Consider the following 72,089-nt stretch of genomic DNA (forward strand, 5'->3'; position numbering starts at 1 on the left):
ATATTATGACAGACCAGGTAGATCTACTGTCTCTATTGTATTATGACAGACCAGGTAGATCTACTATCTCTATTATATTTTGACATACCAGGTATATCTACTGTCTCTATTATATTATGACAGACCAGCTTGATCTACTGTCTCTATTATATTATGACAGACCAGCTAGATCTACTGTCTCTATGTCTCTATTGTACTATGACGGACCAGCTCGATCTACTGTCTCTATTATACTATGACAGACCAGGTAGATCTACTGTCTCTAATATATTATGACAGACCAGCTAGATCTACTGTCTCTATTCTATTATGACAGACCAGGTTAAACTACAATCTCTATTATATTTTGACAGACCAACTAGATCTACTGTCTCTATTATATTATGACAGACCAGCTAGATCTACTGTCTCTATTATATTATGACAGACCAGCTAGATCTACTGTGTCTATTGTATTATGACAGACCAGCTAGATCTACTGTCTATTATAATATGACAGACCAGCTAGATCTACTGTCTCTATTATATTATGACAGACCAGCTAGATCTACTGTCTCTATTATATTTTGACATACCGGTAGATCTACTGTCTCTGTTATATTATGACAGACCAGCTAGATCTACTGTCTCTATTATATTATGACAGACCAGCTAGATCTACTGTGTCTATTGTATTATGACAGACCAACTAGATCTACTGTCTCTATTATAATATGACAGACCAGCTAGATCTACTGTCTCTATTATATTATGACAGACCAGCTAGATCTACTGTCTCTATTATATTTTGACATACCGGTAGATCTACTGTCTCTGTTATATTATGACAGACCAGCTAGATCTACTGTCTCTGTTATATTATGACAGACCTGGTAGATACACTGTCTCTATTATATTATGACAGACCAGCTAGATCTACTGTCCCTATTATATTATGACAGACCAGCTAGATCTACTGTCTCTATTATATTATGACGGACCAGCTAGATCTACTGTCTCTATTATACTATGACAGACCAGGTAGATCTACTGTCTCTATTATATTATGACAGACCAGCTAGATCTACTGTCTCTATTATATTATGACAGACCAGCTAGATATACTGTCTCTATTATATTTTGACATACCAGGTAGATCTACTGTCTCTGTTATATTATGACAGACCTGGTAGATACACTGTCTCTATTATATTATGACAGACCAGCTAGATCTACTGTCCCTATAATATTATGACATACCAGCTAGATCTACTGTCTCTATTATAATATGACAGACCAGCTAGATCTACTGTCTCTATTATATTATGACAGACCAGCTAGATCTACTGTCTCTATTATATTTTGACATACCGGGTAGATCTACTGTCTCTGTTATATTATGACCGACCAGCTAGATCTACTGTCTCTGTTATATTATGACAGACCTGGTAGATACACTGTCTCTATTATATTATGACAGACCAGCTAGATCTACTGTCCCTATTATATTATGACAGACCAGCTAGATCTACTGTCTCTATTATGTTTTGACAGACCAGCAAGATCTACTGTCTCTATTATATTATGACAGACCAGCTAGACCTACTGTCTCTATGTCTCTATTGTACTATGACGGACCAGCTAGATCTACTGTCTCTATTATACTATGACATACCAGGTAGATCTACTGTCTCTATTATATTATGACAGACCAGCTAGATCTACTGTCTCTATTCTATTATGACAGACCAGGTTAAACTACAATCTCTATTATATTATGACAGACCAGCTAGATCTACTGTCTCTATTATACTATGACAGACCAGGTAGATCTACTGTCTCTGTTATATTATGACAGACCAGCTAGATCTACTGTCTCTGTTATATTATGACAGACCTGGTAGATACACTGTCTCTATTATATTATGACAGACCAGCTAGATCTACTGTCCCTATTATATTATGACAGACCAGCTAGATCTACTGTCTCTATTATACTATGACAGACCAGGTAGATCTACTGTCTCTATTATATTATGACAGACCAGCTAGATCTACTGTCTCTATTAGATTATGACAGACCAGCTAGATATACTGTCTCTATTATATTTTGACATACCAGCTAGATCTACTGTCTCTATGTCTCTATTGTACTATTACGGACCAGCTAGATCTACTGTCTCTATTATACTATGACAGACCAGGTAGATCTACTGTCTCTATTATATTATGACAGACCAGCTAGATCTACTGTCTCTATTCTATTATGACAGACCAGGTTAAACTACAATCTCTATTATATTATGACAGACCAGCTAGATCTACTGTCTCTATTATACTATGACAGAACAGCTAGATCTACTGTCTCTATTATATTTTGACAGACCAGCTAGATCTACTGTCTCTGTTATATTATGACAGACCAGCTAGATCTACTGTCTCTATGTCTCTATTGTACTATGACGGACCAGCTAGATCTACTGTCTCTATTATACTATGACAGACCAGGTAGATCTACTGTCTCTATTATATTATGACAGACCAGCTAGATCTACTGTCTCTATTCTATTATGACAGACCAGGTTAAACTACAATCTCTATTATATTATGACAGACCAGCTAGATCTACTGTCTCTATTATAATATGACAGACCAGCTAGATCTACTGTCTCTATTATATTATGACAGACCAGCTAGATCTACTGTCTCTATTATATTTTGACATAACAGGTAGATCTACTGTCTCTGTTATATTATGACAGACCAGCTAGATCTACTGTCTCTATATCTCTATTGTACTATGACAGACCATCTAGATCTACAGTCTCTATTATACTATGACAGACCAGGTATATCTACTGTCTCTATTATAATATGACAGACCAGCTAGATCTACTGTCTCTATTATATTATGTAAGGGAATACCCCCCTGTATTGGACAAAAATGAATGGCATGTCATTGGCATCGGACAAACCATATACACATTGGCCAATACCACCCAATTCGGCGTTGATTCATGCAAAGTGTATTGCAAATGCCATATGGTAATTGCCAGTTGTAACACTTTAAAAATTCAACAGGGGGCAAATGCGCTCCACCGGGGTTTTTCATATTGGAGATGTAACCCAAATTAATGTCCAAAAGTAAAATTTTGAAAAAATGAACTTTTTTTCAAAAACTTATCACCCCTTAAAAAAGTGCTTTCTGGACCGTTTTTCGAAATTCTTTCGATTTTTTTGTCAATTACACATGTGTAAGAACTGTATGAATATACTTTTGTCCAATTTTATTATCATAATTTTTTTTTTTTTTTTTATATGCGCATAAGGAATATGTTTTGTCCAATTCCAATATGATTTCATAGGAAGTCAAAAGTCAAAAGTCAAAAATGTCAAAATTTTGTAAAAAACTTCACACACCCATAAAAAAGTGCTTTCTGGACCGTTTTTCGAAATTCTTTCGATTTTTTGTCAATTACACATGTGTAAGAACTGTATGAATATACTTTTGTCCAATTTTATTATCATAATTTTTTTTTTTTTTTTACATGCGCATAAGGAATATGTTTTGTCCAATTCCAATATGATTTCATAGGAAGTCAAAAGTCAAAAGTCAAAAATGTCAAAATTTTGTAAAAACTTCACACACCCTTAAAAAGTGCTTTCTGGACCGTTTTTTGAAATTCTTTCAATTTTTTTGTCAATTACACATGTGTAAGAACTGTATGAATATACTTTTGTCCAATTTTATTATCATATTTTTTTATATATTTTTTTAAATTGTGCATAAGGATTTTTTTGTGGGCCAAATGACGTAAGAAATTTGACATGCTCAAAAATCCTGCAGAAATGCAAAATTGACTGGCCTGATGAACTCGGGATGGCCGGGCAGTGATAGTTGTTCCTTTCCATCACTCGTTGTGTTGACTTCATCATGTCCATTTTGTGATGTTTTTTCACTATATAATCATATTGCAAGTGCACGTGCATTTGCAATATGTTTCAATGTGCATTTACCATATGAAATTTGACCTTGCTCAAAAATGCAAAATTGACTGGTCTGATGAACACAGGATGGCCGAGCAGTGATAGTTGTACATTTCCATCACTCGTTGTGTTGATTTCATCATCTCCGTTAGGTGATGTTTTTACACTATAGAATCATATTGCAAATGCACGTGCATTGTTGTGCAACTGGTAACCCAAAAATAAAAATATGGTTGTAAATGCATTTACCGGTCATTCTGATATTAATGCTCGCTATGGGAACACAGGATGGCCGGGCAGTGATAGTTGTACATTTCCATCACTCGTTGTGTTGATTTCATCATGTCCATTAGGTGATGTTTTTACACTATAGAATCATATTGCAAGTGCGCGCGCATTTGCAATATGTTTCAATGTGCATTTACCATATGAAATTTGACATGCTCAAAAATGCAAAATTGACTGGTCTGATGGACACAGGATGGCCGAGCAGTGATAGTTGTACATTTCCATCACTCGTTGTGTTGATTTCATCATGTCCATTAGGTGATGTTTTTCACTATAGAATCATATTGCAAGTGCACGCGCATTTGCAATATGTTTCAATGTGCATTTACCATATGAAATTTGACATGCTCAAAAATGCAAAATTGACTGGTCTGATGAACACAGGATGGCTGAGCAGTGATAGTTGTACATTTCCATCACCTGTTGTGTTGATTTCATCATGTCCATTTGTTTATGTTTTCTCACTTTTGCAAAGTCACTGTGCATTTGCAATATGGTTCAATGGGCAGGTACCATCACGAATTTGTCATGCTATAAAAATCCTGCAGGAATGTGAAATTGACTGGTCTGATGAACACAGGATGGCCGAGCAGTGATAGTTGTACATTTCCATCACTTGTTGTGTTGATTTCATCATGTCCATTAGGTGATGTTTTTTCACTATAGAATCATATTGCAAATGCACGTGCATTGTTGTGCAACTGGTAACCCAAAAATTAAAATATGGTTGTAAATGCATTTACCGGGACTCTATTATCCATGCCCGCTATGGGAGTACCCTACTACGGCCCTCTATCTATGGGGGCAGTCCTGAGTGCTTTATGGACTGTTTAAAATATTCTGATGGATACGCATGTTGTGCAACTGGTGATTGAAAATAGGCACCTGGTAACCCAAAAATGAAAATATGGTTGTGAATGCATTTACCGGTCATTCTGATATTAATGCCCGCTATGGGAACACAGGATGGCCGAGCAGTGATAGTTGTACATTTCCATCACTCGTTGTGTTGATTTCATCATGTCCATTAGGTGATGTTTTTACACTATAGAATCATATTGCAAGTGCGCGCGCATTTGCAATATGTTTCAATGTGCATTTACCATATGAAATTTGAAATGCTCAAAAATGCAAAATTGACTGGTCTGATGGACACAGGATGGCCGAGCAGTGATAGTTGTACATTTCCATCACTCGTTGTGTTGATTTCATCATGTCCATTAGGTGATGTTTTTCACTATAGAATCATTGCAAAGTGCGCGTGCATTTGCAATATGTTTCAATGTGCATTTACCATATGAAATTTGACATGCTCAAAAATGCAAAATTGACTGGTCTGATGAACACAGGATGGCCGAGCAGTGATAGTTGTACATTTCCATCACTTGTTGTGTTGATTTCATCATGTCCATTAGGTGATGTTTTTTCACTATAGAATCATATTGCAAATGCACGTGCATTGTTGTGCAACTGGTCAAAAATAAAAATATGGTTGCTCAAAAATGCATTTACCGGTCATTCTGATATTAATGGCTATGGGAACACAGGATGGCCGGGCAGTGATAGTTGTACATTTCCATCACTCGTTGTGTTGATTTCATCATGTCCATTAGGTGATGTTTTTACACTATAGAATCATATTGCAAGTGCGCGCATTTGCAATATGTTTCAATGTGCATTTACCATATGAAATTTGACATGCTCAAAAATGCAAAATTGACTGGTCTGATGGACACAGGATGGCCGAGCAGTGATAGTTGTACATTTCCATCACTCGTTGTGTTGATTTCATCATGTCCATTAGGTGATGTTTTTCACTATAGAATCATATTGCAAATGCACGTGCATTGTTGTGCAACTGGTAACCCAAAAATAAAAATATGGTTGTAAATGCATTTACCGGTCATTCTGATATTAATGCTCGCTATGGGAACACAGGATGGCCGGGCAGTGATAGTTGTACATTTCCATCACTCGTTGTGTTGATTTCATCATGTCCATTAGGTGATGTTTTTACACTATAGAATCATATTGCAAGTGCGCGCGCATTTGCAATATGTTTCAATGTGCATTTACCATATGAAATTTGACATGCTCAAAAATGCAAAATTGACTGGTCTGATGGACACAGGATGGCCGAGCAGTGATAGTTGTACATTTCCATCACTCGTTGTGTTGATTTCATCATGTCCATTAGGTGATGTTTTTCACTATAGAATCATATTGCAAGTGCGCGCATTTGCAATATGTTTTGTGCATTTACCATATGAAATTTGACATGCTCAAAAATGCAAAATTGACTGGTCTGATGGACACAGGATGGCCGAGCAGTGATAGTTGTACATTTCCATCACTGTTGTGTTGATTTCATCATGTCCATTAGGTGATGTTTTTCACTATAGAATCATATTGCAAATGCACGTGCATTGTTGTGCAACTGGTAACCCAAAAATAAAAATATGGTTGTAAATGCATTTACCGGTCATTCTGATATTAATGCTGGTCTGATGAACACAGGATGGCCGGGCAGTGATAGTTGTACATTTCCATCACTCGTTGTGTTGATTTCATCATGTCCATTAGGTGATGTTTTACACTATAGAATCATATTGCAAGTGCGCGCGCATTTGCAATATGTTTCAATGTGCATTTACCATATGAAATTTGACATGCTCAAAAATGCAAAATTGACTGGTCTGATGGACACAGGATGGCCGAGCAGTGATAGTTGTACATTTCCATCACTCGTTGTGTTGATTTCATCATGTCCATTAGGTGATGTTTTTCACTATAGAATCATATTGCAAATGCACGTGCATTGTTGTGCAATGGTAACCCAAAAATAAAAATATGGTTGTAAATGCATTTACCGGTCATTCTGATATTAATGCTCGCTATGGGAACACAGGATGGCCGGGCAGTGATAGTTGTACATTTCCATCACTCGTTGTGTTGATTTCATCATGTCCATTAGGTGATGTTTTTACACTATAGAATCATATTGCAAGTGCGCGCGCATTTGCAATATGTTTCAATGTGCATTTACCATATGAAATTTGACATGCTCAAAAATGCAAAATTGACTGGTCTGATGGACACAGGATGGCCGAGCAGTGATAGTTGTACATTTCCATCACTCGTTGTGTTGATTTCATCATGTCCATTAGGTGATGTTTTTACACTATAGAATCATATTGCAAGTCACGCATTGCATTTGCAATATGTTTCAATGTGCATTTACCATATGAAATTTGACATGCTCAAAAATGCAAAATTGACTGGTCTGATGGACACAGGATGGCCGAGCAGTGATAGTTGTACATTTCCATCACTTGTTGTGTTGATTTCATCATGTCCATTAGGTGATGTTTTTTCACTATAGAATCATATTGCAAATGCACGTGCATTGTTGTGCAACTGGTAATTTAAAAATAAAAATATGGTTGTAAATGCATTTACCGGTCATTCTGATATTAATGCTCGCTATGGGAACACAGGATGGCCGGGCAGTGATAGTTGTACATTTCCATCACTCGTTGTGTTGATTTCATCATGTCCATTAGGTGATGTTTTTACACTATAGAATCATATTGCAAGTGCGCGCGCATTTGCAATATGTTTCAATGTGCATTTACCATATGAAATTTGACATGCTCAAAATGCAAAATTGACTGGTCTGATGGACACAGGATGGCCGAGCAGTGATAGTTGTACATTTCCATCACTCGTTGTGTTGATTTCATCATGTCCATTAGGTGATGTTTTTACACTATAGAATCATATTGCAAGTGCGCGCATTTGCAATATGTTTCAATGTGCATTTACCATATGAAATTTGACATGCTCAAAAATGCAAAATTGACTGGTCTGATGAACACAGGATGGCTGAGCAGTGATAGTTGTACATTTCCATCACTCGTTGTGTTGATTTCATCATGTCCATTTGTTTATGTTTTCTCACTTTTGCAAAGTCACTGTGCATTTGCAATATGGTTCAATGGGCAGGTACCATCACGAATTTGTCATGCTATAAAAATCCTGCAGGAATGTGAAATTGACTGGCCCGATGAACTCGGGATAGCTGGGCAGTGATTCTGGTTCATCTCCATGGCTCGTTAGGGTTGATTTCAGAATGTCACTTTTGGTGATGGTCCCTCTCCGTTTAAACATATTGCTAATGTACAAAAGTCAACTAGCAAGTCAGTGTCCATCAGTCAATTAGATGTCATTTTGACACCAAACTGATACCAATTGACACCAAACCCACTTTTTCCAACTCATTTAGAAGCCAACTATCATATATGTCAGAGCAGGCCCATAATTCACAGCGCCTTTAGTTTAAAACATAATAAAAACGTAAAACACATAGTTACGTTCTAGCTGCGGGTCCAGGTCAGACATTATGTGAAGGCCTATGTGAGGCGACCCCGAATCCCGAGTTTCGGCTCGATAGGTCCTTCGGTGCCCGAGTAAAACCCTAATTGGTGCTGAAAATCCACTTTTTCCATGCCTTGCTATGGGGTCCTTGAATGAGCTATCGGACCGAAACGTTGGGGTCCGTCTCTATGGGCCGAGCCGGTTCCAATGCACCTAGTCTTGTGTCTCTGAGACTTTTCTAAATGTCGCCATTTTCGTAATGGTCAAAATGAATTGAAATCATTGCAAATGTACGAGGCTATTTCTCGGTCCGAGAACCTTCTAGAGCCACCTAACTCACCACGCACTATCGACCCGAGGTCTAGAACAGGTTTCTAAAGTTTCGGAACTCTAGGTCTGACGGTTCTTTTTTAGCTCGAACAAAGCTAACTATTGGAGGCACTGTCTGTCTCTACAACCCCCAATACGTCCCTCCTTCCAAGTTGTGTGTCTGTGTGATTTAGTTTTCCTTTGAAATTTTATGGGAAAAATGACTGATTTACAGTTCATGGGGGTTGCCTAATCACACATATGAAGTTTTGGACAGATCTGACTTTTTAACCCCTCGAAACAGCCCCTGAGACACCAATTAAGGCACTTCCGGTTGGCACAGGAAGCTATAAGTCAACACATATCCTCACTGGGCTATGCTTTTACAGAATCCTGTGTTTTAAGTCCTTACGTTAAGAATTGACTGATTTACACAGGGTTGAATGCACTATGTCTATCAAACTGCAGGCAGGTAATGGAAAAACACTTTTAGGGTGATTTTAACCACTTCCGGTTGGTCCAGGAAGCCTAGAATCAACACAGGTAGACCTCATACTGGCCTGATGGACTGTTATCAAAGACAGGTTCATACGGCATTCATAACCCATATAGACTTCAGGTTGAATTTAGGGGTGCAGGCAATGTATTCCTATGGGGAGAGAAGTCAATGCAAACTATTTGAAGTAAACACCTTCTTTTAACTATTAAGGGTTAATGCCACACGGTCAACGTTAGGCTTGCACGGATCGGAAGGACCTTAGGAACGTACCTGAGGTCGAATTGTGCTTCTCACCTAACGGTTCTCTCACTGTCACCCAAAAGCAAATGACGTTGTGGGGCAGGCTTCATTTTGGGCCTACTTTTCTAATGGTCGCTGCGCTCAGACCGAGCGAGCTACGGTCAAGCGGGATATCTCGTTGAACTCGGCACGGCCTAGAGATTATGTTTATGCCATTGCCTGCTCTCTGTGTCTTTGAGAACCGCACTTTTCACTCCAGCCTTGCTGTGTGTGCGTGTGAGAGCTTTTCTTTGACATCTGTTGGGAGAAATGACTGATTTACAGTTCATGAGGGTTACCTAGTCACACATATGAAGTTTTGAAAAGATCTGACCTTTTTAACCCTTGGAAACTGCCACTGTGACATCATTAAAGGCACTTCCGGTTGGCACAGGAAGCTATAAGTAAACCCATGTCTTGATTGACATAGAAACTTACAGAATCCTGAGTTTTAAGTCCTTACGTTAAGAATTGACTGATTTACACAGGGTTGAATGCACTATGTCTATCAAACTGCAGGCAGGTAATGGAAAAACACTTTTAGGGTGATTTTAACCACTTCCGGTTGGTCCAGGAAGCCTAGAATCAACACAGGTAGACCTCATACTGGCCTGATGGACTGTTATCAAAGACAGGTTCATACGGCATTCATAACCCATATAGACTTCAGGTTGAATTTAGGGGTGCAGGCAATGTATTCCTATGGGGAGAGAAATCAATGCAAACTATTTGAAGTAAACACCTTCTTTTAACTATTAAGGGTTAATGCCACACGGTCAACGTTAGGCTTGCACGGATCGGAAGGACCTTAGGAACGTACCTGAGGTCGAATTGTGCTTCTCACCCTAACGGTTCTCTCACTGTCACCCAAAAGCAAATGACGTTGTGGGGCAGGCTTCATTTTGGGCCTACTTTTCTAATGGTCGCTGCGCTCAGACCGAGCGAGCTACGGTCAAGCGGGATATCTCGTTGAACTCGGCACGGCCTAGAGATTATGTTTATGCCATTGCCTGCTCTCTGTGTCTTTGAGAACCGCACTTTTCACTCCAGCCTTGCTGTGTGTGCGTGTGAGAGCTTTTCTTTGACATCTGTTGGGAGAAATGACTGATTTACAGTTCATGAGGGTTACCTAGTCACACATATGAAGTTTTGAAAAGATCTGACCTTTTTAACCCTTGGAAACTGCCACTGTGACATCATTAAAGGCACTTCCGGTTGGCACAGGAAGCTATAAGTAAACCCATGTCTTGATTGACATAGAACTTACAGAATCCTGAGTTTTAAGTCCTTACGTTAAGAATTGACTGATTTACACAGGGTTGAATGCACTATGTCTATCAAACTGCAGGCAGGTAATGGAAAAACACTTTTAGGGTGATTTTAACCACTTCCGGTTGGTCCAGGAAGCCTAGAATCAACACAGGTAGACCTCATACTGGCCTGATGGACTGTTACCAAAGACAGGTTCATACGGCATTCATAACCCATATAGACTTCAGGTTGAATTTAGGGGTGCAGGCAATGTATTCCTATGGGGAGAGAAATCAATGCAAACTATTTGAAGTAAACACCTTCTTTTAACTATTAAGGGTTAATGCCACACGGTCAAGGTTAGGCTTGCACGGATCGGAAGGACCTTAGGAACGTACCTGAGGTCGAATTGTGCTTCTCACCCTAACGGTTCTCTCACTGTCACCCAAAAGCAAATGACGTTGTGGGGCAGGCTTCATTTTGGGCCTACTTTTCTAATGGTCGCTGCGCTCAGACCGAGCGAGCTACGGTCAAGCGGGATATCTCGTTGAACTCGGCACGGCCTAGACATTATGTTTATGCCATTGCCTGCTCTCTGTGTCTTTGAGAACCGCACTTTTTCACTCCAGCCTTGCTGTGTGTGCGTGTGAGAGCTTTTCTTTGACATCTGTTGGGAGAAATGACTGATTTACAGTTCATGAGGGTTACCTAGTCACACATATGAAGTTTTGAAAAGATCTGACCTTTTTAACCCTTGGAAACTGCCACTGTGACATCATTAAAGGCACTTCCGGTTGGCACAGGAAGCTATAAGTAAACCCATGTCTTGATTGACATAGAAACTTACAGAATCCTGAGTTTTAAGTCCTTACGTTAAGAATTGACTGATTTACACAGGGTTGAATGCACTATGTCTATCAAACTGCAGGCAGGTAATGGAAAAACAATTTTAGGGTGATTTTAACCACTTCCGGTTGGTCCAGGAAGCCTAGAATCAACACAGGTAGACCTCATACTGGCCTGATGGACTGTTACCAAAGACAGGTTCATACGGCATTCATAACCCATATAGACTTCAGGTTGAATTTAGGGGTGCAGGCAATGTATTCCTATGGGGAGAGAAATCAATGCAAACTATTTGAAGTAAACACCTTCTTTTAACTATTAAGGGTTAATGCCACACGGTCAAGGTTAGGCTTGCACGGATCGGAAGGACCTTAGGAACGTACCTGAGGTCGAATTGTGCTTCTCACCCTAACGGTTCTCTCACTGTCACCCAAAAGCAAATGACGTTGTGGGGCAGGCTTCATTTTGGGCCTACTTTTCTAATGGTCGCTGCGCTCAGACCGAGCGAGCTACGGTCAAGCGGGATATCTCGTTGAACTCGGCACGGCCTAGAGATTATGTTTATGCCATTGCCTGCTCTCTGTGTCTTTGAGAACCGCACTTTTTCACTCCATCCTTGCTGTGTGTGCGTGTGAGAGCTTTTCTTTGACATCTGTTGGGAGAAATGACTGATTTACAGTTCATGAGGGTTACCTAGTCACACATATGAAGTTTTGAAAAGATCTGACCTTTTTAACCCTTGGAAACTGCCCCTGAGACACCAATTAAGGCACTTCCGGTTGTCACAGGAAGCTATAAGTCAACATATATCCTCACTGGGCTATGCTTTTACAGAATCCTGAGTTTTAAGTCCTTACGTTAAGAATTGACTGATTTACACAGGGTTGAATGCACTATGTCTATCAAACTGCAGGCAGGTAATGGAAAAACACTTTTAGGGTGATTTTAACCACTTCCGGTTGGTCCAGGAAGCTTAGAATCAACACAGGTAGACCTCATACTGGCCTGATGGACTGTTACCAAAGACAGGTTCATACGGCATTCATAACCCATATAGACTTCAGGTTGAATTTAGGGGTAAAGGCAATGTATTCCTATGGGGAGAGAAGTCAATGCAAACTCTTTGAAGTAAACACCTTCTTTTAACTATTAAGGGTTAATGCCACACGGTCAAGGTTAGGCTTGCACGGATCGGAAGGACCTTAGGAACGTACCTGAGGTCGAATTGTGCTTCTCACCCTAACGGTTCTCTCACTGTCACCCAAAAGCAAATGACATTGAGGGCCAGGCTTCCTTTTGCGCCTTCTTTTTTTCAAGGTCGCTGCACTCAGAGCGAGCTACGGTCAAGCGGGGCGTCTCGTTGAACTCTGCACAGCCTGGAGACTATGGTGATGCCATTTTTTGTGTTGATTTCAGAATGCCATTTTGGTGATGGTCCCTCTCCGTTTAAACATATTGCTAATGTACAAAAGTCAACTAGCAAGTCAGTGTCCACCAGTCAATTAGATGTCATTCTGACACCAAACTGATACCAATTGACACCAAACCCACTTTTTCCAACTCATTTAGAAGCCAACTATCACATATGTCAGAGCAGGCCCATAATTCACAGCGCCATTAGTTTAAAACATAATAAAAACGTAAAACACATAGTTACGTTCTAGCTGCGGGTCCAGGTCAGACATTATGTGAAGGCCTATGTGAGGCGACCCCGAATCCCGAGTTTCGGCTCGATAGGTCCTTCGGTGCCCGAGTAAAACCCTAATTGGTGCTGAAAATCCACTTTTTCCATGCCTTGCTATGGGGTCCTTGAATGAGCTATCGGACCGAAACGTTGGGGTCCGTCTCTATGGGCCGAGCCGGTTTCAATGCACCTAGTCTTGTGTCTCTGAGACTTTTCTAAATGTCGCCATTTTCGTAATGGTCAAAATGAATTGAAGATCATTGCAAATGTACGAGGCTATTTCTCGGTCCGAGAACCTTCTAGAGCCACCTAACTCACCACGCACTATCGACCCGAGGTCTAGAACAGGTTTCTAAAGTTTCGGAACTCTAGGTCTGACGGTTCTTTTTTAGCTCGAACAAAGCTAACTATTGGAGGCACTGTCTGTCTCTACAAACCCCAATACGTCCCTCCTTCCAAGTTGTGTGTCTGTGTGATTTAGTTTTCCTTTGAAATTTTATGGGAAAAATGACTGATTTACAGTTCATGGGGGTTGCCTAATCACACATATGAAGTTTTGGACAGATCTGACTTTTTAACCCCTCGAAACAGCCCCTGAGACACCAATTAAGGCACTTCCGGTTGTCACAGGAAGCTATAAGTCAACACATATCCTCACTGGGCTATGCTTTTACAGAATACTGAGTTTTAAGTCCTTACGTTAAGAATTGACTGATTTACACAGGGTTGAATGCACTATGTCTATCAAACTGCAGGCAGGTAATGGAAAAACACTTTTAGGGTGATTTTAACCACTTCCGGTTGGTCCAGGAAGCTTAGAATCAACACAGGTAGACCTCATACTGGCCTGATGGACTGTTACCAAAGACAGGTTCATACGGCATTCATAACCCATATAGACTTCAGGTTGAATTTAGGGGTAAAGGCAATGTATTCCTATGGGGAGAGAAATCAATGCAAACTTTTTGAAGTAAACACCATCTTTTAACTATTAAGGGTTAATGCCACACTGTCAACGTTAGGCTTGCACGGATCGGAAGGACCTTAGGAACATACCTGAGGTCGAATTGTGCTTCTCACCCTAACGGTTCTCTCACTGTCACCCAAAAGCAAATGACGTTGTGGGGCAGGCTTCATTTGGGCCTACTTTTCTAATGGTCGCTGCGCTCAGACCGAGCGAGCTACGGTCAAGCGGGATATCTCGTTGAACTCGGCACGGCCTAGACATTATGTTTATGCCATTGCCTGCTCTCTGTGTCTTTAAGAACCACACTTTTTCACTCCATCCTTGCTGTGTGTGCGTGTGAGAGCTTTTCTTTGACATCTGCTGGGAGAAATGACTGATTTACAGTTCACGAGGGTTACCTAGTCACACATATGAAGTTTTGAAAAGATCTGACCTTTTTAACCCATGGAAACTGCCACTGTGACACCATTAAAGGCACTTCCGGTTGGCACAGGAAGCTATAAATAAACTCATATCATGATTGGGGTATGCCTTTACAGAATCCCGAGTTTTAAGTCTTTACGTTAAGAACTGAGTTATTTACGGAGGGTTTAGTGAGTGTGTGTTATTTCAGAAAATCATAGAAAATCACAGAAATCTCGCAGAGCTCCGCAGCACACTTTAAAAAGATTCGTAAGAACAACCTGCAACTGGATCTGTAACCGTTGAAAAAAAAAAAAAACACCTATCCGTGAACATCACCAAGGTGTCGTTGTACGATTTCTCTTAAATGACGATAGATAAATGGCTGGTTCTTTTTTATTGACACCGGAGGCTCCTTGACTTTGACGTGAAGTGGAAAAATAATTTCTCTATTTTCATTTTGGACCTTTAATCCCAGATAAATGGCCATAACTCAAAAACCGTTGAGGCCTAGACGCCATCTTGTTCGGGGCCAACTGCCCATTATGCCGCCCCTACGCTCACCGAGTTTCGGCTTCTAAATATTTTCAGTTTTCGAGATAAGGCCCCGTCGTGAATCGTGATGTTTTGTAGCAATAGCCATATGATTGCTTATGCCCTCTTGTGGGAATTTCCGGGACATGGGAAAAATGACATAAATCTTATTATTTTTGTAAACGGAAACCGAATGTCCGACAACGTTCATTTGATGACTTCCTGGTAGGTCCGGCCCTGCCGCTCGGCCCGACGCCGTCCGCGAATTTTACAAACGATTTCGGACGTCTAGTAAGGGACCGTACATTTGCAATATGGACTTTCTCACTAACCATACAGGTACTGCCGAATTCTTCCCTTAAGGTATGACAGACCAGGTAGATCTACTGTCTCTATTTTATTATGACAGACCAGCTAGATCTACTATCTCTATTATATTATGACATACCAGCTAGATCTACTGTCTCTATTATATTATGACAGACCAGCTAGATCTACTGTCTCTATTATATTATGACAGACCAGCTAGATCTACTGTCTCTATGTCTCTATTGTACTATGACGGACCAGCTAGATCTACTGTCTCTATTATACTATGACAGACCAGGTAGATCTACTGTCTCTATTATATTATGACAGACCAGCTAGATCTACTGTCTCTATTCTATTATGACAGACCAGGTTAAACTACAATCTCTATTATATTTTGACAGACCAACTAGATCTACTGTCTCTATTATATTATGACAGACCAGCTAGATCTACTGTCTCTATTATATTTTGACATACCAGGTAGATCTACTGTCTCTGTTATATTATGACAGACCAGCTAGATCTACTATCTCTGATATATTATGACAGACCTGGTAGATACACTGTCTCTATTATATTATGACAGACCAGCTAGATCTACTGTCTCCATTATAAAATGACAGACCAGCTAGATCTACTGTCTCTATTATATTATGACAGACCAGCTAGATCTACTGTCTATTATATTATGACAGCCCAGCTAGATCTACTGTCTATTATATTATGACAGACCAGCAAGATCTACTCTCTCTATTATATTATGACAGACCAGCTAGATCTACTGTGTCTATTATATTATGACAGACCAGCTAGATCTACTGTCTCTATTATTCGATGACAGACCAGCTAGATCTATTGTCTCTATTATAATATGACATTATGACAGACCAGCTAGATCTACTGTCTCTATTGTATTATGACAGACCAGCTAGATCTACTATCTCTATTATATTTTGACAGACCAGGTAGATCTACTGTCTCTATTATATTATGACAGACCAGCTAGATCTACTGTCTCTATTGTATTATGACAGACCAGCTAGATCTACTGTCTCTATTATATTATGACAGACCAGCTAGATCTACTATCTCTATTATATTTTGACAGACCAGGTAGATCTACTGTCTCTATTATATTATGACAGACCATCTAGATCTACTGTCTCTATTATATTTTGACATACCAGGTAGATCTACTGTCTCTGTTATATTATGACAGACCAGATAGATCTACTATCTCTGTTATATTATGACAGACCTGGCAGATACACTGTCTCTATTATATTATGACAGACCAGCTAGATCTACTGTCTCTATTCTATTATGACAGACCAGGTTAAACTACAATCTCTATTATATTATGACAGACCAGCTAGATCTACTGTCTCTATTATAATATGACAGACCAGCTAGATCTACTGTCTCTATTATATTATGACAGACCAGCTAGATCTACTGTCTCTATTATATTTTGACATACCAGGTAGATCTACTGTCTCTGTTATATTATGACAGACCAGCTAGATCTACTGTCTCTGTTATATTATGACAGACCTGGTAGATACACTGTCTCTATTATACTATGACAGACCATCTAGATCTACTGTCTCTATTATACTATGACAGACCAGGCAGATCTACTTACTCTATTATATTATGACAGACCAGATAGATCTACTATTTCTATTATACTATGACAGACCAGGTAGATCTACTGTCTCTATTATATTATGACAGACCAGCTAGATCTACTGTGTCTATTGTATTATGACAGACCAGCTAGATCTACTGTTTCTATTATACTATGACAGACCAGGTAGATCTACTGTCTCTATTATATTATGACAGACCAGCTAGATCTACTGTGTCTATTGTATTATGACAGACCAGCTAGATCTACTGTTTCTATTATACTATGACAGACCAGGTAGATCTACTGCCTCTATTATAATATGACAGACCAGCTAGATCTACTGTCTCTATTATATTATGACAGAACAGGTAGATCTACTGTCTCTATTATATTATGACTGACCAGCTAGATCTACTGTCTCTATTATAATATGACAGATCAGCTAGATCTACTGTCTCTATTGTATTATGACAGACCAGCTAGATCTACTGTCTCTATGATATTATGAGAGACCAGGTAGATATACCGACTCCATTATAAAATGACAGACCAGCTAGATCTATTCTCGCTATTGTATTATGACAGACCAGCTAGATCTACTGTCTCTGTTATAATATGACAGACCAGCTAGATCTACTGTCTCTATTATATTATGACAGACCAGCTAGATCTATTGTCTCTATTATAATATGACATTATGACAGATCAGTTAGATCTACTGTCTCTATTATATTTTGACAGACCAGGTAGATCTACTGTCTCTATTATAAAATGACAGACCAGGTAGATATACTGTCTCTATTGTATTATGACAGACCAGCTAAATCTACTGTCTCTATGTCTCTATTATAAAATGACAGACCAGGTAGATATACTGTCTCTATTATATTATGACTGACCAGCTAAATCTACTGTCTCTATTGTATTTTGACAGACCAGCTAGATCTACTGTCTCTATTATATTATGACAGACCAGCTAGATCTACTGTCTCTATTACATTATGACAGACCAGGTAGATATACTGTCTCTATTATATTATGACAGACCAGCTAGATCTACTGTCTATTATATTATGACAGACCAGCTAGATCTATTGTCTCTATTATAATATGACAGACCTGCTAGATCTATTGTCTCTATTATAATATGACAGACCAGCTAGATCTACTGTCTCTATTATATTATGACAGACCAGCTAAATCTACTGTCTCTGTTGTATTATGACAGACCAGCAAGATCTACTCTCTCTATTATATTATGACAGACCAGCTAGATCTACTGTGTCTATTATATTATGACAGACCAGCTAGATCTACTGTCTCTATTATATGATGACAGACCAGCTAGATCTATTGTCTCTATTATAATATGACATTATGACAGACCAGCTAGATCTACTGTCTCTATTGTATTATGACAGACCAGCTAGATCTACTATCTCTATTATATTTTGACAGACCAGGTAGATCTACTGTCCCTATTATACTATGACAGACCAACTAGATCTACTGTCTCTATTATGTTATGACAGACCAGCTAGATCTACTGTCTCTATTATATTATGACAGACCAGCTAGATCTACTGTGTCTATTGTATTATGACAGACCAGCTAGATCTACTGTTTCTATTATACTATGACAGACCAGGTAGATCTACTGCCTCTATTATAATATGACAGACCAGCTAGATCTACTGTCTCTATTATATTATGACAGACCAGGTAGATCTACTGTCTCTATTATATTATGACTGACCAGCTAGATCTACTGTCTCTATTATAATATGACAGATCAGCTAGATCTACTGTCTCTATTGTATTATGACAGACCAGCTAGATCTACTGTCTCTATGATATTATGAGAGACCAGGAAGATATACCGACTCCATTATAAAATGACAGACCAGCTAGATCTATTCTCGCTATTGTATTATGACAGACCAGCTAGATCTATTGTCTCTATTATAATATGACATTATGAAAGACCAGTTAGATCTACTGTCTCTATTATATTTTGACAGACCAGGTAGATCTACTGTCTCTATTATAAAATGACAGACCAGGTAGATATACTGTCTCTATTATATTATGACAGACCAGCTAGATCTACTGTCTCTATTATATTATGACAGACCAGCTAGATCTACTGTCTCTATTATAAAATGACAGACCAGGTAGATATACTGTCTCTATTATATTATGACAGACCAGCTAGATCTACTGTCTCTATTATATTTTGACAGACCAGCTAGATCTACTGTCTCTATTATATTATGACAGACCAGCTAGATCTACTGTGTCTATTGTATTATGACAGACCAGCTAGATCTACTGTCTATTATAATATGACAGACCAGCTAGATCTACTGTCTCTATTATATTATGACAGACCAGCTAGATCCACTGTCTATATTATATTATAACAGACCAGCTAGATCTAATGTGTCTATTATATTATGACAGACCAGCTAGATCTTCTGTCTATTATATTATGACAGACCAGCTAGATCTACTGTCTCTATTATATTATGACAGACCAGCTAGATCTATTGTCTCTATTATAATATGACATTATGACAGACCAGCTAGATCTACTGTCTCTATTGTATTATGACAGACCAGCTAGATCTACTATCTCTATTATATTTTGACAGACCAGGTAGATCTACTGTCTCTATTATATTATGACAGACCAGCTAGATCTACTGTCTCTATTATATTTTGACAGACCAGGTAGATCTACTGCCCCTATTATACTATGACAGACCAGCTAGATCTACTGTCTCTATTATATTATGACAGACCAGCTAGATCTACTGTCTCTATTATATTATGACAGACCAGCTAGATCTACTGTCACTATTATAAAATGACAGACCAGGTAGATATACTGTCTCTATTATATTATGACAGACCAGCTAGATCTACTGTCTCTATTATATTTTGACAGACCAGGTAGATCTACTGTCTCTATTATATTATGACAGACCAGCTAGATCTACTGTCTCTATTGTATTATGACAGACCAGCTAGATCTACTGTCTGTATTATATTATGACAGACCAGCTAGATCTACTGTGTCTATTGTATTATGACAGACCAGCTAGATCTACTGTCTATTATATTATGACAGACCAGCTAGATCTATTGTCTCTATTATAATATGACAGACCAGCTAGATCTACTGTCTCTATTATATTATGACAGACCAGCTAGATCTACTGTCTATATTATATTATAACAGACCAGCTAGATCTACTGTCTCTATTCTATTATGACAGACTAGCTAGATCTACTGTCTCTATTGTATTATGACAGACCAGCTAGATCTACTATCTCTATTATATTATGACAGACCAGCTAGATCTAGTGTCTCTATTATATTATGACAGTCCAAATAAATATACTGTCTCTATTATATTTTGACAGAACAGGTAGAACTACTGTCTCTATTATATAATGACAGACCAGCTAGATCTACTGTCTCTATTATATTTTGACAGACCAGGTAGATCTACTGTCTCTATTATATTATGACAGACCAGCTAGATCTACTGTCTCTGTTGTATTATGACAGACCAGGTCGATATACTGTCTCTATTATATTATGACAGACCAGGTCGATATACTGTCTCTATTACATTATGACAGACCAGGTAGATATACTGTCTCTATTATATTATGACAGACCAGCTAGATCTACTGTCTATTATAATATGACAGACCAGCTAGATCTACTGTCTCTATTATATTATGACAGACCAGCTAGATCTACTGTCTATATTATATTATAACAGACCAGCTAGATCTAATGTGTCTATTATATTATGACAGACCAGCTAGATCTTCTGTCTATTATATTATGACAGACCAGCTAGATCTACTGTCTCTATTATATTATGACAGACCAGCTAGATCTATTGTCTCTATTATAATATGACATTATGACAGACCAGCTAGATCTACTGTCTCTATTGTATTATGACAGACCAGCTAGATCTACTATCTCTATTATATTTTGACAGACCAGGTAGATCTACTGTCTCTATTATATTATGACAGACCAGCTAGATCTACTGTCTCTATTATATTTTGACAGACCAGGTAGATCTACTGCCCCTATTATACTATGACAGACCAGCTAGATCTATTGTCTCTATTATAATATGACATTATGACAGACCAGCTAGATCTACTGTCTCTATTATATTATGACAGACCAGCTAGATCTACTATCTCTATTATATTTTGACAGACCAGGTAGATCTACTGTCCCTATTATACTATGACAGACCAACTAGATCTACTGTCTCTATTATGTTATGACAGACCAGCTAGATCTACTGTCTCTATTATATTATGACAGACCAGCTAGATCTACTGTGTCTATTGTATTATGACAGACCAGCTAGATCTACTGTTTCTATTATACTATGACAGACCAGGTAGATCTACTGCCTCTATTATAATATGACAGACCAGCTAGATCTACTGTCTCTATTATATTATGACAGACCAGGTAGATCTACTGTCTCTATTATATTATGACTGACCAGCTAGATCTACTGTCTCTATTATAATATGACAGATCAGCTAGATCTACTGTCTCTATTGTATTATGACAGACCAGCTAGATCTACTGTCTCTATGATATTATGAGAGACCAGGTAGATATACTGACTCCATTATAAAATGACAGACCAGCTAGATCTATTCTCGCTATTGTATTATGACAGACCAGCTAGATCTATTGTCTCTATTATAATATGACATTATGGAAGACCAGTTAGATCTACTGTCTCTATTATATTTTGACAGACCAGGTAGATCTACTGTCTCTATTATAAAATGACAGACCAGGTAGATATACTGTCTCTATTATATTATGACAGACCAGCTAGATCTACTGTCTCTATTATATTATGACAGACCAGCTAGATCTACTGTCTCTATTATAAAATGACAGACCAGGTAGATATACTGTCTCTATTATATTATGACAGACCAGCTAGATCTACTGTCTCTATTATATTTTGACAGACCAGGTAGATCTACTGTCTCTATTATTATATTATGACAGACCAGCTAGATCTACTGTCTCTATTGTATTATGACAGACCAGCTAGATCTACTGTCTCTATTATATTATGACAGACCAGCTAGATCTACTGTGTCTATTGTATTATGACAGACCAGCTAGATCTACTGTCTATTATAATATGACAGACCAGCTAGATCTACTGTCTCTATTATATTATGACAGACCAGCTAGATCCACTGTCTATATTATATTATAACAGACCAGCTAGATCTAATGTGTCTATTTTATTATGACAGACCAGCTAGATCTTCTGTCTATTATATTATGACAGACCAGCTAGATCTACTGTCTCTATTATATTATGACAGACCAGCTAGATCTATTGTCTCTATTATAATATGACATTATGACAGACCAGCTAGATCTACTGTCTCTATTATATTATGACAGACCAGCTAGATCTACTATCTCTATTATATTTTGACAGACCAGGTAGATCTACTGTCTCTATTATATTATGACAGACCAGCTAGATCTACTGTCTCTATTATATTTTGACAGACCAGGTAGATCTACTGCCCCTATTATACTATGACAGACCAGCTAGATCTACTGTCTCTATTATATTATGACAGACCAGCTAGATCTACTGTCTCTATTATATTATGACAGACCAGCTAGATCTACTGTCACTATTATAAAATGACAGACCAGGTAGATATACTGTCTCTATTATATTATGACAGACCAGCTAGATCTACTGTCTCTATTATATTTTGACAGACCAGGTAGATCTACTGTCTCTATTATATTATGACAGACCAGCTAGATCTACTGTCTCTATTGTATTATGACAGACCAGCTAGATCTACTGTCTAGTATTATATTATGACAGACCAGCTAGATCTACTGTGTCTATTGTATTATGACAGACCAGCTAGATCTACTGTCTATTATATTATGACAGACCAGCTAGATCTATTGTCTCTATTATAATATGACAGACCAGCTAGATCTACTGTCTCTATTATATTATGACAGACCAGCTAGATCTACTGTCTATATTATATTATAACAGACCAGCTAGATCTACTGTCTCTATTCTATTATGACAGACTAGCTAGATCTACTGTCTCTATTCTATTATGACAGACCAGCTAGATCTACTATCTCTATTATATTATGACAGACCAGCTAGATCTAGTGTCTCTATTATATTATGACAGTCCAAATAAATATACTGTCTCTATTATATTTTGACAGAACAGGTAGAACTACTGTCTCTATTATATAATGACAGACCAGCTAGATCTACTGTCTCTATTATATTTTGACAGACCAGGTAGATCTACTGTCTCTATTATATTATGACAGACCAGCTAGATCTACTGTCTCTGTTGTATTATGACAGACCAGGTCGATATACTGTCTCTATTATATTATGACAGACCAGGTAGATATACCGTCTCTATTATATTATGACAGACCAGCTCGATATACTGTCTCTATTATATTATGACAGACCAGCCAGATCTACTGTCTATTATAATATGACAGACCAGCTAGATCTACTGTCTCTATTATATTATGACAGACCAGCTAGATCTACTGTCTATATTATATTATAACAGACCAGCTAGATCTAATGTGTCTATTATATTATGACAGACCAGCTAGATCTTCTGTCTATTATATTATGACAGACCAGCTAGATCTACTGTCTCTATTATATTATGACAGACCAGCTAGATCTATTGTCTCTATTATAATATGACATTATGACAGACCAGCTAGATCTACTGTCTCTATTGTATTATGACAGACCAGCTAGATCTACTATCTCTATTATATTTTGACAGACCAGGTAGATCTACTGTCTCTATTATATTATGACAGACCAGCTAGATCTACTGTCTCTATTATATTTTGACAGACCAGGTAGATCTACTGTCTCTATTATACTATGACAGACCAGCTAGATCTACTGTCTCTATTATATTATGACAGACCAGCTAGATCTACTGTCTCTATTATATTATGACAGACCAGCTAGATCTACTGTCACTATTATAAAATGACAGACCAGTTAGATATACTGTCTCTATTATATTATGACAGACCAGCTAGATCTACTGTCTCTATTATATTTTGACAGACCAGGTAGATCTACTGTCTCTATTATATTATGACAGACCAGCTAGATCTACTGTCTCTATTATATTATGACAGACCAGCTAGATCTACTGTCTCTATTATACTATGACAGACCAGCTAGATCTACTGTGTCTATTATATTATGACAGACCAGCTAGATCTACTGTCTATTATATTATGACAGACCAGCTAGATCTATTGTCTCTATTATAATATGACAGACCAGCTAGATCTACTGTCTCTATTATATTATGACAGACCTGCTAGATCTACTGTCTATATTATATTATAACAGACCAGCTAGATCTACTGTCTCTATTCTATTATGACAGACAAGCTAGATCTACTATCTCTATTATATTATGACAGACCAGCTAGATCTAGTGTCTCTATTATATTATGACAGGCCAAATAAATATACTGTCTCTATTATATTTTGACAGACCAGGTAGATCTACTGTCTCTATTATATAATGACAGACCAGCTAGATCTACTGTCTCTATTATATTTTGACAGACCAGGTAGATCTACTGTCTCTATTATATTATGACAGACCAGCTAGATCTACTGTCTCTATTGTATTATGACAGACCAGGTCGATATACTGCCTCTATTATATTATGACAGACCAGGTAGATATACCGTCTCTATTATATTATGACAGACCAGGTCGATATACTGTCTCTATTACATTATGACAGACCAGGTAGATATACTGTCTCTATTATATTATGACAGACCAGCTAGATCTACTGTGTCTATTATATTATGACAGACCAGCTAGACATACTGTCTATTATATTATGACAGACCAGCTAGATCTACTGTCTATTTTATTATGACAGACCAGCTAGATCTACTGTCTCTATTGTATTATGACAGACCAGCTAGATCTACTGTCTCTATTATATTATAACAGACCAGCTAGATCTACTGTCTCTATTATATTTTGACAGACCAGGTAGATCTACTGCCCTATTATACTATGACAGACCAGCTAGATCTATTGTCTCTATTATAATATGACATTATGACAGACCAGCTAGATCTACTGTCTCTATTGTATTATGACAGACCAGCTAGATCTACTATCTCTATTATATTTTGACAGACCAGGTAGATCTACTGTCCCTATTATACTATGACAGACCAACTAGATCTACTGTCTCTATTATGTTATGACAGACCAGCTAGATCTACTGTCTCTATTATATTATGACAGACCAGCTAGATCTACTGTGTCTATTGTATTATGACAGACCAGCTAGATCTACTGTTTCTATTATACTATGACAGACCAGGTAGATCTACTGCCTCTATTATAATATGACAGACCAGCTAGATCTACTGTCTCTATTATATTATGACAGACCAGGTAGATCTACTGTCTCTATTATATTATGACTGACCAGCTAGATCTACTGTCTCTATTATAATATGACAGATCAGCTAGATCTACTGTCTCTATTATATTATGACAGACCAGCTAGATCTACTGTCTCTATGATATTATGAGAGACCAGGTAGATATACTGTCTCTATTATAAAATGACAGACCAGCTAGATCTATTCTCTATTGTATTATGACAGACCAGCTAGATCTATTGTCTCTATTATAATATGACATTATGAAGACCAGTTAGATCTACTGTCTCTATTATATTTTGACAGACCAGGTAGATCTACTGTCTCTATTATAAAATGACAGACCAGGTAGATATACTGTCTCTATTATATTATGACAGACCAGCTAGATCTACTGTCTCTATTATATTATGACAGACCAGCTAGATCTACTGTCTCTATTATAAAATGACAGACCAGGTAGATATACTGTCTCTATTATATTATGACAGACCAGCTAGATCTACTGTCTCTATTATATTTTGACAGACCAGGTAGATCTACTGTCTCTATTATATTATGACAGACCAGCTAGATCTACTGTCTCTATTGTATTATGACAGACCAGCTAGATCTACTGTCTCTATTATATTATGACAGACCAGCTAGATCTACTGTGTCTATTGTATTATGACAGACCAGCTAGATCTACTGTCTATTATAATATGACAGACCAGCTAGATCTACTGTCTCTATTATATTATGACAGACCAGCTAGATCCACTGTCTATATTATATTATAACAGACCAGCTAGATCTAATGTGTCTATTTTATTATGACAGACCAGCTAGATCTTCTGTCTATTATATTATGACAGACCAGCTAGATCTACTGTCTCTATTATATTATGACAGACCAGCTAGATCTATTGTCTCTATTATAATATGACATTATGACAGACCAGCTAGATCTACTGTCTCTATTGTATTATGACAGACCAGCTAGATCTACTATCTCTATTATATTTTGACAGACCAGGTAGATCTACTGTCTCTATTATATTATGACAGACCAGCTAGATCTACTGTCTCTATTATATTTTGACAGACCAGGTAGATCTACTGTCCCTATTATACTATGACAGACCAGCTAGATCTACTGTCTCTATTATATTATGACAGACCAGCTAGATCTACTGTCTCTATTATATTATGACAGACCAGCTAGATCTACTGTCACTATTATAAAATGACAGACCAGGTAGATATACTGTCTCTATTATATTATGACAGACCAGCTAGATCTACTGTCTCTATTATATTTTGACAGACCAGGTAGATCTACTGTCTCTATTATATTATGACAGACCAGCTAGATCTACTGTCTCTATTATATTATGACAGACCAGCTAGATCTACTGTCTATATTATATTATGACAGACCAGCTAGATCTACTGTGTCTATTGTATTATGACAGACCAGCTAGATCTACTGTCTATTATATTATGACAGACCAGCTAGATCTATTGTCTCTATTATAATATGACAGACCAGCTAGATCTACTGTCTCTATTATATTATGACAGACCAGCTAGATCTACTGTCTATATTATATTATAACAGACCAGCTAGATCTACTGTCTCTATTCTATTATGACAGACCAGCTAGATCTACTGTCTCTATTCTATTATGACAGACCAGCTAGATCTACTATCTCTATTATATTATGACAGACCAGCTAGATCTAGTGTCTCTATTATATTATGACAGTCCAAATAAATATACTGTCTCTATTATATTTTGACAGACCAGGTAGATCTACTGTCTCTATTATATAATGACAGACCAGCTAGATCTACTGTCTCTATTATATTTTGACAGACCAGGTAGATCTACTGTCTCTATTATATTATGACAGACCAGCTAGATCTACTGTCTCTATTGTATTATGACAGACCAGGTAGATATACCGTCTCTATTATATTATGACAGACCAGGTCGATATACTGTCTCTATTACATTATGACAGACCAGGTAGATATACTGTCTCTATTATATTATGACAGACCAGCTAGATCTACTGTCTATTATAATATGACAGACCAGCTAGATCTACTGTCTCTATTATATTATGACAGACCAGCTAGATCTACTGTCTATATTATATTATAACAGACCAGCTAGATCTAATGTGTCTATTATATTATGACAGACCAGCTAGATCTTCTGTCTATTATATTATGACAGACCAGCTAGATCTACTGTCTCTATTATATTATGACAGACCAGCTAGATCTATTGTCTCTATTATAATATGACATTATGACAGACCAGCTAGATCTACTGTCTCTATTGTATTATGACAGACCAGCTAGATCTACTATCTCTATTATATTTTGACAGACCAGGTAGATCTACTGTCTCTATTATATTATGACAGACCAGCTAGATCTACTGTCTCTATTATATTTTGACAGACCAGGTAGATCTACTGCCCCTATTATACTATGACAGACCAGCTAGATCTACTGTCTCTATTATATTATGACAGACCAGCTAGATCTACTGTCTCTATTATATTATGACAGACCAGCTAGATCTACTGTCACTATTATAAAATGACAGACCAGTTAGATATACTGTCTCTATTATATTATGACAGACCAGCTAGATCTACTGTCTCTATTATATTTTGACAGACCAGGTAGATCTACTGTCTCTATTATATTATGACAGACCAGCTAGATCTACTGTCTCTATTGTATTATGACAGACCAGCTAGATCTACTGTCTCTATTATATTATGACAGACCAGCTAGATCTACTGTGTCTATTGTATTATGACATTCCAGCTAGATCTACTGTCTATTATATTATGACAGACCAGCTAGATCTATTGTCTCTATTATAATATGACAGACCAGCTAGATCTACTGTCTCTATTATATTATGACAGACCTGCTAGATCTACTGTCTATATTATATTATAACAGACCAGCTAGATCTACTGTCTCTATTCTATTATGACAGACAAGCTAGATCTACTATCTCTATTATATTATGACAGACCAGCTAGATCTAGTGTCTCTATTATATTATGACAGGCCAAATAAATATACTGTCTCTATTATATTTTGACAGACCAGGTAGATCTACTGTCTCTATTATATAATGACAGACCAGCTAGATCTACTGTCTCTATTATATTTGACAGACCAGGTAGATCTACTGTCTCTATTATATTATGACAGACCAGCTAGATCTACTGTCTCTATTGTATTATGACAGACCAGGTCGATATACTGCCTCTATTATATTATGACAGACCAGGTAGATATACTGTCTCTATTATATTATGACAGACCAGCGATATACTGTCTCTATTACATTATGACAGACCAGGTAGATATACTGTCTCTATTATATTATGACAGACCAGCTAGATCTACTGTGTCTATTATATTATGACAGACCAGCTAGACATACTGTCTATTATATTATGACAGACCAGCTAGATCTACTGTCTATTTTATTATGACAGACCAGCTAGATCTACTGTCTCTATTGTATTATGACAGACCAGCTAGATCTACTGTCTCTATTATATTATGAGAGACCAGGTAGATATACCGACTCCATTATAAAATGACAGACCAGCTAGATCTATTCTCGCTATTGTATTATGACAGACAAGCTAGATCTATTGTCTCTATTATATTATGACAGACCAGCTAGATCTACTGTCTCTATTGTATTATGACAGACCAGGTAGATATACTGTCTCTATTATATTATGACAGACCAAGTAGATATACTGTCTCTATTATATTATGACAGACCAGGTCGATATACTGTCTCTATTACATTATGACAGACCAGGTAGATATACTGTCTCTATTATATTATGACAGACCAGCTAGATCTACTGTGTCTATTATATTATGACAGACCAGCGAGATCTACTGTATATTATATTATGACAGACCAGCTAGATCTACTGTCTATTTTATCATGACAGACCAGCTAGATCTACTGTCTCTATTGTATTATGACAGACCAGCTAGATCTACTGTCTCTATTATATTATGAGAGACCAGGTAGATATACCGACTCCATTATAAAATGACAGACCAGCTAGATCTATTCTCTATTGTATTATGACAGACCAGCTAGATCAATTGTCTCTATTATAATATGACAGACCAGCTAGATCTACTGTCTCTATTATAATATGACAGACCAGCTAGATCTACTGTCTCTATTATATTATGACAGACCAGCTAGATCTATTGTCTCTATTATAATATGACATTATGACAGACCAGCTAGATCTACTGTTTCTATTATAAAATGACAGACCAGGTAGATATACTGTCTCTATTATATTATGACAGACCAGCTATATCTACTGTGTCTATTATATTATGACAGACCAGCTAGATCTACTGTCTCTATTGTATTATGACAGACCAGCTAGATCTACTGTCTCTATTATATTATGACAGACCAGCTAGATCTACTGTGTCTATTATATTATGACATACCAGCTAGATCTACTGTCTATTATATTATAATATAATATATAATAATATATGCCATTTAGCTGACGCTTTTATCCAAAGCAGACTTACAGTCATGTGTGCATACATTCTCCGTATGGGTGGTCCCGGGAATCGAACCAGACTACCCTGGCGTTACAGAGCGCCATGCTCTACCAACTGATACAGAAGGACCAGCTAGATCTATTGTCTCTATTATAATATGACAGACCAGCTAGATCTACTGTCTCTATTGTATTATGACAGACCAGCTAGATCTACTGTCTCTATTATATTATGACAGACCAGCTAGATCTACTGTGTCTATTGTATTATGACATACCAGCTAGATCTACTGTCTATTATATTATGACAGACCAGCTAGATCTATTGTCTCTATTATAATATGACAGACCAGCTAGATCTACTGTCTCTATTATATTATGACAGACCAGCTAGATCTACTGTCTATATTATATTATAACAGACCAGCTAGATCTACTGTCTCTATTCTATTATGACAGACAAGCTAGATCTACTATCTCTATTATATTATGACAGACCAGCTAGATCTAGTGTCTCTATTATATTATGACAGGCCAAATAAATATACTGTCTCTATTATATTTTGACAGACCAGGTAGATCTACTGTCTCTATTATATAATGACAGACCAGCTAGATCTACTGTCTCTATTATATTTTGACAGACCAGGTAGATCTACTGTCTCTATTATATTATGACAGACCAGCTAGATCTACTGTCTCTATTATATTATGACAGACCAGGTCGATATACTGTCTCTATTATATTATGACAGACCAGGTAGATATACTGTCTCTATTATATTATGACAGACCAGGTCGATATACTGTCTCTATTACATTATGACAGACCAGGTAGATATACTGTCTCTATTATATTATGACAGACCAGCTAGATCTACTGTGTCTAATATATTATGACAGACCAGCTAGACATACTGTCTATTATATTATGACAGACCAGCTAGATCTACTGTCTATTTATATTATGACAGACCAGCTAGATCTACTGTCTCTATTGTATTATGACAGACCAGCTAGATCTACTGTCTCTATTATATTATGAGAGACCAGGTAGATATACCGTCTCCATTATAAAATGACAGACCAGCTAGATCTATTCTCTATTGTATTATGACAGACAAGCTAGATCAATTGTCTCTATTATATTATGACAGACCAGCTAGATCTACTGTCTCTATTGTATTATGACAGACCAGGTCGATATACTGTCTCTATTATATTATGACAGACCAGGTAGATATACTGTCTCTATTATATTATGACAGACCAGGTCGATATACTGTCTCTATTACATTATGACAGACCAGGTAGATATACTGTCTCTATTATATTATGACAGACCAGCTAGATCTACTGTGTCTATTATATTATGACAGACCAGCGAGATCTACTGTCTATTATATTATGACAGACCAGCTAGATCTACTGTCTATTTTATTATGACAGACCAGCTAGATCTACTGTCTCTATTGTATTATGACAGACCAGCTAGATCTACTGTCTCTATTATATAATGAGAGACCAGGTAGATATACCGACTCCATTATAAAATGACAGACCAGCTAGATCTATTCTCGCTATTGTATTATGACAGACCAGCTAGATCAATTGTCTCTATTATAATATGACAGACCAGCTAGATCTACTGTCTCTATTATAATATGACAGACCAGCTAGATCTACTGTCTCTATTATATTATGACAGACCAGCTAGATCTATTGTCTCTATTATAATATGACATTATGACAGACCAGCTAGATCTACTGTTTCTATTATAAAAAGACAGACCAGGTGGATATACTGTCTCTATTATATTATGACAGACCAGCTAAATCTACTGTCTCTATTATATTATGACAGACCAGCTAGATCTACTGTCTATTATATTATGACAGACCAGCTAGATCTACTGTCTATTATATTATGACAGACCAGCTAGATCTATTGTCTCTATTATAATATGACAGACCAGCTAGATCTACTGTCTCTATTATATTATGACAGACCAGCTAGATCTACTGTCTCTATTGTATTATGACAGACCAGCTAGATCTACTGTCTCTATTATATAATATATGCCATTTAGCAGACGCTTTTATCCAAAGCGACTTACAGTCATGTGTGCATACATTCTACGTATGGGTGGTCCCGGGATTGAACCCACTACCCTGGCGTTACAAGCGCCATGCTCTACCAACTGAGCTACAGAAGGACCATATTATATTATGACAGACCAGGTAGATCTACTGTCTCTATTATATTATGACAGACCAGCTAGATCTACTGTCTATATTATATTATAACAGACCAGCTAGATCTACTGTCTCTATTCTATTATGACAGACCAGCTAGATCTACTGTCTCTATTGTATTATGACAGACCAGCTAGATCTACTATCTCTATTATAGTAAGACAGACCAGCTAGATCTAGTGTCTCTATAATATTATGACAGACCAACTAAATATACTGTCTCTATTATATTTTGACAGACCAGGTAGATCTACTGTCTCTATTATATTATGACAGACCAGCTACATCTACTGTCTCTATTATATTTTGACAGACCAGCTAGATCTACTGTCTCTATTGTATTATGACAGACCAGCTAGATCTACTGTCTCTATTATATTATGACAGACCAGGTAGATATACAGACTCCATTATAAAATGACAGACCAGCTAGATCTATTCTCGCTATTGTATTATGACAGACCAGCTAGATCTTGCCTCTATTATAATATGACAGACCAGCTAGATCCACTGTCTCTATTATAATATGACAGACCAGCTAGATCTACTGTCTCTATTATATTATGACAGACCAGCTAGATCTACTGTCTCTATTATATTATGACAGACCAGCTAGATCTACTGTCTCTATTATATTATGACAGACCAGCTAGATCTACTGTCTCTATTATATTATGACAGACCAACTAAATCTACTGTCTCTATTATATTTTGACAGACCAGGAATATCTACTGTCTCTATTATATTATGACAGACCAGCTAGATCTACTGTCTCTATTATATTTTGACAGACCAGGTAGATCTACTGTCTCTATTATATTATGACAGACCAGCTAAATCTACTGTCTCTATTATTATTTTGACAGACCAGCTAAATGTACTGTCTCTATTATATTATGACAGACCAGCTAGATCTACTGTGTCTATTATATTATGACAGACCAGCTAGATCTACTGTCTCTTCTGTATTATGACAGACCAGGTCGATATACTGTCTCTATTATATTATGACAGACCAGGTCGATATACTGTCTCTATTATATTATGTCAGACCAGGTAGATATACGGTCTCTATTATATTATGACAGACCAGCCAGATCTACTGTGTCTATTATATTATGACAGACCAGCTAGATCTACTGTCTATTATATTATGACAGACCAGCTAGATATACTGTCTATTTTATTATGACAGACCAGCTAGATCTACTGTCTCTATTGTATTATGACAGACCAGCTAGATCTACTGTCTCTATTATATTATGAGAGACCAGGTAGATATACCGACTCCATTATAAAATGACAGACCAGCTAGATCTATTCTCGCTATTGTATTATGACAGACCAGCTAGATCAATTGTCTCTATTATAATATGACAGACCAGCTAGATCTACTGTCTCTACTATAATATGACAGACCGGCTAGATCTACTGTCTCTATTATATTATGACAGACCAGCTAGATCTATTGTCTCAATTATAATATGACATTATGACAGACCAGCTAGATCTACTATCTCTATTATATTATGACAGACCAGCTAGATCTACTGTCTCTATTATATTTTGACAGACCAGGTAGATCTACTGTCTCTATTATATTATGACAGACCAGCTAGATCTACTGTCTCTATTATATTTTGACAGACCAGGTAGATCTACTGTCCCTATTATACTATGACAGACCAGCTAGATCTAATGTCTCTATTATATTATGACAGACCAGCTAGATCTACTGTCTCTATTATATTATGACAGACCAGCTAGATCTACTGTCTCTATTATATTATGACAGACCAGCTAGATCTACTGTCTCTATTATATTATAACAGACCAGCTAGATCTACTGTGTCTATTATATTATGACAGACCAGCTAGATCTACTGTCTCTTCTGTATTATGACAGACCAGGTCGATATACTGTCTCTATTATATTATGACAGACCAGGTAGATATACTGTCTCTATTATATTATGACAGACCAGGTCGATATACTGTCTCTATTATATTATGACAGAGCAGCTAGATCTATTGTCTCTATTATAATATGACATTTTTAAATTCATGTCAAAATGGCCATATTCTGAAGACACTCTTAAAGTCTGCAGGGTAATCGAACTGGCCACATCTAAAGTCATTGGTGAGAAACCTTGTTAAACCCTAAAAGAAAAAGTAAAAACACGATTGCATTGAAAATAACCATTAAGTCATTCAGGTCGCAGACTCCCCTATAGGCATGGTTTGAAACCCACTCCTGACAACTTTTTAGCGCCTGCATGTCATGCACCTTTGTAAAATCCAGTTGAACAATAAATGACTTAAGGTAATGTAAATGACACCTCGTTAATATGAGTAGTGAATAACTATCGTATTTTTAATATTCTGCAACAACAGCTAGTTGATGAGAGGCTGAAAGAGAATTGCAAGAATCGCGCAATTTCACAGGCGGGCCACAAACAGGCAAATAACAAAAAGCATCTCGGAACGCACAACTCGTCGGTCGTTGTCAGTGGATTGTATTGGCGGGAAGAACAAAAATATAATCTGCAGGGTAATCGAAGTCGCCGCATCTAATGTCAAGCCACAGGTCACAGGTGAGCTGCCTTGTTAAACCCGAAAAATAAATAAAACACGATTGCGTTGAAAATACCCATTAAGCCATTTGTTAAGATTTCCCCATGTGGACCTGTTGTCACTCTTACCCTGATGATTGCTGATATTTCCATACACTTTTTCGGTCTTATCTGAGGAATTTGATCATTTATATCAGAATGGCCATATTCTGAGGCCAGTTTAGCGTTCATTCAATGACGATTTACTACTCTTTTCCATTGAAGGTCATATTGAGGTTAAATCAATGACTGAAGTTTTTCATTGATAAAAACAAATGACTATTGAAAGTGCAAGTCGGTATCGTGCATACATTTACTGGTCTCTGTGGTGATTTTAGAAGGCTGTGCCTATTTCTACTTTTACCCCATACTCTTTAGTTCAGATCGCAGTCTCCCATGGAGGTGTTTAGTTCCTCTCAGGAGTCATGCTGCGAAGCAGTAATAATAAGATGATGAAATAACAATTTATAATAAACACTCTCAAATGCAAACCTTCTGGAGCTGAGCAAAGATCAAGGAAAATAAGAAAACAGCTGTACTTAATAACAAATGACTGAGGGGAACATTTCATGTTATTGCATAATGAGTTAATGAGTTACTGCATTGTCTTTCAGTTGTAAAATTATCACTTTCTGTAGGCTATGCCTGGTGGCCCATTCACTGCTGACAAGCCTGTTGTCGTGGCCGAGTGGTTAAGGCGATGGACTAGAAATCCATTAGGATCTTCCTGCGCAGGTTCGAATCCTGCCGACAACGAAATTAGATTTTCTTGACCCCTCCGGAGGTTGAAGTTTAGTCGTGTTTCTTATACCAATCATATCCTAACAGATCTCCACAAGTACATAGGGATTAGTTGTCCATTTGGGATAGGATCCCACCTCACACCTTTACACACCTGGTTATCCATCCTTCTAGCTCTATAGGCCACAGTAGCATAGGTTACAGGTTTGTAGTCAAGCCACAGATTTCAGGTGAGATCTCATGATACACTTAACAATACAACAACATGATTCTCATGAATAACCATTAAGCCATTTGCTAAGATTTCCCCCATTTTCACATGTGGAAACCTGTTGTCACTCTTACCCTGACGGATAGCTCCAGACACTTTTTTGGTCCTATCTGAGGCATTTTTAAATTCATGTCAAAATGGCCATATTCTGAAGACACTCATAAAGTCTGCAGGGTAATCGAACTGGCCACATCTAAAGTCATTGGTGAGAAGCCTTGTTAAACCCTAATTGAAAAAGTAAAAACACGATTGCATTGAAAATAACCATTAAGTCATTCAGGTCGCAGACTCCCCTATAGGCATGGTTTGAAACCCACTCCTGACAACTTTTTAGCGCCTGCATGTCATGCACCTTTGTAAAATCCAGTTGAACAATAAATGACTTAAGGTAATGTAAATGACACCTCGTTAATATGAGTAGTGAATAACTATCGTATTTTTAATATTCTGCAACAACAGCTAGTTGATGAGAGGCTGAAAGAGAATTGCAAGAATCGCGCAATTTCACAGGCGGGCCACAAACAGGCAAATAACAAAAAGCATCTCGGAACGCACAACTCGTCGGTCGTTGTCAGTGGATTGTATTGGCGGGAAGAACAAAAATATAATCTGCAGGGTAATCGAAGTCGCCGCATCTAATGTCAAGCCACAGGTCACAGGTGAGCTGCCTTGTTAAACCCGAAAAATAAATAATGACACGATTGCGTTGAAAATACCCATTAAGCCATTTGTTAAGATTTTCCCCATGTGGACCTGTTGTCACTCTTACCCTGATGATTGCTGATATTTCCATACACTTTTTCGGTCTTATCTGAGGAATTTTATCATTTATATCAGAATGGCCATATTCTGAGGCCAGTTTAGCGTTCATTCAATGACGATTTACTACTCTTTTCCATTGAAGGTCATATTGATGTTAAATCAATGACTGAAGTTTTTCATTGATTAAAACAAATGACTATTGAAAGTGCAAGTCGGTATCGTGCATAAATTTACTGGTCTCTGTGGTGATTTTAGAAGGCTGTGCCTATTTCTACTTTTACCCCATACTCTTTAACCCGATACCCAAGTACTGTGCTGTAGTCAGGATGGCCGAGCGGTCTAAGGCGCTGCGTTCAGGTCGCAGTCTCCCATGGAGGCGTGGGTTCAAATCCCACTTCTGACAGCTGTTTAGTTCCTCTCAGGAGTCATGCTGCGAAGCAGTAATAATAAGATGACAAAATAACAATTTATAATAAACACTCTCAAATTCAAACCTTCTGGAGCTGAGCAAAGATCAAGGAAAATAAGAAAACAGCTGTACTTAATAACAAATGAATGAGGGGAACAATTCATGTTATTTCATAATGAGTTAATGAGTTACTGCATTGTCTTTCAGTTGTAAAATTCTCACTTTCTGTAGGCTATGCCTGGTGGCCCATTCACTGCTGACAAGCCTGTTGTCGTGGCCGAGTGGTTAAGGCGATGGACTAGAAATCCATTAGGATCTTCCTGCGCAGGTTCGAATCCTGCCGACAACGAAATGGAATTTTCTTGACCCCTCCGGAGGTGGAAGTTTAGTCGTGTTTCTTATACCAATCATATCCTAACAGATCTCCACAAGTACAAAGGGATTAGTTGTCCATTTGGGATAGGATCCCACCTCACACCTTTACACACGTGGTTATCCATTCTTCTAGCTCTATAGGCCACACTAGCATAGGTTACAGGTTTGTAGTCAAGCCACAGATTTCAGGTGAGATCTCATGATACACTCAACAATACAACAACACGATTCTCATGAATAACCATTAAGCCATTTGCTAAGATTTCCCCCATTTTCACATGTGGAAACCTGTTGTCACTCTTACCCTGACGGATAGCTCCAGACACTTTTTTGGTCCTATCTGAGGCATTTTTAAATTCATGTCAAAATGGCCATATTCTGAAGACACTCTTAAAGTCTGCAGGGTAATCGAACTGGCCACATCTAAAGTCATTGGTGAGAAACCTTGTTAAACCCTAAAAGAAAAAGTAAAAACACGATTGCATTGAAAATAACCATTACGTCATTCAGGTCGCAGACTCCCCTATAGGCATGGTTTGAAACCCACTCCTGACAACTTTTTAGCGCCTGCATGTCATGCACCTTTGTAAAATCCAGTTGAAAAATAAATGACTTAAGGTAATGTAAATGACACCTCGTTAATATGAGTAGTGAATAACTATCGTATTTTTAATATTCTGCAAAAACAGCTAGTTGATGAGAGGCTGAAAGAGAATTGCAAGAATCGCGCAATTTCACAGGCGGGCCACAAACAGGCGAATAACAAAAGCATCTCGGAACGCACAACTCGTCGGTCGTTGTCAGTGGATTGTATTGGCGGGAAGAACAAAAATATAATCTGCAGGGTAATCGAAGTCGCCGTATCTAATGTCAAGCCACAGGTCACAGGTGAGCTGCCTTGTTAAACCCGAAAAATAAATAATGACACGATTGCGTTGAAAATACCCATTAAGCCATTTGTTAAGATTTCCCCCATGTGGACCTGTTGTCACTCTTACCCTGATGATTGCTGATATTTCCATACACTTTTTCGGTCTTATCTGAGGAATTTTATCATTTATATCAGAATGGCCATATTCTGAGGCCAGTTTAGCGTTCATTCAATGACGATTTACTACTCTTTTCCATTGAAGGTCATATTGAGGTTAAATCAATGACTGAAGTTTTTCATTGATAAAAACCAATGACTATTGAAAGTGCAAGTTGGTATCGTGCATAAATTTAGTGGTCTCTGTGTTGATTTTAGAAGGCTGTGCCTATTTCTACTTTTACCCCATACTCTTTAACCCGATACCCAGGTACTGAGCTGTAGTCAGGATGGCCGAGCGGTCTAAGGCGCTGCGTTCAGGTCGCAGTCTCCCATGGAGGCGTGGGTTCAAATCCCACTTCTGACAATTGTTTAGTTCCTCTCAGGAGTCATGCTGCGAAGCAGTAATAATACGATGATGAAATAACAATTTATAATAAACACTCTCAAATGCAAACCTTCTGGAGCTGAGCAAAGATCAAGGAAAATAAGAAAACAGCTGTACTTAATAACAAATGACTGAGGGGAACATTTCATGTTATTGCATAATGAGTTAATGAGTTACTGCATTGTCTTTCAGTTGTAAAATTATCACTTTCTGTAGACTATGCCTGGTGGCCCATTCACTGCTGACAAGCCTGTTGTCGTGGCCGAGTGGTTAAGGCGATGGACTAGAAATCCATTAGGATCTTCCTGCGCAGGTTCGAATCCTGCCGACAACGAAATTAGATTTTCTTGACCCCTCCGGAGGTTGAAGTTTAGTCGTGTTTCTTATACCAATCATATCCTAACAGATCTCCACAAGTACATAGGGATTAGTTGTCCATTTGGGATAGGATCCCACCTCACACCTTTACACACCTGGTTATCCATCCTTCTAGCTCTATAGGCCACAGTAGCATAGGTTACAGGTTTGTAGTCAAGCCACAGATTTCAGGTGAGATCTCATGATACACTCAACAATACAACAACACGATTCTCATGAATAACCATTAAGCCATTTGCTAAGATTTCCCCATTTTCACATGTGGAAACCTGTTGTCACTCTTACCCTGACGGATAGCTCCAGACACTTTTTGGTCCTATCTGAGGCATTTTTAAATTCATGTAAAAATGGCCATATTCTGAAGACACTCTTAAAGTCTGCAGGGTAATCGAACTGGCCACATCTAAAGTCATTGGTGAGAAACCTTGTTAAACCCTAAAAGAAAAAGTAAAAACACGATTGCATTGAAAATAACCATTAAGTCATTCAGGTCGCAGACTCCCCTATAGGCATGGTTTGAAACCCACTCCTGACAACTTTTTAGCGCCTGCATGTCATGCACCTTTGTAAAATCCAGTTGAAAAATAAATGACTTAAGGTAATGTAAATGACACCTCGTTAATATGAGTAGTGAATAACTATCGTATTTTTAATATTCTGCAAAAACAGCTAGTTGATGAGAGGCTGAAAGAGAATTGCAAGAATCGCGCAATTTCACAGGCGGGCCACAAACAGGCGAATAACAAAAAGCATCTCGGAACGCACAACTCGTCGGTCGTTGTCAGTGGATTGTATTGGAGGGAAGAACAAAAATATAATCTGCAGGGTAATCGAAGTCGCCGCATCTAATGTCAAGCCACAGGTCACAGGTGAGCTGCCTTGTTAAACCCGAAAAATAAATAATGACACGATTGCGTTGAAAATACCCATTAAGCCATTTGTTAAGATTTTCCCCATGTGGACCTGTTGTCACTCTTACCCTGATGATTGCTGATATTTCCATACACTTTTTCGGTCTTATCTGAGGAATTTTATCATTTATATCAGAATGGCCATATTCTGAGGCCAGTTTAGCGTTCATTCAATGAAGATTTACTACTCTTTTCCATTGAAGGCCATTTTGAGGTTAAATCAATGACTGAAGTTTTTCATTGATAAAAACCAATGACTATTGAAAGTGCTAGTTGGTATCGTGCATAAATTTAGTGGTCTCTGTGTTGATTTTAGAAGGCTGTGCCTAATTCTACTTTTACCCCATACTCTTTAACCCGATACCCAGGTACTGAGCTGTAGTCAGGATGGCCGAGCGGTCTAAGGCGCTGCGTTCAGGTCGCAGTCTCCCATGGAGTCGTGTGTTCAAATCCCACTTCTTACAGATGTTTAGTTCCTCTCAGGAGTCATGCTGCGAAGCAGTAATAATAAGGTGATGAAATAACAATTTATAATAAACACTCTCAAATGCAAACCTTCTGGAGCTGAGCAAAGATCAAGGAAAATAAGAAAACAGCTGTACTTAATAACAAATGACTGAGGGGAACATTTCATGTTATTGCATAATGAGTTAATGAGTTACTGCATTGTCTTTCAGTTGTAAAATTATCACTTTCTGTAGGCTATGCCTGGTGGCCCATTCACTGCTGACAAGCCTGTTGTCGTGGCCGAGTGGTTAAGGCGATGGACTAGAAATCCATTAGGATCTTCCTGCGCAGGTTCGAATCCTGCCGACAACGAAATTAGATTTTCTTGACCCCTCCGGAGGTTGAAGTTTAGTCGTGTTTCTTATACCAATCATATCCTAACAGATCTCCACAAGTACATAGGGATTAGTTGTCCATTTGGGATAGGATCCCACCTCACACCTTTACACACCTGGTTATCCATCCTTCTAGCTCTATAGGCCACAGTAGCATAGGTTACAGGTTTGTAGTCAAGCCACAGATTTCAGGTGAGATCTCATGATACACTCAACAATACAACAACACGATTCTCATGAATAACCATTAAGCCATTTGCTAAGATTTCCCCCATTTTCACATGTGGAAACCTGTTGTCACTCTTACCCTGACGGATAGCTCCAGACACTTTTTTGGTCCTATCTGAGGCATTTTTAAATTAATGTCAAAATGGCCATATTCTGAAGACACTCTTAAAGTCTGCAGGGTAATCGAACTGGCCACATCTAAAGTCAAGCCACATGTCACAGTTGAGCTGCCTTGTTAAACCCTAAAAATAAATAATAACACGATTGCGTTGAAAATACCCATTAAGCCATTTGTTAAGATTTCAGCCATGTGGACCTGTTGTCCTACTGTGCTGTAGTCAGGATGGCCGAGCGGTCTAAGGCGCTGCGTTCAGGTCGCAGTCTCCAATGGAGGCGTGGGTTCAAATCCCACTTCTGACATACCTCAAGGGAACATTTTGACATTTGCTGTATGGTTAGTGAGAAAGTCCATATTGCAAACGTACGGTCCCTTACTAGACGTCCGAAAACGTTTGTAAAATTTGTGGACGGCTTCGGGCCGAGCGGCAGGGCCGGACCTAACGGGAAGTCATCAAATGAACTTTGTCGGACATTCGGTTTCCGTTTTATAAAATAATCACATTTTGGTCATTTTTCCGCTGTCCCGGAAAATCCCACAAGAGTGCATAAGCTATCATATTGCTATTGGACAAAACATCACGAATCACGACGGGGACTTATCTCGAAAACTGAAAATATTTTGAAGCCGAAACCTGGTGAGCGTAGGTTTGGCATAATGGGCAGTTGGCCTCGAACAAGATGGCATCTAGGCCTCAACGGTTTTTGAGTTATGGCCATTTCTCTGGGATTAAAGGTCCAAAATGAAAATAGCGAAATTATTTTTCCACTTCACGTCAAAGTCAAGGAGCCTCCGGTGTCAATAAAAAAAAGAACCAGCCATTTATTTATCGTCATTTAAGAGAAATCGTACAATGACAGATTAGTGATGTTCGAAGATAGGTGTTTTTTTTTTCAACGGTTACAGATCCAGTTGCAGGATGTTCAAATGAATCTTTTTAAAGTGTGCTGCGGAGCTCTGCGAGATTTCTGTGATTTTCTCTGATTTTCTGAAATAACACACACTCACTAAACCCTCCGTAAATAACTCAGTTCTTAACGTAAAGACTTCAGGATTCTGTAAAGGCATACCCCAATAAGGATATGAGTTCATTTATAGCTTCCTGTACCAACCAGAAGTGCCTTAAATGGTGTCATAGTGGCAGTTTCCAAGGGTTAAAAAGGTCAGATCTTTTCAAAACTTCATATGTGTGATTAGGCAACCCCCATAAACTGCAAGTCAGTCATTTCTCCCAACAGATGTCAAAGAAAAGCTCTCTCTCACACACACACACACAGACACACACACACAGCAAGGATGGAGTGACAAAGTGCGGTGCTTAAAGACACACAGAGCCAGCAATGGCATTTCCATATTCTCTAGGCCGTGTCGAGTTTAACGAGATGCCCCGCTTGACCGTAGCTCGCTCGGTCTAAGCGCAGCGACCATGAGAAAAGTAGGCCCAAAATGAAGCCTGCCCCACAACGTCATTTGCTTTTGGGTGACAGTGAGAGAACCGTTAGGGTGAGAAGTACAATTATACCTCAGGTACGTTCCTAAGGTCCTCCCGATCTGTGCAAGCCTAACCTTGACCGTGTGGCATTAACCTTTACCAGTTAAAAGAAGGTGTTACAACTGTAAGGGAATACCCCCCTGAATTGGACAAAAATGAATGGGAAGTCATTGGCATCGGACAAACCATATACACGATGTCCAATACCACCCAATTCGGCGTTGATTCATGCAAAGTGTACGGCAAATGCCATGTGGCAATTGCCAGTTGTAACACTTTAAAAATCAGGTGGCGAGTGCGCTCCACCTTGGTTTTTCATATTGGAAATGTAACCCAAGTCAACATCCAAAAGCAAAATTTTGAAAAAATGATTTTTTTGTCGAAAACTTATCACCCCTTAAAAAAGTGCTTTCTGGACCGTTTTTCGAAATTCCAATTTTATTATCATAATTTTTTTTTTTTTACATGCGCATAAGGCATATGTTTTGTCCATTTACAATATGCTTTCATAGGAAGTTAAAAGTCGAAAATGTGAACTTTAAAAAAAAAACGTATCACCCTTGTAAAAAAGTGCTTTCTGGACCGTTTTTAGAAATTGTTTCGATTTTATGTCAATTAATCATGTGTAAGGACTGTATGAATATACTTTTGTAAAATGTTATTATCATATTTTTTTTATTTTTACTTGTGCATAAGGAATATGATTTGTCCATTTGCAATATGATTTCATAGGAAGTCAAAAGTCAAAGTCAAAAGTCAAAGTCAAAAGTCACTTTTTTTGGGGCCAAATGCCATAAGAAATTTGACATGCTCAAAACTCCTGCAGAAATGCTAAATTGACTGGCCTGATGAACACAGGATGGCCGAGCAGTGATAGTTGTACCTTTCCATCACTCGTTGTGTTGATTTCATCATGTCCATTTGTTTATGTTTTCTCACTTTTGCAAAGTCACTGTGCATTTGCAATATGGTTCAATGGGCATGTACCATCATGAATTTGTCATGCTATAAAAATCCTGCAGGAATGCTAAATTGACTTGCCTGATGAACACAGGATGGCCTGGCAGTGATAGTTGCTACTTTCCAACGCTCATTGTGTTGATTTCATCATGTCCATTTGGTGATGTTTTTTCACTATAGAATCATATTGCAAATGCACGTGCATTGTTGTGCAACTGGTGATTGAAAATAGGCACCTGGTAACCCAAAATAAAAAATATGGTTGTAAATGCATTTACCGGGACTCCTATTATCCATGCCCACTATGGGAGTACCCTACTACGGCCCTCTATCTATGGGGGCCATCCTGAGTGCTTTATCCTGTTCAGGATACCACGGTTTACTGCCCCTTCTGGAGGATTTGGGTACCCATATAAAACAGGATACATTTTTTTCAAAAGTTGCTAATATTTGCATATTAAAAATATTATCGAATATAAAACACTCTAACAATTCTAAATCCATTTAAATTTTGTCTCTATGTAAAACAGAAGTGTCAGGGCATGCATTCTCCCAAAATCTCTCTTGTAATGGAAAAAGTTGCCTCTGCTTTGACGTCATATTTAACGCACTTCCCAAAAGGCTCTGGGAACAGTTTCTACGTGTTCAGCGTGAAGGCTGCCTTCTATGGGGCTTGTCAGTGTGTGAATCGCGCGCTCACGAGACGTTGAGCGTGCCGAAAGGTCTCGGTCACGCCAAAAAAACAGTGCCCTGAAAGCGCGCTCTGTACATTTTCTCTCTTTCCCTCAGGATCGATTAAAAGACGTGTGTGTTTCGCTTAGTCCTCACAATTGCTGTAGACCTTTATAAGGACTGTTTAAAATATTCTGATGGATACGCATTGTTGTGCAACTGGTGATTGAAAATAGGCACCTGGTAACCCAAAAATAAAAATATGGTTGTAAATGCATTTACTGGTCATTCTAATATTAATGCCCGCTATGGGAACACAGGATGGCCGGGCAGTGATAGTTGTTCCTTTCCATCATTCCATCGTTGTGTTGACTTCATCATGTCCATTTGGTGATGTTTTTTCACTGTTGAATCATATTGCAAGTGCACGTGCATAAAATTTGCAATATGGTTCAATGGGCATTTACCATAAGAAATTTGACATGCTCAAAAATCCTGCAGAAATGCAAAATTGACTGGCCAGATAAACACAGGATGGCCTGGCAGTGATAGTTGCTCCTTTCCATCACTCGTTGTGTTGACTTCATCATGTCCATTTGGTGATGTTTTTTCACTGTTGAATCATATTGCAAATGCACGTGCATTGTTGTGCAACTGGTAACCCAAAAATAAAAATATGGTGATTTCATCATGTCCATTTGTTTATGTTTTCTTACTTTTGCAAAGTCACTGTGCATTTGCAATATGGTTCAATGGGCAGGTACCATCACGAATTTGTCATGCTATAAAAATCCTGCAGGAATGTGAAATTGACTGGCCCGATGAACTCGGGATGGCTGGGCAGTGATTCTGGTTCATCTCAATCACTCGTTAGGGTTGATTTCAGAGTGTCCATTTGTTTATGTTTTCTCACTTTTGCAAAGTCACTGTGCATTTGCAATATGGTTCAATGGGCATGTACCATCATGAATTTGTCATGCTATAAAAATCCTGCAGGAATGCGAAACTGACTGGCCCGATGAACACAGGATGGCCTGGCAGTGATAGTTGCTACTTTCCAACGCTCATTGTGTTGATTTCATCATGTCCATTTTTTTATGTTTTCTTACTTTTGCAAAGTCACTGTGCATTTGCAATATGGTTCAATGGGCAGGTACCATCACACATTTGTCATGCTATAAAAATCCTGCAGGAATGCGAAATTGACTGGCCCGATGAACTCGGGATGGCTGGGCAGTGATTCTGGTTAATCTTAATCGCTCATTAGGGTTGATTTCAGAATGTCACTTTGGTGATGGTACCTCACTGTTTAAACATATTGCAAATGGACAAGAGTCACCAGCAAGTCACCGTCCATCAGTCAATTAGATATCATTCTGACACCAAACTGATACAAACTGACACCAAACCCACTTTTTCCAACTCGTTTAGTAGCCAACTATCACATACTTCTAGCTGCGGGTCCATTTCTTATGTTATGTGTAGCTTAGGCGACCCCGAATCCCAAGTTTCGGCTCGATAGGTCATTTGGTGTCCGAGCAAAACCCTAATTGGTGCTGAAAATCCACTTGTTTCCATGACTTGCTACGGGGTCCTTGAATGAGCTATCGGACAGAAACGTTGGGTTCCGTCTCTATGGGCCGAGACGGTCGCAATGCACCTAGTCTTACGACTCTGGGACATTTCTAAATGTTGTCATTTTCGTAATGGTCAAAATGAATTGAAGTCATTGCAAATGTACAAGGCTGTTTCTCGGTCCGCGAACCTTCTAGAGCCACCTAACTCACCACGCACTATCGACCTGAGGTCTAGAACAGGTTTCTAAAGTTTCGGAACTCTAGGTCTGACGGTTCTTTTTTAGCTCGAACAAAGCTTACTATTGCAGGCACTGTCAGTCTCTACGCACCCCAATACGTCCCTTCTTACAAGTTGTGTGTCTGTGTGATTTAGTTTTCCTTTTAAATTTTATGGGAAAAATGACTGATTTACAGTTCATGGGGGTTTCCTAATCACAAATATGAAGTTTTGGACAGATCTGACTTTTTTTAACCCTTCGAAACAGCTCCTGAGACACCAATTATGGCACTTCCGGTTGGCACAGGAAGCTATACGTCAACACATATCCTCATTGGGGTATGCTGTTACAGAATCCTGAGTTTTAATTCTTTACGTTTAGAATTGACTGATTTACACAGGGTTGAATGCACTATGTCTATCAAACTGCAGGCAGGGTATGGATATACACTTTTAGGGTGATTTTAACCACTTCCGGTTGGTCCAGGAAGCTTAGAATCAACACAGGTAGACCTCATACTGGCCTGATGGACTGTTACCAAAGACAGGTTCATACGGCATTCATAACCCATATAGGCTTCAGGTTGAATTTAGGGGTGCAGGCAATGTATTCCTATGGGGAGAGAAGTCAATGCAAACTCTTTGAAGTAAACACCTTCTTTTAACTATTAAGGGTTAATGCCACACGGTCAAGGTTAGGCTTGCATGGATCGGAAGGACCTTAGGAACATACCTGAGGTTGAATTGTGCTTCTCACCCTAACGGTTCTCTAACTGTCACCCAAAAGCAAATGACGTTGTGGGGCAGGCTTCATTTTGGGCCTACTTTTCTCATGGTCGCTGCGCTCAGAACGAGCGAGCTACGGTCAAGCGGGATATCTCGTTGAACTCGGCACGGCCTGGAGATTATGTTTATGCCATTGCCTGCTCTCTGTGTCTTTGAGCACCGCACTTTTTCACTCCATCCTTGCTGTGTGTGTGAGAGCTTTTCTTTGACATCTGCTGGGAGAAATGACTGATTTACAGTTTAGGAGGGTTACCTAGTCACACATATGAAGTTTTGGAGAGATGTGACTTTTCTAACCCTTCAAAACAGACAGTGTGACCCAATTAAAGGCACTTCCGGTTGGCACAGGAAGCTATAGGTAAACACATGTCTTGACTGAGGTAGACTCTTACAGAATCCTGAGTTTTAAGTCTTTAAGTTAAGAATTGACTGATCTACGATCTACACAGGGTTGAATGTAGTCATTTTCACCTTTGAAGGTTATGCAGATCAAAACACCTTTTGGGTCAATTTAACCACTTCCGGTTGCTCCAGGAAGCTTAGAATCGACACAGGTAGACCTCATAGTGGTCTGATTGACTGTCATAGAAGACAGGTTCATAAGGCATTCATAACCCACATAGGCTTCAGGTTGAATTTAGAGGTGCAGGCAATGTATTCCTATGGGGAGAGAAGTCAATGCAAACGGTTTGATGTAAACACCTTCTTTAAACTGGTAAGGGTTAATGCCACACGGTCAATGTTAGGCTTTACGGATCGGGAGGACCTCAGGTACGTTCCTGAGGTCGAATTGTGCTTCTCACCTTAACGGTTCTCTCACTGTCACCCAAAAGCAAATGACATTGAGGGCCAGCCTTCATTTTGGGCCTACTTTGCTAATGGTCGCTGTGCTTAGACCGAGCGAGCTACGGTCAAGCGGGGCATCTTGTTGAACTCGGCACGGCCTAGAGAATATGGAAATGCCATTGTAGGCTTTGTGTGTCTTTAAGCACCGCACTTTGTCACTCCATCCTTGTTGTGTGTGTGTTTCTGTGTGTGTGTGTGTGTGTGTGAGAGAGAGCCTTTCTTTGACATCTGTTGGGAGAAATGACTGACTTACAGTTTATGGGGGTTGCCTAATCACACATATGAAGTTTTGAAAAGATCTGACCTTTTTAACCCTTGGAAACTGCCACTGTGACACCATTTAAGGCACTTCCGGTTCGCACAGGAAGCTATAAATAAAATCATATCCTGATTGGGGTATGCCTTAACAGAATCCAGAGTTTTAAGTCTTTACGTTAAGAACTGAGTTATTTACAGAGGGTTTAGGTAGTGTGTGTTATTTCAGAAAATCATAGAAAATCACAGGAATCTCGCAGAGCTCCGCAGCACGCTTTAAAAAGATTCGTAAGAACACCCTGCAACTGGATCTGTAACCGTTGAAAAAAAACCCACCTATCCATGAACATCACCAATCTGTCATTGTACGATTTCTCTTAAATGACGATAGATAAATGGCTGGTTCTTTTTTTATTGACACCGGAGGCTCCTTGACTTTGACGTGAAGTGGAAAAATATTTTCTCTATTTTCATTTTGGACCTTTAATCCCAGATAAATGGCCATAACTCAAAAACCGTTGAGGCCTAGACGCCATCTTGTTAGGGGCCAACTGCCCATTATGCCAAACCTACGCTCACCGAGTTTCGGCTTCGAAATATTTTCCGTTTTCGAGATAAGGCCCCGTCGTGAATCATGATGTTTTGTCCAATAGCAATATGATTGCTTATGCCCTCTTGTGGGATTTTCCGGGACAGCGGAAAAATGACCAAAATCTGATTATTTTTGTAAAACGGAAACCGAATGTCCGACAAAGTTCATTTGATGACTTCCCGGTAGGTCTGGCCCTGCCGCTGGGCCCGACGCCGTCCGGCAATTTTACAAACGATTTCGGACGTCTAGTAAGGGACCGTACATTTGCAATATGGACTTTCTCACTAACCATACAGCAACTGCCGAAATGTTCCCTTAAGGTATGACAGACCAGCTAGATCTACTGTCTCTATTATATTATGACAGACCAGCTAGATATACTGTCTCTATTATATTTTTACATACCAGGTAGATCTACTGTCTCTGTTATATTATGACAGACCTGGTAGATACACTGTCTCTATTATATTATGACAGACCAGCTAGATCTACTGTCCCTATAATATTATGACATACCAGCTAGATCTACTGTCTCTATTATAATATGACAGACCAGCTAGATCTACTGTCTCTATTATATTATGACAGACCAGGTAGATATACTGTCTCTATTATAATATGACAGACCAGCTAGATCTACTGTCTCTATTATATTATGACAGACCAGCTAGATCTACTGTGTCTATTGTATTATGACAGACCAGCTAGATCTACTGTTTCTATTATACTATGACAGACCAGGTAGATCTACTGTCTCTATTATAATATGATAGACCAGCTAGATCTACTGTGTCTATTATATTATGACAGACCAGGTAGATCTACTGTCTCTATTGTATTATGACAGACCAGGTAGATCTACTATCTCTATTATATTATGACTGACCAGCTAGATCTACTGTCTCTATTATAATATGACAGACCAGCTAGATCTACTGTCTCTATTATATTATGACAGACCAGCTAGATCTACTGTGTCTATTATATTATGACAGACCAGGTAGATCTACTATCTCTATTGTATTATGACAGACCAGCTTGATCTACTGTCTCTATTATATTATGACAGACCAGCTAGATCTACTGTCTCTATGTCTCTATTGTACTATGACGGACCAGCTCGATCTACTGTCTCTATTATACTATGACAGACCAGGTAGATCTACTGTCTCTATTATATTATGACAGACCAGCTAGATCTACTGTCTCTATTCTATTATGACAGACCAGGTTAAACTACAATCTCTATTATATTGTGACAGACCAACTAGATCTACTGTCTCTATTATATTATGACAGACCATCTAGATCTACTGTCTCTATTATATTATGACACACCAGCTAGATCTACTGTCTCTATTAGATTATGACAGACCAGCTAGATATACTGTCTCTATTATATTTTGACATACCAGGTAGATCTACTGTCTCTGTTATATTATGACAGACCTGGTAGATACACTGTCTCTATTATATTATGACAGACCAGCTTGATCTACTGTCTCTATTATATTATGACAGACCAGCTAGATCTACTGTCTCTATGTCTCTATTGTACTATTACGGACCAGCTAGATCTACTGTCTCTATTATACTATGACAGACCAGGTAGATCTACTGTCTCTATTATATTATGACAGACCAGCTAGATCTACTGTCTCTATTCTATTATGACAGACCAGGTTAAACTACAATCTCTATTATATTATGACAGACCAGCTAGATCTACTGTTTCTATTATACTATGACAGACCAGGTAGATCTACTGTCTCTATTGTATTATGACAGACCAGCTAGATCTACTGTTTCTATTATACTATGACAGACCAGGTAGATCTACTGTCTCTATTATATTATGACAGACCAGCTAGATCTACTGTCTCTATTATATTATGACGGACCAGCTAGATCTACTGTCTCTATTATACTATGACAGACCAGGTAGATCTACTGTCTCTATTATATTATGACAGACCAGCTAGATCTACTGTCTCTATTATATTATGACAGACCAGCTAGATATACTGTCTCTATTATATTTTGACATACCAGGTAGATCTACTGTCTCTGTTATATTATGACAGACCTGGTAGATACACTGTCTCTATTATATTATGACAGACCAGCTAGATCTACTGTCCCTATAATATTATGACATACCAGCTAGATCTACTGTCTCTATTATATTATGACAGACCAGCTAGATCTACCGTCTCTATGTCTCTATTGTACTATTACGGACCAGCTAGATCTACCGTCTCTATTATACTATGACAGACCAGGTAGATCTACTGTCTCTATTATATTATGACAGACCAGCTAGATCTACTGTCTCTATTCTATTATGACAGACCAGGTTAAACTACAATCTCTATTATATTATGACAGACCAGCTAGATCTACTGTCTCTATTATAATATGACAGACCAGCTAGATCTACTGTCTCTATATCTCTATTGTACTATGACAGACCATCTAGATCTACTGTCTCTATTATACAATGACAGACCAGGTAGATCTACTGTCTCTATTATATTATGACAGACCAGCTAGATCTACTGTCTCTATTGTATTATGACAGACCAGCTAGATCTACTCTTTCTATTATACTATGACAGACCAGGTAGATCTACTGTCTCTATTATATTATGACAGACCAGCTAGATCTACTGTCTCTATTATATTTTGACATACCGGGTAGATCTACTGTCTCTGTTATATTATGACAGACCAGCTAGATCTACTGTCTCTGTTATATTATGACAGACCTGGTAGATACACTGTCTCTATTATATTATGACAGACCAGCTAGATCTACTGTCCCTATTATATTATGACAGACCAGCTAGATCTACTGTCTCTATTATGTTTTGACAGACCAGCTAGATCTACTGTCTCTATTATATTATGACAGACCAGCTTGATCTACTGTCTCTATTATATTATGACAGACCAGCTAGATCTACTGTCTCTATGTCTCTATTGTACTATTACGGACCAGCTAGATCTACTGTCTCTATTATACTATGACAGACCAGGTAGATCTACTGTCTCTATTATATTATGACAGACCAGCTAGATCTACTGTCTCTATTCTATTATGACAGACCAGGTTAAACTACAATCTCTATTATTATATTATGACAGACCAGCTAGATCTACTGTTTCTATTATACTGTGACAGACCAGGTAGATCTACTGTCTCTATTATAATATGACAGACCAGCTAGATCTACTGTCTCTATTATAATATGATAGACCAGCTAGATCTACTGTGTCTATTATATTATGACAGACCAGGTAGATCTACTGTCTCTATTATATTATGACAGACCAGCTAGATCTACTGTCTCTATTATATTATGACAGACCAGCTAGATCTACTATCTCTATTATATTTTGATATACCAGGTATATCTACTGTCTCTATTATATTATGACAGACCAGCTTGATCTACTGTCTCTATTATATTATGACAGACCAGCTAGATCTACTGTCTCTATTATATTTTGACATACCGGGTAGATCTACTGTCTCTGTTATATTATGACAGACCAGCTAGATCTACTGTCTCTATTATATTATGACAGACCAGCTAGATCTACTGTGTCTATTGTATTATGACAGACCAACTAGATCTACTGTCTCTATTATAATATGACAGACCAGCTAGATCTAATGTCTCTATTATATTATGACAGACCAGCTAGATCTACTGTCTCTATTATATTTTGACATACCGGGTAGATCTACTGTCTCTGTTATATTATGACAGACCAGCTAGATCTACTGTCTCTATTATAATATGACAGACCAGCTAGATCTACTGTCTCTATTATATTATGACAGACCAGCTAGATCTACTGTGTCTATTATATTATGACAGACCAGGTAGATCTACTATCTCTATTGTATTATGACAGACCAGCTTGATCTACTGTCTCTATTATATTATGACAGACCAGCTAGATCTACTGTCTCTATGTCTCTATTGTACTATGACGGACCAGCTCGATCTACTGTCTCTATTATACTATGACAGACCAGGTAGATCTACTGTCTCTATTATATTATGACAGACCAGCTAGATCTACTGTCTCTATTCTATTATGACAGACCAGGTTAAACTACAATCTCTATTATATTGTGACAGACCAACTAGATCTACTGTCTCTATTATATTATGACAGACCATCTAGATCTACTGTCTCTATTATATTATGACAGACCAGCTAGATCTACTGTCTCTATTAGATTATGACAGACCAGCTAGATATACTGTCTCTATTATATTTTGACATACCAGGTAGATCTACTGTCTCTGTTATATTATGACAGACCTGGTAGATACACTGTCTCTATTATATTATGACAGACCAGCTTGATCTACTGTCTCTATTATATTATGACAGACCAGCTAGATCTACTGTCTCTATGTCTCTATTGTACTATTACGGACCAGCTAGATCTACTGTCTCTATTATACTATGACAGACCAGGTAGATCTACTGTCTCTATTATATTATGACAGACCAGCTAGATCTACTGTCTCTATTCTATTATGACAGACCAGGTTAAACTACAATCTCTATTATATTATGACAGACCAGCTAGATCTACTGTTTCTATTACAGACCAGGTAGATCTACTGTCTCTATTGTATTATGACAGACCAGCTAGATCTACTGTTTCTATTATACTATGACAGACCAGGTAGATCTACTGTCTCTATTATATTATGACAGACCAGCTAGATCTACTGTCTCTATTATATTATGACGGACCAGCTAGATCTACTGTCTCTATTATACTATGACAGACCAGGTAGATCTACTGTCTCTATTATATTATGACAGACCAGCTAGATCTACTGTCTCTATTATATTATGACAGACCAGCTAGATATACTGTCTCTATTATATTTTGACATACCAGGTAGATCTACTGTCTCTGTTATATTATGACAGACCTGGTAGATACACTGTCTCTATTATATTATGACAGACCAGCTAGATCTACTGTCCCTATAATATTATGACATACCAGCTAGATCTACTGTCTCTATTATATTATGACAGACCAGCTAGATCTACTGTCTCTATGTCTCTATTGTACTATTACGGACCAGCTAGATCTACCGTCTCTATTATACTATGACAGACCAGGTAGATCTACTGTCTCTATTATATTATGACAGACCAGCTAGATCTACTGTCTCTATTCTATTATGACAGACCAGGTTAAACTACAATCTCTATTATATTATGACAGACCAGCTAGATCTACTGTCTCTATTATAATATGACAGACCAGCTAGATCTACTGTCTCTATATCTCTATTGTACTATGACAGACCATCTAGATCTACTGTCTCTATTATACAATGACAGACCAGGTAGATCTACTGTCTCTATTATATTATGACAGACCAGCTAGATCTACTGTCTCTATTGTATTATGACAGACCAGCTAGATCTACTGTTTCTATTATACTATGACAGACCAGGTAGATCTACTGTCTCTATTATATTATGACAGACCAGCTAGATCTACTGTCTCTATTATATTTTGACATACCGGGTAGATCTACTGTCTCTGTTATATTATGACAGACCAGCTAGATCTACTGTCTCTGTTATATTATGACAGACCTGGTAGATACACTGTCTCTATTATATTATGACAGACCAGCTAGATCTACTGTCCCTATTATATTATGACAGACCAGCTAGATCTACTGTCTCTATTATGTTTTGACAGACCAGCTAGATCTACTGTCTCTATTATATTATGACAGACCAGCTTGATCTACTGTCTCTATTATATTATGACAGACCAGCTAGATCTACTGTCTCTATGTCTCTATTGTACTATTACGGACCAGCTAGATCTACTGTCTCTATTATACTATGACAGACCAGGTAGATCTACTGTCTCTATTATATTATGACAGACCAGCTAGATCTACTGTCTCTATTCTATTATGACAGACCAGGTTAAACTACAATCTCTATTATATTATGACAGACCAGCTAGATCTACTGTTTCTATTATACTGTGACAGACCAGGTAGATCTACTGTCTCTATTATAATATGACAGACCAGCTAGATCTACTGTCTCTATTATAATATGATAGACCAGCTAGATCTACTGTGTCTATTATATTATGACAGACCAGGTAGATCTACTGTCTCTATTGTATTATGACAGACCAGGTAGATCTACTATCTCTATTATATTATGACTGACCAGCTAGATCTACTATCTCTATTATATTTTGATATACCAGGTATATCTACTGTCTCTATTATATTATGACAGACCAGCTTGATCTACTGTCTCTATTATATTATGACAGACCAGCTAGATCTACTGTCTCTATGTCTCTATTGTACTATGACGGACCAGCTCGATCTACTGTCTCTATTATACTATGACAGACCAGGTAGATCTACTGTCTCTATTATATTATGACAGACCAGCTAGATCTACTGTCTCTATTCTATTATGACAGACCAGGTTAAACTACAATCTCTATTATATTTTGACAGACCAACTAGATCTACTGTCTCTATTATATTATGACAGACCAGCTAGATCTACTGTCTCTATTATATTATGACAGACCAGCTAGATCTACTGTGTCTATTGTATTATGACAGACCAGCTAGATCTACTGTCTATTATAATATGACAGACCAGGTAGATCTACTGTCTCTATTATATTATGACAGACCAGCTAGATCTACTGTCTCTATTATATTTTGACATACCAGGTAGATCTACTGTCTCTGTTATATTATGACAGACCAGCTAGATCTACTGTCTCTATTATATTATGACAGACCAGCTAGATCTACTGTGTCTATTGTATTATGACAGACCAACTAGATCTACTGTCTCTATTATAATATGACAGACCAGCTAGATCTAATGTCTCTATTATATTATGACAGACCAGCTAGATCTACTGTCTCTATTATATTTTGACATACCGGGTAGATCTACTGTCTCTGTTATATTATGACAGACCAGCTAGATCTACTGTCTCTGTTATATTATGACAGACCTGGTAGATACACTGTCTCTATTATATTATGACAGACCAGCTAGATCTACTGTCCTATTATATTATGACAGACCAGCTAGATCTACTGTCTCTATTATATTATGACGGACCAGCTAGATCTACTGTCTCTATTATACTATGACAGACCAGGTAGATCTACTGTCTCTATTATATTATGACAGACCAGCTAGATCTACTGTCTCTATTATATTATGACAGACCAGCTAGATATACTGTCTCTATTATATTTTGACATACCAGGTAGATCTACTGTCTCTGTTATATTATGACAGACCTGGTAGATACACTGTCTCTATTATATTATGACAGACCAGCTAGATCTACTGTCCCTATAATATTATGACATACCAGCTAGATCTACTGTCTCTATTATAATATGACAGACCAGCTAGATCTACTGTCTCTATTATATTATGACAGACCAGCTAGATCTACTGTCTCTATTATATTTTGACATACCGGGTAGATCTACTGTCTCTGTTATATTATGACAGACCAGCTAGATCTACTGTCTCTGTTATATTATGACAGACCTGGTAGATACACTGTCTCTATTATATTATGACAGACCAGCTAGATCTACTGTCTCTATTATACTATGACAGACCAGGTAGATCTACTGTCTCTATTATATTATGACAGACCAGCTAGATCTACTGTCTCTATTATATTATGACAGACCAGCTAGATATACTGTCTCTATTATATTTTGACATACCAGGTAGATCTACTGTCTCTGTTATATTATGACAGACCTGGTAGATACACTGTCTCTATTATATTATGACAGACCAGCTAGATCTACTGTCCCTATAATATTATGACATACCAGCTAGATCTACTGTCTCTATTATAATATGACAGACCAGCTAGATCTACTGTCTCTATTATATTATGACAGACCAGCTAGATCTACTGTCTCTATTATATTTTGACATACCGGGTAGATCTACTGTCTCTGTTATATTATGACAGACCAGCTAGATCTACTGTCTCTGTTATATTATGACAGACCTGGTAGATACACTGTCTCTATTATATTATGACAGACCAGCTAGATCTACTGTCCCTATTATATTATGACAGACCAGCTAAATCTACTGTCTCTATTATGTGTTGACAGACCAGCAAGATCTACTGTCACTATTATATTATGACAGACCAGCTTGATCTACTGTCTCTATTATATTATGACAGACCAGCTAGATCTACTGTCTCTATGTCTCTATTGTACTATGACGGACCAGCTAGATCTACTGTCTCTATTATACTATGACAGACCAGATAGATCTACTGTCTCTATTATATTATGACAGACCAGCTAGATCTACTGTCTCTATTCTATTATGACAGACCAGGTTAAACTACAATCTCTATTATATTATGACAGACCAGCTAGATCTACTGTCTCTATTATACTATGACAGACCAGGTAGATCTACTGTCTCTATTATATTATGACAGACCAGCTAGATCTACTGTCTCTATTATATTATGACAGACCAGCTAGTTATATACTGTCTCTATTATATTTTGACATACCAGGTAGATCTACTGTCTCTGTTATATTATGACAGACTTGGTAGATACACTGTCTCTATTATATTATGACAGACCAGCTAGATCTACTGTCCCTATTATATTATGACATACCAGCTAGATCTACTGTCTCTATTATAATATGACAGACCAGCTAGATCTACTGTCTCTATTATATTATGACAGACCAGCTAGATCTACTGTCTCTATTATATTTTGACATACCGGGTAGATCTACTGTCTCTGTTATATTATGACAGACCAGCTAGATCTACTGTCTCTGTTATATTATGACAGACCTGGTAGATACACTGTCTCTATTATATTATGACAGACCAGCTAGATCTACTGTCCCTATTATATTATGACAGACCAGCTAGATCTACTGTCTCTATTATGTTTTGACAGACCAGCTCGATCTACTGTCTCTATTATATTATGACAGACCAGCTTGATCTACTGTCTCTATTATATTATGACAGACCAGCTAGATCTACTGTCTCTATGTCTCTATTGTACTATGACGGACCAGCTAGAGCTACTGTCTCTATTATACTATGACAGACCAGGTAGATCTACTGTCTCTATTATATTATGACAGACCAGCTAGATCTACTGTCTCTATTCTATTATGACAGACCAGGTTAAACTACAATCTCTATTATATTATGACAGACCAGCTAGATCTACTGTCTCTATTATAATATGACAGACCAGCTAGATCTACTGTCTCTATTATATTATGACAGACCAGCTAGATCTACTGTCTCTATTATATTTTGACATAACAGGTAGATCTACTGTCTGTTATATTATGACAGACCAGCTAGATCTACTGTCTCTATATCTCTATTGTACTATGACAGACCATCTAGATCTACTGTCTCTATTATATTATGACAGACCAGCTAGATCTACTGTCTCTATTATATTATGACAGACCAGCTAGATATACTGTCTCTATTATTTTTTGACATACCAGGTAGATCTACTGTCTCTGTTATATTATGACAGACCTGGTAGATACACTGTCTCTATTATAATATGACAGACCAGCTAGATCTACTGTCTCTATTATATTATGACAGACCAGCTAGATCTACTGTCTCTATTATATTTTGACATACCGGGTAGATCTACTGTCTCTGTTATATTATGACAGACCAGCTAGATCTACTGTCTCTGTTATATTATGACAGACCTGGTAGATACACTGTCTCTATTATATTATGACAGACCAGCTAGATCTACTGTCTCTATTATGTTTTGACAGACCAGCTAGATCTACTGTCTCTATTATATTATGACAGACCAGCTTGATCTACTGTTTCTATTATATTATGACAGACCAGCTAGATCTACTGTCTCTAAGTCTCTATTGTACTATTACGGACCAGCTAGATCTACTGTCTCTATTATATTATGACAGACCAGCTAGATCTACTGTCTCTGTTATATTATGACAGACCTGGTAGATACACTGTCTCTATTATATTATGACAGACCAGCTAGATCTACTGTCTCTATTATATTATGACAGACCAGCTTGATCTACTGTCTCTATTATGTTATGACAGACCAGCTAGATCTACTGTCTCTATGTCTCTATTGTACTATGACAGACCAGCGAGATCTACTGTCTCTATTATATTATGACAGACCAGCTTGATCTACTGTCTCTATTATGTTATGACAGACCAGCTTGATCTACTGTCTCTATGTCTCTATTGTACTATGACAGACCAGCTAGATCTACTGTCTCTATTATACTATGACAGACCAGGTATATCTACTGTCTCTATTATATTATGACAGACCAGCTAGATCTACTGTCTCTATTCTATTATGACAGACCAGGTTAAACTACAATCTCTATTATCTTATGACAGACCAGCTAGATCTACTGTCTCTATTCTATTATCACAGACCAGCTAGATCTACTGTCTCTATTGTATTATGACTGACCAGCTAGATCTACTGTCTCTGTTATATTATGACATACCATCTAGAATACTGTCTCTATTATAATATGGCAGACCAGCTAGATCTACTGTCTCTATTATATTATGACAGACCAGCTAGATCTACTGTCTCTATTATATTATGACATACCAGCTAGATCTACTGTCTCTGTTATATTATGACAGACCTGGTAGATACACTGTCACTATTATATTAAAACAGACCAGCTAGATCTACTGTCTCTATTCTAATTTGACAGACCAGGTAGATCTACTATCTCTATTATATTATGACATACCAGCTAGATCTACTGTCTATATTATAATATGACAGACCAGCTAGATCTACTGTCTCTATTATATTTTGACATACCAGGTAGATCTACTGTCTCTGTTATATTATGACAGACCAGCTAGATCTACTGTCTCTGTTATATTATGACATACCAGGTAGATCTACTGTCTCTATTATATTATGACAGACCAGCTCGATCTACTGTCTCTATTCTATTATGACAGACCAGGTTAAACTACAATCTCTATTATCTTATGACAGACCAGCTAGATCTACTGTCTCTATTCTATTATCACAGACCAGCTAGATCTACTGTCTCTATTGTATTATGACTGACCAGCTAGATCTACTGTCTCTGTTATATTATGACAGACCTGGTAGATACACTGTCTCTATTATATTATGACAGACCAGCTAGATCTACTGTCCCTATTATATTATGACATACCAGCTAGATCTACTGTCCCTATTATATTATGACATACCAGCTAGATCTACTGTCTCTATTATAATATGACAGACCAGCTAGATCTACTGTCTCTATTATATTATGACAGACCAGCTAGATCTACTGTCTCTATTATATTTTGACATACCAGGTAGATCTACTGTCTCTGTTATATTATGACAGACCAGCTAGATCTACTGTCTCTGTTATATTATGACAGACCTGGTAGATACACTGTCTCTATTATATTATGACAGACCAGCTAGATCTACTGTCCCTATTATATTATGACAGACCAGCTAGATCTACTGTCTCTATTATATTTTGACAGACCAGCTAGATCTACTGTCTCTATTATATTATGACAGACCAGCTTGATCTACTGTCTCTATTATGTTATGACAGACCAGCTAGATCTACTGTCTCTATGTCTCTATTGTACTATGACAGACCAGCTAGATCTACTGTCTCTATTATATTATGACAGACCAGTTTGATCTACTGTCTCTATTATGTTATGACAGACCAGCTAGATCTACTGTCTCTATGTCTCTATTGTACTATGACAGACCAGCTAGATCTACTGTCTCTATTGTACTATGACAGACCAGGTAGATCTACTGTCTCTATTATATTATGACAGACCAGCTAGATCTACTGTCTCTATTCTATTATGACAGACCAGGTTAAACTACAATCTCTATTATCTTATGACAGACCAGCTAGATCTACTGTCTCTATTCTATTATGACAGACCAGCTAGATCTACTGTCTCTATTGTATTATGACAGACCAGCTAGATCTACTGTCTCTATTATATTATGACAGACCAGCTAGATCTACTGTCTCTATTATATTTTGACATACCAGGTAGATCTACTGTCTCTGTTATATTATGACAGACCAGCTAGATCTACTGTCTCTGTTATATTATGACAGACCTGGTAGATACACTGTCTCTATTATATTATGACAGACCAGCTAGATCTACTGTCCCTATTATATTATGACATACCAGCTAGATCTACTGTCTCTATTATAATATGACAGACCAGCTAGATCTACTGTCTCTATTATATTATGACAGACCAGCTAGATCTACTGTCTCTGTTATATTATGACAGACCAGCTAGATCTACTGTCTCTGTTATATTATGACAGACCTGGTAGATACACTGTCTCTATTATATTATGACAGACCAGCTAGATCTACTGTCCCTATTATATTATGACAGACCAGCTAGATCTACTGTCTCTATGTCTCTATTGTACTATGACAGACCAGCTAGATCTACTGTCTCTATTATATTATGACAGACCAGCTAGATCTACTGTCTCTATTATATTATGACAGGCCAGCTAGATCTACTGTCTCTATTATATTATGAAAGACCAGCTAGATCTACTGTCTCTATTATATTTTGACATACCAGGTAGATCTACTGTCTCTGTTATATTATGACAGACCAGCTAGATCTACTGTCTCTGTTATATTATGACAGACCTGGTAGATACACTGTCTCTGTTATATTATGACAGACCTGGTAGATACACTGTCTCTATTATATTATGACAGACCAGCTAGATCTATTGTCCCTATTATATTATGACATACCGTCTAGATCTACTGTCTCTATTATAATATGACAGACCAGCTAGATCTACTGTCTCTATTATATTATGACAGACCAGCTAGATCTACTGTCTCTATTATATTATGACAGACCAGCTAGATCTACTGTCTCTATTCTATTATGACAGACCAGGTTAAACTACAATCTCTATTATCTTATGACAGACCAGCTAGATCTACTGTCTCTATTCTATTATGACAGACCAGCTAGATCTACTGTCTCTATTGTATTATGACTGACCAGCTAGATCTACTGTCTCTGTTATATTATGACAGACCTGGTAGATACACTGTCTCTATTATATTATGACAGACCAGCTAGATCTACTGTCCCTAATATATTATGACATACCAGCTAGATCTACTGTCCCTATTATATTATGACATACCAGCTAGATCTACTGTCTCTATTATAATATGACAGACCAGCTAGATCTACTGTCTCTATTATATTATGACAGACCAGCTAGATCTACTGTCTCTATTATATTTTGACATACCAGGTAGATCTACTGTCTCTGTTATATTATGACAGACCAGCTAGATCTACTGTCTCTGTTATATTATGACAGACCTGGTAGATACACTGTCTCTATTATATTATGACAGACCAGCTAGATCTACTGTCCCTATTATATTATGACATACCAGCTAGATCTACTGTCTCTATTATAATATGACAGACCAGCTAGATCTACTGTCTCTATTATATTATGACAGACCAGCTAGATCTACTGTCTCTGTTATATTATGACAGACCAGCTAGATCTACTGTCTCTGTTATATTATGACAGACCTGGTAGATACACTGTCTCTATTATATTATGACAGACCAGCTAGATCTACTGTCCCTATTATATTATGACAGACCAGCTAGATCTACTGTCTCTATGTCTCTATTGTACTATGACAGACCAGCTAGATCTACTGTCTCTATTATATTATGACAGACCAGCTAGATCTACTGTCTCTATTATATTATGACAGACCAGCTAGATCTACTGTCTCTATTATATTATGAAAGACCAGCTAGATCTACTGTCTCTATTATATTTTGACATACCAGGTAGATCTACTGTCTCTGTTATATTATGACAGACCAGCTAGATCTACTGTCTCTGTTATATTATGACAGACCTGGTAGATACACTGTCTCTGTTATATTATGACAGACCTGGTAGATACACTGTCTCTATTATATTATGACAGACCAGCTAGATCTACTGTCTCTATTATATTATGAAAGACCAGCTAGATCTACTGTCTCTATTATATTTTGACATACCAGGTAGATCTACTGTCTCTGTTATATTATGACAGACCAGCTAGATCTACTGTCTCTGTTATATTATGACATACCAGCTAGATCTACTGTCTCTGTTATATTATGACAGACCTGGTAGATACACTGTCACTATTATATTAAAACAAACCAGCTAGATCTACTGTCTCTATTCTAATTTGACAGACCAGGTAGATCTACTATCTCTATTATATTATGACATACCAGCTAGATCTACTGTCTATATTATAATATGACAGACCAGCTAGATCTACTGTCTCTATTATATTTTGACATACCAGGTAGATCTACTGTCTCTATTATATTTTGACATACCAGGTAGATCTACTGTCTCTGTTATATTATGACAGACCAGCTCGATCTACTGTCTCTGTTATATTATGACAGACCTGGTAGATACACTGTCTCTATTATATTATGACAGACCAGCTAGATCTACTGTCTCTATTATATTTTGACATACCAGGTAGATCTACTGTCTCTATTATATTTTGACATACCAGGTAGATCTACTGTCTCTGTTATATTATGACAGACCAGCTAGATCTACTGTCTCTGTTATATTATGACAGACCTGGTAGATACACTGTCTCTATTATGTTATGACAGACCAGCTAGATCTACTGTCTCTATTATATTATGACAGACCAGCTAGATCTACTGTCTCTATTCTATTATGACAGACCAGGTTAAACTACAATCTCTATTATCTTATGACAGACCAGCTAGATCTACTGTCTCTATTCTATTATGACAGACCAGCTAGATCTACTGTCTCTATTGTATTATGACAGACCAGCTATATCTACTGTCTCTGTTATATTATGACAGACCTGGTAGATACACTGTCTCTATTATATTATGACAGACCAGCTAGATCTACTGTCCCTATTATATTATGACATACCAGCTAGATCTACTGTCTCTATTATAATATGACAGACCAGCTAGATCTACTGTCTCTATTATATTATGACAGGCCAGCTAGATCTACTGTCTCTATTATATTTTGACATACCAGGTAGATCTACTGTCTCTATTATATTATGACAGACCAGCTAGATCTACTGTCTCTATGCTATTATGACATACCAGGTTAAACTACAATCTCTATTATCTTATGACAGACCAGCTAGATCTACTGTCTCTATTCTATTATGACAGACCAGCTAGATCTACTGTCTCTATTGTATTATGACTGACCAGCTAGATCTACTGTCTCTGTTATATTATGACAGACCTGGTAGATACACTGTCTCTATTATATTATGACATACCAGCTAGATCTACTGTCTATATTATAATATGACAGACCAGCTAGATCTACTGTCTCTATTATATTTTGACATTCCAGGTAGATCTACTGTCTCTATTATATTTTGACATACCAGGTAGATCTACTGTCTCTGTTATATTATGACAGACCAGCTAGATCTACTGTCTCTGTTATATTATGACATACCAGGTAGATCTACTGTCTCTATTATATTATGACAAACCAGCTCGATCTACTGTCTCTATTCTATTATGACAGACGAGGTTAAACTACAATCTCTATTATCTTATGACAGACCAGCTAGATCTACTGTCTCTATTCTATTATCACAGACCAGCTAGATCTACTGTCTCTATTGTATTATGACTGACCAGCTAGATCTACTGTCTCTGTTATATTATGACAGACCTGGTAGATACACTGTCTCTATTATATTATGACAGACCAGCTAGATCTACTGTCCCTATTATATTATGACATACCAGCTAGATCTACTGTCCCTATTATATTATGACATACCAGCTAGATCTACTGTATCTATTTTAATATGACAGACCAGCTAGATCTACTGTCTCTATTATATTATGACAGACCAGCTAGATCTACTGTCTCTATTATATTTTGACATACCAGGTAGATCTACTGTCTCTGTTATATTATGACAGACCAGCTAGATCTACTGTCTCTGTTATATTATGACAGACCTGGTAGATACACTGTCTCTATTATATTATGACAGACCAGCTAGATCTACTGTCCCTATTATATTATGACAGACCAGCTAGATCTACTGTCTCTATTATATTTTGACAGACCAGCTAGATCTACTGTCTCTATTATATTATGACAGACCAGCTTGATCTACTGTCTCTATTATGTTATGACAGACCAGCTAGATCTACTGTCTCTATGTCTCTTTTGTACTATGACAGACCAGCTAGATCTACTGTCTCTATTATATTATGACAGACCAGCTTGATCTACTGTCTCTATTATGTTATGACAGACCAGCTAGATCTACTGTCTCTATGTCTCTATTGTACTATGACAGACCAGCTAGATCTACTGTCTCTATTGTACTATGACAGACCAGGTAGATCTACTGTCTCTATTATATTATGACAGACCAGCTAGATCTACTGTCTCTATTCTATTATGACAGACCAGGTTAAACTACAATCTCTATTATCTTATGACAGACCAGCTAGATCTACTGTCTCTATTCTATTATGACAGACCAGCTAGATCTACTGTCTCTATTATATTATGACAGACCAGCTAGATCTACTGTCTCTATTATATTATGACAGACCAGCTAGATCTACTGTCTCTATTATATTTTGACATACCAGGTAGATCTACTGTCTCTGTTATATTATGACAGACCAGCTAGATCTACTGTCTCTGTTATATTATGACAGACCTGGTAGATACACTGTCTCTATTATATTATGACAGACCAGCTAGATCTACTGTCCCTATTATATTATGACATACCAGCTAGATCTACTGTCTCTATTATAATATGACAGACCAGCTAGATCTACTGTCTCTATTATATTATGACAGACCAGCTAGATCTACTGTCTCTGTTATATTATGACAGACCAGCTAGATCTACTGTCTCTGTTATATTATGACAGACCTGGTAGATACACTGTCTCTATTATATTATGACAGACCAGCTAGATCTACTGTCCCTATTATATTATGACAGACCAGCTAGATCTACTGTCTCTATGTCTCTATTGTACTATGACAGACCAGCTAGATCTACTGTCTCTATTATATTATGACAGACCAGCTAGATCTACTGTCTCTATTATATTATGACAGACCAGCTAGATCTACTGTCTCTATTATATTATGAAAGACCAGCTAGATCTACTGTCTCTATTATATTTTGACATACCAGGTAGATCTACTGTCTCTGTTATATTATGACAGACCAGCTAGATCTACTGTCTCTGTTATATTATGACAGACCTGGTAGATACACTGTCTCTGTTATATTATGACAGACCTGGTAGATACACTGTCTCTATTATATTATGACAGACCAGCTAGATCTATTGTCCCTATTATATTATGACATACCGTCTAGATCTACTGTCTCTATTATAATATGACAGACCAGCTAGATCTACTGTCTCTATTATATTATGACAGACCAGCTAGATCTACTGTCTCTATTATATTATGACAGACCAGCTAGATCTACTGTCTCTATTCTATTATGACAGACCAGGTTAAACTACAATCTCTATTATCTTATGACAGACCAGCTAGATCTACTGTCTCTATTCTATTATGACAGACCAGCTAGATCTACTGTCTCTATTGTATTATGACTGACCAGCTAGATCTACTGTCTCTGTTATATTATGACAGACCTGGTAGATACACTGTCTCTATTATATTATGACAGACCAGCTAGATCTACTGTCCCTATTATATTATGACATACCAGCTAGATCTACTGTCCCTATTATATTATGACATACCAGCTAGATCTACTGTCTCTATTATAATATGACAGACCAGCTAGATCTACTGTCTCTATTATATTATGACAAACCAGCTAGATCTACTGTCTCTATTATATTTTGACATACCAGGTAGATCTACTGTCTCTGTTATATTATGACAGACCTGCTAGATCTACTGTCTCTGTTATATTATGACAGACCTGGTAGATACACTGTCTCTATTATATTATGACATACCAGCTAGATCTACTGTCTCTATTATAATATGACAGACCAGCTAGATCTACTGTCTCTATTATATTATGACAGACCAGCTAGATCTACTGTCTCTGTTATATTATGACAGACCAGCTAGATCTACTGTCTCTGTGATATTATGACAGACCTGGTAGATACACTGTCTCTATTATATTATGACAGACCAGCTAGATCTACTGTCCCTATTATATTATGACAGACCAGCTAGATCTACTGTCTCTATGTCTCTATTGTACTATGACAGACCAGCTAGATCTACTGTCTCTATTATATTATGACAGACCAGCTAGATCTACTGTCTCTATTATATTATGACAGACCAGCTAGATCTACTGTCTCTATTATATTATGAAAGACCAGCTAGATCTACTGTCTCTATTATATTTTGACATACCAGATAGATCTACTGTCTCTGTTATATTATGACAGACCAGCTAGATCTACTGTCTCTGTTATATTATGACAGACCTGGTAGATACACTGTCTCTGTTATATTATGACAGACCTGGTAGATACACTGTCTCTATTATATTATGACAGACCAGCTAGATCTACTGTCTCTATTATATTATGAAAGACCAGCTAGATCTACTGTCTCTATTATATTTTGACATACCAGGTAGATCTACTGTCTCTGTTATATTATGACAGACCAGCTAGATCTACTGTCTCTGTTATATTATGACATACCAGCTAGATCTATTGTCTCTGTTATATTATGACAGACCTGGTAGATACACTGTCACTATTATATTAAAACAGACCAGCTAGATCTACTGTCTCTATTCTAATTTGACAGACCAGGTAGATCTACTATCTCTATTATATTATGACATACCAGCTAGATCTACTGTCTATATTATAATATGACAGACCAGCTAGATCTACTGTCTCTATTATATTTTGACATACCAGGTAGATCTACTGTCTCTATTATATTTTGACATACCAGGTAGATCTACTGTCTCTGTTATATTATGACAGACCAGCTAGATCTACTGTCTCTGTTATATTATGACAGACCAGGTAGATACACTGTCTCTATTATATTATGACAGACCAGCTAGATCTACTGTCTCTATTATATTTTGACATACCAGGTAGATCTACTGTCTCTATTATATTTTGACATACCAGGTAGATCTACTGTCTCTGTTATATTATGACAGACCAGCTAGATCTACTGTCTCTGTTATATTATGACAGACCTGGTAGATACACTGTCTCTATTATGTTATGACAGACCAGCTAGATCTACTGTCTCTATTATATTATGACAGACCAGCTAGATCTACTGTCTCTATTCTATTATGACAGACCAGGTTAAACTACAATCTCTATTATCTTATGACAGACCAGCTAGATCTACTGTCTCTATTCTATTATGACAGACCAGCTAGATCTACTGTCTCTATTGTATTATGACAGACCAGCTATATCTACTGTCTCTGTTATATTATGACAGACCTGGTAGATACACTGTCTCTATTATATTATGACAGACCAGCTAGATCTACTGTCCCTATTATATTATGACATACCAGCTAGATCTACTGTCTCTATTATAATATGACAGACCAGCTAGATCTACTGTCTCTATTATATTATGACAGGCCAGCTAGATCTACTGTCTCTATTATATTTTGACATACCAGGTAGATCTACTGTCTCTATTATATTATGACAGACCAGCTAGATCTACTGTCTCTATGCTATTATGACATACCAGGTTAAACTACAATCTCTATTATCTTATGACAGACCAGCTAGATCTACTGTCTCTATTCTATTATGACAGACCAGCTAGATCTACTGTCTCTATTGTATTATGACTGACCAGCTAGATCTACTGTCTCTGTTATATTATGACAGACCTGGTAGATACACTGTCTCTATTATATTATGACAGACCAGCTAGATCTACTGTCCCTATTATATTATGACATACCAGCTAGATCTACTGTCCCTATTATATTATGACATACCAGCTAGATCTACTGTCTCTGTATAATATGACAGACCAGCTAGATCTACTGTCTCTATTATATTATGACAGACCAGCTAGATCTACTGTCTCTATTATATTTTGACATACCAGGTAGATCTACTGTCTCTGTTATATTATGACAGACCAGCTAGATCTACTGTCTCTGTTATATTATGACAGACCTGGTAGATACACTGTCTCTATTATATTATGACAGACCAGCTAGATCTACTGTCCCTATTATATTATGACATACCAGCTAGATCTACTGTCTCTATTATAATATGACAGACCAGCTAGATCTACTGTCTCTATTATATTATGACAGACCAGCTAGATCTACTGTCTCTGTTATATTATGACAGACCAGCTAGATCTACTGTCTCTGTTATATTATGACAGACCTGGTAGATACACTGTCTCTATTATATTATGACAGACCAGCTAGATCTACTGTCCCTATTATATTATGACAGACCAGCTAGATCTACTGTCTCTATGTCTCTAGTGTACTATGACAGACCAGCTAGATCTACTGTCTCTATTATATTATGACAGACCAGCTAGATCTACTGTCTCTGTTATATTATGACAGACCAGCTAGATCTACTGTCTCTATTATATTATGAAAGACCAGCTAGATCTACTGTCTCTATTATATTTTGACATACCAGGTAGATCTACTGTCTCTGTTATATTATGACAGACCAGCTAGATCTACTGTCTCTGTTATATTATGACAGACCTGGTAGATACACTGTCTCTGTTATATTATGACAGACCTGGTAGATACACTGTCTCTATTATATTATGACAGACCAGCTAGATCTACTGTCTCTATTATATTATGAAAGACCAGCTAGATCTACTGTCTCTATTATATTTTGACATACCAGGTAGATCTACTGTCTCTGTTATATTATGACAGACCAGCTAGATCTACTGTCTCTGTTATATTATGACATACCAGCTAGATCTACTGTCTCTGTTATATTATGACAGACCTGGTAGATACACTGTCACTATTATATTAAAACAGACCAGCTAGATCTACTGTCTCTATTCTAATTTGACAGACCAGGTAGATCTACTATCTCTATTATATTATGACATACCAGCTAGATCTACTGTCTATATTATAATATGACAGACCAGCTAGATCTACTGTCTCTATTATATTTTGACATACCAGGTAGATCTACTGTCTCTATTATATTTTGACATACCAGGTAGATCTACTGTCTCTGTTATATTATGACAGACCAGCTAGATCTACTGTCTCTATTATAATATGAAGGACCACCATTATGACAGACCAGCTCTCGATCTACTGTCTCTATTCTATTATGACAGACCAGGTTAAACTACAATCTCTATTATCTTATGACAGACCAGCTAGATCTACTGTCTCTATTCTATTATCACAGACCAGCTAGATCTACTGTCTCTATTGTATTATGACTGACCAGCTAGATCTACTGTCTCTGTTATATTATGACAGGCCAGCTAGATCTACTGTCTCTATTATATTTTGACATACCAGGTAGATCTACTGTCTCTATTATATTATGACAGACCAGCTAGATCTACTGTCTCTATGCTATTATGACATACCAGGTTAAACTACAATCTCTATTATCTTATGACAGACCAGCTAGATCTACTGTCTCTAGTTCTATTACTGACAGACCAGCTAGATCTACTGTCTCTATTATATTATGACAGACCAGCTAGATCTACTGTCTCTATTATATTATGACAGACCTGGTAGATACTACTGTCTCTATTATATTATGACAGACCAGCTAGATCTACTGTCTCTATTATATTATGACATACCAGCTAGATCTACTGTCTCTATTATATTATGACAGACCAGCTAGATCTACTGTCTCTATTATATTATGACAGACCAGCTAGATCTACTGTCTCTATTATATTATGACTGACCAGCTAGATCTACTGTCTCTATTATATTTTGACATACCAGGTAGATCTACTGTCTCTATTATATTATGACAGACCTGGTAGATACACTGTCTCTGTTATATTATGACAGACCTGGTAGATACACTGTCTCTATTATATTATGACAGACCAGCTAGATCTACTGTCTCTATTATATTATGACAGACCAGCTAGATCTACTGTCTCTATTATATTATGACAGACCAGCTAGATCTACTGTCTCTATTATATTATGACAGACCAGCTAGATCTACTGTCTCTATTATATTATGACAGACCAGCTAGATCTACTGTCTCTAGTCTCTATTATACTATGACAGACCAGCTAGATCTACTGTCTCTATTATATTATGACAGACCAGCTAGATCTACTGTCTCTATTATATTATGACAGACCAGCTAGATCTACTGTCTCTATTATATTATGACAGACCAGCTAGATCTACTGTCTCTATTATATTATGACAGACCAGCTAGATCTACTGTCTCTATTATATTATGACAGACCAGCTAGATCTACTGTCTCTAGTTATATTATGACAGACCAGCTAGATCTACTGTCTCTATTATATTATGACAGACCAGCTAGATCTACTGTCTCTATTATATTATGACAGACCAGCTAGATCTA

At 37.6% G+C, this 72,089-nt stretch overlaps 7 non-coding genes across 7 annotated transcripts; all 7 read left to right on the plus strand.

Moving 5' to 3' along the window:
- Positions 1–36,035: 36,035 nt before the first annotated feature.
- On the plus strand, positions 36,036–36,117 carry trnas-aga (transfer RNA serine (anticodon AGA)). Its single transcript has one exon. It is a non-coding gene; the product is annotated as a tRNA-Ser (tRNA).
- Positions 36,118–37,455: 1,338 nt separating this feature from the next.
- Positions 37,456–37,538, plus strand: trnal-cag (transfer RNA leucine (anticodon CAG)). The gene has a single exon. It is a non-coding gene; the product is annotated as a tRNA-Leu (tRNA).
- A 273-nt stretch (positions 37,539–37,811) lies between these two features.
- Positions 37,812–37,893, plus strand: trnas-aga (transfer RNA serine (anticodon AGA)). Its single transcript has one exon. It is a non-coding gene; the product is annotated as a tRNA-Ser (tRNA).
- A 1,337-nt stretch (positions 37,894–39,230) lies between these two features.
- trnal-cag (transfer RNA leucine (anticodon CAG)) lies at positions 39,231–39,313 on the plus strand. Its single transcript has one exon. It is a non-coding gene; the product is annotated as a tRNA-Leu (tRNA).
- A 273-nt stretch (positions 39,314–39,586) lies between these two features.
- On the plus strand, positions 39,587–39,668 carry trnas-aga (transfer RNA serine (anticodon AGA)). Its single transcript has one exon. It is a non-coding gene; the product is annotated as a tRNA-Ser (tRNA).
- A 1,692-nt stretch (positions 39,669–41,360) lies between these two features.
- On the plus strand, positions 41,361–41,442 carry trnas-aga (transfer RNA serine (anticodon AGA)). The gene has a single exon. It is a non-coding gene; the product is annotated as a tRNA-Ser (tRNA).
- A 588-nt stretch (positions 41,443–42,030) lies between these two features.
- trnal-cag (transfer RNA leucine (anticodon CAG)) lies at positions 42,031–42,113 on the plus strand. The gene has a single exon. It is a non-coding gene; the product is annotated as a tRNA-Leu (tRNA).
- The last annotated feature ends 29,976 nt before the right edge of the window (positions 42,114–72,089 follow it).

Source organism: Oncorhynchus keta, unplaced genomic scaffold (genome assembly GCF_023373465.1).
Source record: "Oncorhynchus keta strain PuntledgeMale-10-30-2019 unplaced genomic scaffold, Oket_V2 Un_contig_109_pilon_pilon, whole genome shotgun sequence".
NCBI classification, from domain to species: domain Eukaryota; kingdom Metazoa; phylum Chordata; class Actinopteri; order Salmoniformes; family Salmonidae; genus Oncorhynchus; species Oncorhynchus keta.